The sequence below is a fragment of the Nesoenas mayeri genome, assembly GCF_963082525.1.
Source record: "Nesoenas mayeri genome assembly, chromosome: 1".
Classification (NCBI taxonomy): Eukaryota; Metazoa; Chordata; class Aves; order Columbiformes; family Columbidae; genus Nesoenas; species Nesoenas mayeri.
The window spans coordinates 24,234,139-24,306,227 of record NC_137541.1 but is presented as its reverse complement, the minus strand read 5'-3'; the positions used below and the strand labels follow the sequence as shown (position 1 = coordinate 24,306,227).

Below are 72,089 nucleotides of genomic sequence, written 5' to 3'. Positions count from 1 at the left end.
ACAGAACTCCCTTTCCAAGTCTTCATATCTGTGCCTATTCAGGACCCACTCATAAATGTGAACTGGCCTTGAATGTGAGTATTTGCACATATCTGTCTGCCTGTTCAGCTGGTTGCGGATGTATTCAGGTGTGAGTACTGATCTAGAGTTGTTTCGACTTGATAGACTAGATTTGATAAATAACATATCAGTTTTCAGGACCTAATAGTTTAATCAATTAAACTCGCTTTTTCTTTATTTAATGTTCATTATCAAGTAATGAGGAAGGCTCATTTCATCATAGATATTTATGACTTAGGTTATTTGCCTGAAATGTTACATTTGATTAGAATCCTTAGAATCTAGTTCTTCCAGATTTCTAGTGAATTATACTGAGGAGCCAGTAGCTTAGGGAATCAAGAGGCTATTTTTCTCCCTGATCCTCTAGAAACTCTCAGTTAATAATATCTTAATGTAACTAGTAATCAACTGGGAATTCTTAACTCATATTTTCATAACAAACTGTACTTGCTGTGAATGGCCAGACTGCACTTTACGATTTTTCTCAGACAATTCCCTTACAGCCTTAGAATTCTAAGAGTCATTTGGGAGGCGTAAAACATTCATGGCTGATGTTGATGAAAAGCTCATTTAAATTATCACTATCAGTTAAAGAATGGAAATACATTTCGATCCAAAGCTGATAATGTCACTGAGTTGAGGACTGAAGTAGAGTTATTTACATCTCTTTACAAAAAGCATCAGAAATGAAGATTTTTATAATGCATCCTGACTAACCCAGGTTTGAGTAAATAAATGTATTCTTTCCCCAAAGCCTCTCTGTAGTCTCACTGGCTATGACTTTACTCTTCATGTGTGTTAATCCCCAACAGTTCATTTGTACAGAAACCAGTGCTGCGTTCTGGTTCAGACTTGGCTGTAGATAGAGGGATTGATCTCTGACACAGAAGTGTTGCCAGTAGGATAAATGACATCTATTAGCTGTGTCATTGCCTTGTGCCAAATAGTGGGAGAGAAGCAGGGCTGTATGACCCCACTGCCCTGTTCATACTGTAGTTTTATTTTGGAGTGAAAAGGTGCTAGCTGGATCTGATAAGCAATGAAAATTTTTCCTGTGGTTAGCCCTGGAGAAATATTGGTCCTTAGAAAGTAGTATTTTATTACCTTATTATGCATGGGCCTGATCTGTTGGTAGCATATTCAAAAAATAAAAAAGTCCAAGATTCTCATCACTTGAGCCTAAGAAGTTAAATCAATAGCTATTGGTCTTCTGCATATCTTGACATTAGGATTTATGTATTAGATTTTTAAAATTTTATTTGTTTACATGTTTTAAGCCTTTGTTAATGTCTACGTGCTATGTTTGGCACATATCATCTGCAGTTTGGCACCGCACCTTGTGGTTTGACATGCAATATAACTGCAATTCCATTTGCTTCAGATAGATACAACTTTTTGTTGTATTTTGCTGTGAAAACCATCATCTCTGTCCTGTTTTTGATTCCATTTAGAAACTTGGTCTGTCTGTGAAAACTGCCAGTATAGGTTTAGAAACTGTTGTTTCCAGTAGTGCAAGTTACTTCCCTGAGCTGCAGGTGCCTCCAACAGCAGAACTGTGATGGGGAGGAGGCAGAGGGTCAAGGTCATCTCTAAGACACTACAAGAAAGGCACTAGACCAAGGTAACAAAGCTGTATCACGGCAGATTTTGGATCAGTCTGACTCTGCAATTATTTATGAAGGTGAGTAGTTAAGACATTGTCTAGCCAAAATGTTGATTATCAAAAACATGAAAAGAAACAGTGCTGGGGAGACACCTTCAGCCAGAGAGCCTATGAATTAAAACAACGAAGAAGTCATTTTCCTCTCAAGCCACAGCCTTGTCTTGTCTCCCTCAAGCCATAACAAAGAGAATAATTGATAATAATATGAAAACATTTTTTTTTGGAAAAGTGTTTTTTTGTTTGTTTTCTTGTTTGTGTATGTGTGAGGTTCTGGTAAGCATTCTTTCCTGTTTATAAAAGAAAAGTATATATTTCTGTAGAAAGTGAGCAATGTCCTGGACTATTCCTCCTAACTCTTCACTACTCCATTGAAGACCACATCGCATTTGGAGCCAGTCTGTTTTGAAGTTACTCATGATAGCTGTACAATGAATAAGGAATCTTCATTATTTTATCAGAAGTGCTATTTAGCTTTACTTTGATGTCCTTTCTGGTAGCTTTACCATCTGCAGGTGTATAAAGGTAACACCTGTTCAAAGAATTCAGAATGACAGTTTATGGAGGCATTCATACAGAACATTACAGAAACTATCTGATAGACTGGAATATTAAAAAGACCATCAAGAGATGAAATACTGATCTTATGCAAGCTCCTACAGCACTGAGAACTGGACAGTAGTACTCAGCGTTCATGAAAAAGATTGATCTTTCCAACAAATGGAGAGTTCAAGGACAGATTTATATGTCATCAAAAATGCTAAAAGTCTGAAGCAACTCCACTGAAATTGAGGGAGTGTCTTTGAGTTTACCCTGATGAAAATGAAATTAGAAGTTAGTCTTCAGTCTCTAAATTTTTTAAGTAGTCCAGCAAATGGATGCCTGTACCCTTCTTTACCAGAGGGATTTCTGCTTAGCTCACATTTCTTTTCTTCATGAATCAGGTTCTTCCTGAAGAGGCAGAGCTTTATTTTCTATTTATTCTCTTTGCTGGAAATGAATTTTTAGCCTTTACTTGCCTATTAATCTGTATTCTAGGACACATCTATTTTATGCATTTGAATTCCTTATGCCTGTATGTGCTTACGTATCAAAACTTAGTAGTCTAACATAAATCTGTAAACAGTCACCTAGGACCGTAACAGTCCTCTAAGATTGGTTGTGTTGCTTTTTCTCCTTTAGTTTTTAACACTATTTAATGCAATGACATCTCCTGTTACAAGTTTTCATTGCATGAAGGCCTTTGCTGCAAGAGATTCATTACATATGGACAGCCATGGGTGTCCATTTATCTTGGTGAAGGAAGCCAAATGAATCAATACGTAGTAAAGTGTTTCATAATAGAGTTTATGTTAAGCAGAACAAATTCTGTGTTGACTGAGTTTTGTTATGCTAAAGCCTTATAAACATGATTACATAACTATAGCCTCTGATCACTTAACTGGCTAATAACATTATTGTTTCAGTTTTGTGGAGTAGTTCAATTTAATGGAAAAAAAAATGAAGTCCAAGGAAGGCTATAATTCCTCTTCCACTGATTTTTACCATTCCTTTCTGTAACAGGTAGCAGTATGAAAAATTTCTATTGCAGGACTTGAAAAGGCACAGAGACCAGACAGCATGTATTATTCAGAGATCCTCCTCTCCTCTACCAGAACCCTGACGATGCTCACCGTTCCTGGTTTTATTCATCTCAGCCTTGAAATGTTCAGTTTCCAGCTTAGGAGCAGGGTATGGAAGTAACTTAGCAGTTTCCTTAAGATGCTGACCCACTTTGTGCTGGCTTATCTGTGTCACTTAACTTGGGCTGTAGGCATGCTGATAAAAAACACAGGGCATGATTCATTTTGCACTCCTGCTACTGTAAAGGGCAGCCAAAATAAATGGACTTAGACTGATTTAAGACTCGGACCTGTATCAGACTCCGGTTTTAATGCTGAGATTAGACCGAGGGTCTTCACTTCCTCATAAAGGATGAAAACTGAAAATGTCAGCCATTTTTTTTCCTTCAGCAAAGAGTGTATATAACCCCAGAGGAGGATACAGGCCGGGCAGGAGATTCTGATGGTTATGGGTAGCCACAGGTTCACTCTCAGGCAATGACCACAGAGCCTTTGAGTAGCTCAGGTTATCAGGGGCTCTGGAGGTCACCAAGTCCTGTAACGCAGTGGTAGAAAGGCAAAACTCATTTCATTTTTACTGACCTAGTACCTGCTACTGTCCTGAGTTAATATCTTAAAAAAAAAAAAAAAAAGGAAAAAAAATTATTAATGATTTAAAAGTTAGTATCTAAAAGAGTTACTATTTAAAAGGAAAGGTTAATTTTAATTCTGTCATTTTAGTCAAGAATATTAACCATTTTTAAGTAAGCTTTCTCTGAAAGCTTTGCATGTGTGTGTATAAAAATATGTACTAACAAATCATGGTGACATGATTAGTAGAAAAAGTTTAATTATTTAAATTTCTAGATGACTGTTGATTATTGTGATAATACCACAGTTTATAAAAGGAAGAGATCCCTGAAGATTTATTCTTTTTAAAGTTATGCATGTATAATTACTGTGTTATGAAACATAATTATGGTACCCTCAGGATTTTTCTGTAGTCTTTACAAGCAACCTGACAAGGAATTGATAAAGTGCAGGAAACAATCCAATAAAACAATTTGCATTAGTTTTATCTCACAATACAAATCTAAATAAAAAACTAGTAAAGTATAATTGTAATACTCTTATAACAAATTATTTTACAAAGTACTCATTAGGCCAAATATAATAACAAATGAATTTATTCCTCTCTGGGGAAGTTGTCCTCTAAAGACTGGTAAATCCTGCTTTTCATAAAGCTATCTAGTATTATACCAAAGTTTGTTGCCTGGAAATATTGTTTCAAGGCTCATAATTTTTTATAAATAAAGTTAGGAGTGTTTATTTTCATGCACATCTCTTAGGATATCTACAAGGAATTTCTGCTGCCATTTTTCATCCTGTCACCTGGGACCAAAAGGTATCTGCACCTCTTTACAGTGGCAGTTGTCTATGCTACCTTGGTGTCATCAGCAGACTTTGTAAACTCATTATTTATCTCCATGATTTTGTCATTATCATTGAGTGGTATCTGGATCCCATTATAAAAAGAAGTGTATGGGATGGCACAACATATACACATTCAAAGAGCTGTATAAGAGGAAAAAAGAACCGTGATCACCATCTGCAAAAGTGGTGTTTCTATTGGTGGATTTGGGGATTAGAAAGCCCCTCTCTCTCTCTTTTGTTCCCTTCCCCTGTCCTAGTGTGAAGCTGCAAGGGGTCACCTGGACTGAGCTCATTTTGTACAAACTAAATTGCAGTGTGGATCCAGAATTAAAAAGATGAGGGACACATGCATACAGGTGTGGTTCTTGGCTGCAGCTGAACATAACTGCCCATGCTATGCTCATCTGCATGAGACCTTTGAGAAGAAGAGTGTGCTTGGACCTCCTGCGGTCCATGTGTTTCTGAAATGAGTGTTGAGTGTCCACAAGCAGATGCTTTAGCCCAAGAGCCAGGTCTTCCTCTTGAGTTCTTTGGCCATTAAGGCCACAGTGGACATAAGAAAGGGACTTTATTACCCGTAGAAGCCCAAAGGACTGGTAAGCAAGTGCACATCTCTGGTATGATGCAGGAGCAAAGATTCACAGTGTCTTCATGACAGTAATGATACTGGAGATGAAGACAGGAAGAGCAGATCTTGGAGGTTGCACAGGCTGTACTACAGACATCAGCTGATGCAGTGAACTGCCCTTGCCTGCTACAAGAAATGCATTGATAAGACGGGGAGGACCATCCAGCACCATCTTATTTCTTTTTGACCCACACAACCCCCATAGATGAGGGGTAGTGGTTTATTCATGAGAGGGCTCCACACCATGATTCATTAAAAATCACTTCCGCTGCAAAGGCTGCTGATGGCTGGTGAGAGCACATAACTTTTTCATGTTTCTTTGCCCATGCTGGCTCCCCAAATACTGTTGTTAGTGGTACAGACACTGCGTGAGTTCACTCAGAAAGCATGTTGGGACCTACCTTGTTATCAACAGACCAAAACACAGGCTGACTCCCACAAACTTGTGCTCATTCTTGCCTTAATCCATCAAAGACTGTAAGCAGATGCTTTTTTTAAAGAGCATAAGGTACTTTTAATTTCAGTGGGACTAATCACATGCTTCCCACTTAGCACAGCTTTAATTGCTTTGCTGAGTCAGGGCCAGAAGACTTGCAAGGACTGAGGTCATAACACTCAATGTTTTTTCATTGTTGGTTAGTTGCCCCAAATGTGACAATATCAATTATTGTTTGGTTAAAGGAGAACAACCTCTTTGTTCAATAGTTCAAACTGAAGCATAAGGTGACCTGCCAGTTGGTTCCCGTGTGATAAGTGTGTTACTTTTGCAGGCTGGCAAATCACCTTCTAGGAATGATACCTCTCAGCTTCAAAACACAGGAGGATGGCCAAATCACCAGCTGAGCAAAGATCAGGGCTGAGCCACCAGCCTCGTCCTGCTGAAAAGATTACTTCATCTTCTAAGTGTGTCATACAAGATGCTTTAACTATGAGCTATTTTAAATTTCTTATCCTTTGGCTAAGATTAGTTCATATAGTGACATTTAAATTTCATCTACTCAGAGTGATTTTGTTGTGCAGAATGTTGCAGATAATAGAAATGGCAAATTATGTAAATAGCCATTTATAAACAGTAGCTTTTTTCAGTCCATTGTTCTGAACTTTCTACCCAAATCCTTGTACATGTTCCTCATTTTAAATACGTGTGTCTGTGGCCAGACACTTTTCTTCAAACCTTTTTAAATTTCACCCATTTTTCAAAAAGTACATCAGTTAAATTAAAAATGCTGTTGAAAGCCAGTTATTTAATCAAACAATAACAACAAAAAATCTTGCTCAAAGGGCAAAAGATATAAACTAGCCATCTGTTACAAGCAGAAACAACACTGAAAAGTGTAAGAAGGAAATGATAATACATGAAGTGAGATTGCTAGACGTTTCCCTGAAAGCCATATACATTTCTTTTTTATTACGATATTTGGAAACTTTTTCTAATTATGACAGTGAGAGTTTGGGATAGACAGTTAAGCTGACTATTCATGCAAGTCCTAGTGTTAAACTCTGAATCTTTCCATATGTCCCTGGTTCCTGTCAGGACAGTGATGCTGCACAGGTAAGCAGCCCTGGTCAGTAGAGGCTTTGTTGAAGTGAGGAAAGAACTTGCTGTCAAGGACAGGGCTTTGCAATTCTTACTTGAAAGGAGAACCCATGGAGGAATTGCTAAGTGTGGTTTCTGTTTCAATACTAAAATTCAAAATTCAAAATTAAAATTAAAATAGTGAGAAGAGGATGGGTTTGCTGAAAAGGGATGATAGAAGCTGAAGGCCAAACAGAAATTCTTAGTGCTAAATGTCAGAAGGAAAACACAAAGAAAACCAACACTTCCAGCTGTATTCACTAAGGGTAAATAAGTGATTGAGTTACACCCTGCTTCTCCTGTGGTGCTGAGGGTGGCTGAAGCTGATGTGACCTGTTGGAATGTTGAACGGATGCTTCCCAGCAGCAGCAGGTCGCACCAGCCTTGCCATGCATGAAGGCTGCTTTCCTCTGGGACCTACAGCTGCATTTGCACAAGAGGGTTGCTGACTGCCCTGAGCTTTTGCAAATCTCTCCCTTCTCTGTATTGCTCCTCTCTGTGTCTTCCCATTTTCAGACTGGCGAGTGGTTTTCAGAAATATGAAGATTTAAACAGGAGCTAGATGGGAATACTTTTAAAGTGAATGGGATGATGCTGGCCTCCTTAAGGTCAGTTGATTATGTTTAACCTGATTTTGGTTTCTCTGAATCAGGTCTTTCAATGCCTGACCTAAAGGAATTAAAATGAAAAAGATTTGAATGGTCCAGAGAAGTGGTTGAAAAATGTAGGAGAAAAGTTTGTCATAAATGATATCTAGCATAAATAAATGGTATGAAAAAAAGACAAGGTTTCATGAAGAGTGAGCATACAATTACAATGAAATAATTTAAACCCAGTGATCGTTGATGAATGTATAAATATATCCACAGAAAACAAAATCTTTTACCTAATGGTTATTAGTAACTATTATTAATATACACCTAAAGTATTTATTATAACCAGATTTCAATATTATTAATAATGTCTACCTTTAAAATTGCTATAACGTAAATAAGTTTATCCATTTTTTCAGGATAACCTCTGCTATGTGCTTTCATTATAGCTGAGATATAAACAAATGGATTCTAGCATGTTTTATTACATTTTACATTCTTTTAATTTTTTTATTTTTTTTTTTATATTTGTGTTTGAGGTAACAGAATTTTACAAACACGGTTTAATTGCAGATGTGTGACAACTGATTTCAGCTATGCATAAAATGGTAAAGCTGTGTTGTACAACTATATACACAAGATAGGCCAACTAGGGTGTCATTGTATTCTGGGGGAGAAAAAAAAAGAAAAAAGGGCTAGGTTGTAATCTGTAAACTGTGACTATCTGCTTAACATGGATCTGACAAGCACGACTAAAGAATAAAAGCATGAGTACGAAGAGAGAGGGATAAAAAGAGACCAAGAGGCATTCAGTTCTATCTGAGATCCATTAAGATAAGGATGTGGATGTAGTATACTTACTTTATAGAGGAGAGCATTTCAACAGCAGCACTAGAAGCTTCCTCTGTTTTGCATTTATTAGCATGATAACTGGCTTTCTACCATCACAACTGTGAGCCATGTCTGTTCTAAAGTTGTGATAGCCCTGCAAAATATATTGGTCAAATCCCAGGGTGGCACATGCTCTCAGCGTAAATCTCAGGAGCTGTTTGGGCACCACAGTTGTTGCAGACAAAGCGCTTGTGGGAGGCTGCCAGCCCCATGGTCTGCCCCTCGCATGTGGGGTAAACACGGGAGGGAGGTGGCCAGGCACAGTTTCTGGTTTTCACCTCCCCAGCTAGGGAGAGGCTGGTCATCCTGCCTCAGAGAGGTCGGAAGGTTTAATTGGACTGATACAAAGAAGGGAATACTACTTCTTCATAGAAAATCTGGTCAATCGGATCACAAAGCGGATCAGCAAGGACTAATAAAAAGGCACAGTACTGTAAGTGGGATTTTCTCCCTCTTTCTTCCACCAGAAAGGAGGAGATATAAGAATGTTTTAGATGCTGTCTAGTTCTCAGCCACTGAAACGTGTCCTGAGGGACAGAAGGAAGAATGAACTCCCTGAAGAAGGAGGTTTCAGGAGTGGTAGCTGGTGACAAAGAAAAAAGATACATTTTGGGGAGAAACGGAGGGTTGGAATTGAAAGGCTCAAGTGCTCTCCCTACAGCTTTTGTGCTGCCCGCTATCTGCACTGTCCCATCTCACTGGGAGGACAATGTACATCCTGTTTTGGAGAGGAATATGTGGACAGGTGCATGTGCTTGCTCTGGATTTCTTTAGAGCAAGCAAAAGAGCTAAACAGGTGTGACTGGGTTGCCAGTTCATAATAGTGTTTAAATCGTCAAATAATACCCATTACAGGCAAAATATGACTTTGAGCTATTCTTAGTGTAATGACTAGCTCCCAATCTTGACCTTGTAGGCTGCCACTTTGCTAATAATCACTTCCAAGAAGATATTTATCATATAATAGAAAGATATAAACTTAATGATGAATTGTAGTCATTTAAATAAATTTAACTCATGATGGGTTGCTATTTTCAGAAAATTCAAATCAAAGCTCAAAAAAAGTAAAAAAATAAACAGAAATACTTTAGCATAATAATTTCTTTTAAAAACTTTTCAAAACTTGTCTAGCCTGGGACAAGTATTATGTGTGAATTGCATAATATTTTCTCTCTTTTGATAGAAAGTAGAAGAAAAGGACTGAAGTTGAAAGCTATATTCAATACCAGAAATGAATATATATAAATGCTATGTTCAATATTAACTTTGGAGAGGCTATCAGCATTTTACTTTGAGTTCTGAGATTTTGTTAGATTGTTAAATAATTAATTGCATAGATATACCTTTAAAAGGACTTTTGCAACCAAAACCTCTGTAGCTCCATTCAAACATACCTATTGTCTCTTCAAAATTTATTTGTATTTCCACTCTGAGATTAAGTACAAAACTGGATCAAGCTTTTCTAAAACACTGCAGAAAATCTTTCCCAGTTTACCTTAAAACTTCTTTGATCTTCTTCCCTTCCTTTCCTTCCCCAATCTCTTTTGGATATTTTTATGGGGGTTTTTTTGTTTGTTTTGTGGTTTGTTGTTGGGTTGTTTTTGTTGTTGTTTTGTTTTATTTTGTTTGTTTGTTTGTTTGTTTTTATCTTCTCAACATGGTGGGGACACAAAAGCTCAATTTGGGGACTTAAATTAGAAGTCAGTAGTCTAGGTGTCTTACTTACCAAGAGAAGAAAGCAGAATGTTCCAGAGGGTTATGCAAATCCCTAAACAGGGGTATAAATTAGTTGGTTAATATAAATCTAAGTTTGGTTCTGTAAGTGCTCTACTCTAGTGACTCCCTGACTTGTGGCTGAATGCAAAATTCTAGGAAAACTTAAGGAGCAACTTTCAACTACTTTATTATTTTACAGGCAGATTTCTACTAATGTTATGCACAACAGGAGTTATATGAAAAATAACTGGAAGCATGATGCAATTTAGGACTTTAAAACTTCCTTTTGATCAGAACTTAAATGAGTAAAATCTTTAAATATTACCACTAAGCCCTTTTCTGTTGCCTGCATCACTTTACCCACTTTGCTTTTACCAAAATAAACAGCTTTTCTTTCCTAAGTCCAATGTTATGTTATTAGTTAATGAAAGACAAAATCAAGGCTGAAGTATCAGAGTACTTACAATGTAGGATTGGCCATTAGTGAAATAATTTGTCTTGATAATTTGCAACACCTTTGTCTGTAATCTACAAGCATCACTAACTTAACTAAGCTTGGTAAACTTTATTCAGAAAGTTACGTATTTTCAGCTGTAGAGACTCGGTGATCAAGTAAACTGACTACTCAACTTAGTAGAGCCAGTAATTTTTGCACTGAATCCATTATTTTTCATTTAAGCTACAGTATGTCTCTTGGAAAGATAATTTCCATGTAAAGATTTCAAATGAAGGAAAATCCACTACAATACCTTCCCATGCTGTGTCACTGGTTAAACAGAAAGTCTTTCTTGCCACAATGATTTTTTATTTTCTGAACGGAAATCCATCCTTTCCCTCAGACAGTATAATTTAAGGATTACTGGGAGAAACCTGCATTTTCTTTCACTTAATTGTGCATAGTTTATTTCCAATGTTAGGCTTATTTAAAAAAAAACCCCACATGTGTAGTATATAATTCCAGCCATTGCCATTCTGGTTAATTCTGAGACTATTTAAGTGAACCTGTCACTCCTACGCTATATTAATGTAACAGATCACCAGCATGAGGCCGCCAGATGTGTCAGTTCCTAAAACAGAGTAGCGTCATAAGTTTCAGTAAGATAGGATGAAGAAGGGTGTTGTGTCCCTCTGTGCCTGGTGAACTGGCATTTTTCAGCAGGTTATGAAACTACATGTCACCTACTGATAAGGCACCACGGCTCCCATTACACTTGTGGCCCAAGACCAGTCACGGGGATGCAGATGTCACCTGCACAGCCCCGTTATCTGGGGTGGATGCTGGAAGTCACAATGTATCAGGTATGCAAAAAGCAGCTGTCATGTTTGATGACTATTAGAAATAATTGCCAAGTTTTCTGATTCTTTCTATGAACAGTGTGCTAAGCTCCTTATTATTTCAAGTAATCACTGAAGAAATAACACGATGGCAATGTCTTGCCTCTGTGAACCAAAACAGTAGTTTCTATGCCCAGTCCATCTTAGTTAAGGAACTTGATGTCTATTCTTTCCAGTATAGGTTTAACTAAAAATATTTTTTCTGCTAGTTGAATTCAGTGATGAATTTTACTGATGCACTAGACAGTGTGATTTTATAACTTTTCTAGTTTATCTATATGATCTATCAAGCTGTCTATAAAAGTTATTTGCTTGTATGGTCCTTGCCACCACAGTATTGTCAGTAGAAAAATGGAGGGCAGAATTTATTTTACTGTTGGGAACTTAGCTAACATGTAATAGGATAATGCAAAAGTCACACTAAAACCCCACTGATGTTCTCTGAAATGTGTTGGTGCTTTATTGCTGAGTAAAGGAATGACAATTTCCTCCTGTCCCCTGAGTAAGCAGATGGGACTCTGAATACGGGCAAGAACAGATAATTTTGATTTAAGAGACTCCAGTGAACAAAAAGGTATTACAGCACAGCTTCGTGGACCTCCAAGCTGAGAAGGGAGGATGTGGTTGTCATATGAGCATTTCTGAGTTATACAACTCCTTAGGCAGTGCTAATAGGGAGGAAAATGGGTAGAGCTCCCTTTTGTGCATCCCTTTCAGAATAAGAAATGCAAAGGCAGCACAGCATGTCTCACTGCAAAGCCATGGTGGTGGTTATACAGCTAAGGAGAGAAATGCTGTTTGCAACACTGAGTTATCTCATCTAGTTTAACCTCACAGCATTTGTTAGTGTGAATGTTTTATTACAGCTGTTAAGACTACAATAATTTCCTTTCTCCCCAGCCTTATTATTGTTTGAGAGAGACATGGTGGGAGGAAATATGAACTGAAACAATCTTGTTTTCATGCTTCTCACTTGTCACAAGTGCTGCTGCACAAGGCTGATGGCTGGTGGAAAGATTGCTGCTGTTTTTAAACGACTGACATTGTCTTCAGTATCAGAGGGTAGGGGTTTTTCTCTCACCACAGTAATTTTTGAATTACAATAATTTGCCACAGAGGTAGTAATCCAGGAAGACTCCCTGCTTTCTGATATCATCTACAATATCAGTCCTCAAGTGTCTCTTTTGTTATGATAATCTACATAGGAGGTCAGATGGCTGCTTTTGCTGTGGTTTAATGACAGAAGGAAAACAGCATCTGTGCCTTCCTGTTGGGGGTGTGTTGCATTGAGTCCTGACACACAGATCCCATCAACCACATCTCGAGGCTGCCCAGCAGATCCTTCCCCAGCTGAGCTGGGCAGCAGTGACTTTCCCTGGGGACAGCATCCTCAGGCTCCCTTGCTGGATGTTATTCAGCCAGGAGCACACCTGGGTCTCACTCTGTATGAAGCTGGGACATGGCTGGTGTGTGCCAGGAGCTCCTGTTTTCCCTGCTCTGCATGTTGTCAAGAAACCTGTGATGAGGTGAGAAATGTCTTTGTCCCTTAGAAGACAATAAAAGCGAAGAGGATTTTCTATGTGTGTTTTTCTATCCTATTTTCCTTTTAAACTTTTCTCTTAAATGATTAATTTATATTGTATAACATGACTCATTCACTTCTCTAGTACAAGGTTGGACCATCTTATTATCAAGCTTACTGCTATGTGGGACTTCTGTTCCCTGAAGGTCTTCATCTGCCAATAATCTTAATTGCAGTTTGCTGTAATTGACATCTTATCTATTTCCTTTCCTTCTTTCCACTTAGAAAATTCAAAAGGCTGACAAGCTAGCTCTGGTATTTGGTGAATGTAATAATTAAGGAGGAATTGGCAACCTCTTCATCATCAAACTATGTTTTGTTTTTAATTAAAACTGCATTTAAGCTTTTGATAAGCTATAAAAATAAATCTTAACCATAACCAGAGCTAAAGCTATGGCCCCCAATTACAGCTGATATCAATGGATGTCATCAGAGGGTAGCCTTTGTCTGTTGATTTACACAAATCAGCTGAAAATGGGATTCACTGATCTTTTCTCAGAACTTTCTGGAAAATTACATCTTTCCTCAAAGACTCCAAATGATTAAAAAATAACCCATTAAATACACTTTGGTCTTGATGTTGCAGCTTATTTGGATTCTATAGAAATAGCTATATTTCAATTCTTACAGTCTAAAATTGATAGATATACTTTAGCTTTAATCTACAGACAGTTTAACAAAAAAGACATTGAAAAGAGGGAAAAAATGCAGAACAAAATTATTATTATTAATTATTAATTATTATTATAATTATACCAGTGAAGCTGAATGCTGTTTCAGTTTTGGCAAATACTGATTTCTGAAGTTCTATTGATATTATAAATTTTGTGTGGCTGCATTTTTGTGAAAAAAATTAAAGTGATTGGTTGTCCTTCACAGCTATGTAGAAGGGAGTAATAAAAATTCTGATGGCACTTTGGAGCACCACAAAATAGATCTTTCCCCATCTTGGAAAGTTTGTAGAGATGATTAGAGAGACTTTGTAGCATCCTTTTCTTTCCCCCTAGAAGTCCCTATCCAGCAAGTTCTGTCCTGGCAGACCTTCATTTGGAACAGCCCCCTGGCTATTGATTTACTACTCCTCTGTTTCACTGTGAATTCACACAAACTGGCACTGAAGATATAGTCCAAAAAATACACTTTGAAATTCCCTGATAGAGATGTGTACAAAGACAAACAAAAGGAAGAGGTGCTTCGCTCCATGCCTAGTTAGACCAGAACTCAGTGCACAGGGATGCTGTGGAAGTACAACATGGGTTCAAGGTAAGCCTGTGTTGGTGTGTGTGTCTGTACAGTAAGAGTTATTAAACATTGAGAAGTCGCCTTTAGTGAACTAGGGGAAATCTCCATTTCCTCTAATGTTTTGGGGGATGATATTTGCTTATTCAGCTTTATACTTTTTCCTAGGCTTCTGCTTTCAGGCAGGTTCCTTAAGCCCTGGTTTTCCCTGTGGAGTTAGCTGTAGTCCAGCAAAAATTAAGGAATAAGACTGGAAGTGATAAGGGAAATAGAATTTTGGTAAAAGGTTCTTTATGAGAGGATGGAAGCTCCCAAGGAATTCTGGAAAAAGAAAATACTGGAAAAAGCACCTGCAGAGATTTCTGTTAGAGGAGAGCAGTTGCAGAAGCGAAACTTACATGCAGACAACTTCAGATGAACAAACTTGCAGCAAAACCTGTGAGCTGGGGCTCAGTGGTTGTAATTGGCCTACGGGGAGCTTTTGTGTTTTCCTCTCAAATGAGAGAGAGATGGATACATCCTCCATCATCAGTATCAGTCTTTCAAGAGCACACTGAACATCTTGCACAGTTCTGGTTCAGGTTATTCTCTGTGTTATCACAAAACCCTCCATTAAGCATGCTATGAAGAGTCATGGTAGATCACTGCACCAAACTAACTTTTTATGTGGCAATTTGCATGAATGTTACAGCAACAGATAAAACCCTGCAGATGTCTGAAGGAAAAGAATGCAAATGAGGAATCCATCGGCTGGTGTGAGCAACAAAGAGGGAGCAGCAGCCAAATTCTGACATTACTGTGAGAAGGGATGGGCTTTCCTGCTTTTCTGAGAAGAGAAAGTTGCTTTTCTTCACAGAGTAGGGAAGAAAAAAGAAGTAGTGTTTTTCCAGGATGTTAAGGAAATTACAAGCTTGTACTTAAGGGAAGCTTAAGTTTAATGGAGAAGCATGGCTTATTACAGTAGAAAGGAATGTTTGGGGCTGAGAAAAGGGATCTGTACTACCTCGGCATGGTTCATGCAGTAGAGGGGCTTGTGTGTATGTGTTTACATGTATTGCTTATGTACTGAATCTGTGAATAGATAGATATAAATATATATATATGCTTGTATATGCATATTATTGCACTTCATATAGAAAATCAAATGGCATGAGAAAATATCCAAGGTGGACTGGTTCTGGGATGAAGGTTGGTGGCTTATCTCTGACAGGAGTTATGCACAAAGGCTTATCCAGTCTGCTGAAAAACAGAGACTGAATAAGCTTTCTGGGATAAAGTTTAACATCCCTTCCTACATTTCTGTGGTTTTCTTTTTTTTCTTTTCTTTTTCTTTTTTTTTCTTTTTTTTTTTTTTTTTTTGTGATGGCATTCCGGAGTGTTATTGCAAATAATGCTAACTTCATATTTAAATGCTTTGTCCTGCAGTCTGATTCGGAGATGCTTTCAGTGCAGTGCTTGATGAGGCTGGCAAAATGAGAATAACTAGTCCTTGATAAGGGAGGGTCAGAGAGACAGGGCACAGCAGTCTTTTAAAATGGGAAAATTCTTACTAGTTTCTACAGATGAAAAACACAGGCTCTGTAACCATAGAAACATGATGGGCCAAGGATAATGCTGAACTTCTGATGAATTTCTTTTGTTTAGAATAAAATGCTGTTTGGAGGAAGAGATATAGTGTAGATAAGGTGAGATAATAACAGTGCTTTACTTTCTGTACTTCCTTCCCCTCTAACGTCTTGGAATACTTAAGATAACTCCTATTATTCTGTTTCACAGGAAGGGAAACAGAGACCCAGGAAAGCAGAGCTGATTTCCCCAAAGTCACATTACAGAACCAGGAATAAACCCCAGCTCTTCTCAGGTTAATCAGGGTTGAATTAACAGAAAGAACTGAAGTGCTTGCAAACAGCTTTTTGTGTGATCCAACAGAAGTTACATGTGATGTGGTGTGCTCTCCGTCCAGGAAGATGTTGCACTCAGTCTTGATCTTTGGCTGCATCTGTACAGTGGAAGATGTTATACACAAATGAAGTAGCAGCTCTGATATATGCAAACTACTTTGTTTTCTTGCCTAAGTCATGGGCTTAATTTTCTGCCTTTATGACTCCTTTGCTTTTGTTGTCAAACAGGTATAGGTGTACCTGGGCTAACCTGGTGTTCCTACAATGCTTCTGTCACAGCATTAACAGCATGGCCATGGAGCTCGTACCTTTCGCTCTGACCATGACACCAAAACACATGCTATAAAATCCAAACATGCAAACTTTCAACAGTGTTTTGAATAGCAGCTCCTAAATACTCACTTTGTGTTTTGGGTAGTAACTTCTAAATACTCACTGAGAACTTAGGATAATACTCCACTCTCCTATGCAAATAATGCACTCCATTGATCTTTTTGGTATGAATGAGGACAAAAATTGTTGATAGAAAATTGACAAGATAACAGTAATGCAGTGAGCTACTCTGAGCAAGAAGGGGAGATTAGTAGAGAGCTGGCCAGTCTTGCTGTCAGTTGTCTTCTGTGTTGATGTGAGGCAAAACTCTCATCAACATGAAAAAAATAGATGTCAGCCTTAGTGAACATTGGAGATTGTATACTGCAATGACAGAAAATTAATGGAATGCAAGTGTGTTGCCTGGAATTATTTGCCAGGAATTTGATCTGTATCCAATTTCTGAAAATACCAGCAGTACAGAGGCATTTTGTTTCTAAACCTGTAATAATTGTGTTAATCTGTGCAAGAAAATTTTTTTGTGAAAGTGTTGATCTGTGTAATAATGTGAACAACCCCCCTCCCAAGATGAAAGAATCCATAAATGTGCATAAAAATTAGGGTACCCACCAAGCATCAACAGATATGACACAGGATAATTAGTACTTAATAATATGGCAATTAAAGAAGTAAACAACAAGCTTAGATACCATATTAAGTAGCCTTTCAGTCAATGAAGAACTCATTTTTCATGCATTCAGGTTGGAAATGAGACTTTCAAAATTTGGAATCCCTTTTGATTTTGATGCAAGGTAATTCACAAAAATTGTGTCCTGTGGAGGCGTTCATAAAGCCACAGGACATATTTACACACACACAAAAAATCTAAACTTCCATATAGCCACAAGGGATACATTTTTATCTCCACTCTACAGGAATCTCTTGAGGGCCTTGTGCAGTAAAGTTGAGATGAAAGGAAGCCATTTAAAGCCTGACAAATCAAATACTGCAATGCTGCAAAATTAGTCACTAACCCTATTAGGATAATGTAGAAGGTCAAACTAGGGCCACCATGCTCCTTGTAATGTAGTCAGGGAAAAAAAAATCCCTTATAAAGGTGATTCAGTGATGAGTGACTTGAGGCATCCAGCTGTCTTATAATGGTCTACAGAAACCCCCTTTGCAAGGGGGATGCTTGGAACTAATCGATAGAGGAATGAGCACAGGCAGTATCTGAATTCCTCTTTCTCCTTGTCAAAAGCATGAACTGGGTCTGCTCATAGGATCCTTCCATCCACTTGGTAGTGTTTTGTAGCCTGGTGGTTGCAGGATTCTTCTGGGTGATACGGCTTTGAATCTCATCAAATTAGGGAGGAAATTAAACCCTGATCTTGCTCTCCTGGATTGTAGTGCTTGGCAGGATCCAGGTGTATGAATCACTGCCACCTCTTCATTGCTGGGAGTCTGAGAGATAACAGCTGTGCCCTTGTAGGACTTGATGCTGCCAGTGGTGAGATGTCCTCATGAGACTAAGGTCAGGTGCCAAAGGCAAGAGAACTTTTTGAGCCAAAATAAAAGTACCTGGTGAATTTTAGATTCAGTAGCAGCTCACTTTGGATCATTTGATCTTAAGTACTGGATTATGCCTTATGGCCATTTGAAACACTGTGCTGAAGGGGTGGCTTTTTTTGTATCTCATAATTAACCTCTGTGGTTTTGTTACTGCTTTATCAGATTCTCTTGAAGTGTTACTGTTGCTGAAATAATGAAGAGCTTGAAAGTCAAATAGAATTTCAAACTTTTTTGTCATATCCAGCCTTTAAGTGGAGATAAGGAGTGTCAGCTCATCTGGATTATATGCAATGCACTCTGCTTTTCTTTTGGTCCTAGTTTCAAACAGCTGGATTCTGCATCTTGGAAGAAACAGAATTGTTATTTTTTAAAACTACACATGCCTGTCACACTCTCTTTGAAATGCTAATGGCAATAGAACTGAGAACTCATTTTCTATTCTGACAGGCAGATGATTAAATCAGACTGTCTATCTCTCTTTGGCCTCTGAGCTGTCCAGTAACCATGATGGTTTAGCAATGAAATAAAACTTTTGAGGAGACATCTGGTCACATGGGAGATTTTCTTTGTATTGACACACGGGTGAATCTTTGTACAGAGAGAAGAATTTGATCTGGAATACTGACCATAACAAAGTAGGAGCCTGATTAAGTCTTCTGTGACAAAAGAGTTAAACTTCTGTAATTAAAGTGCTGTTTATTTTCTGTCAAGCATGAAAGTTTTGCTCAGTGTCTTTTCTTTGTCAGGTCTGTGAATACATATTTCCCAGTGTGCATGAGATGCTCAGTCCACTCTGTCTCAGCATTTTGACTTAAAGGCCATATTTCCTCAGGACAGTATTAATAAACCTTTTCTGCTGCTTTCTAAGAGGCTTTCCTTGCTTTTGTGTGATGCCTGGAGTTCTGGCAATGGTTCTGGAAAACAAATTCATCTTTTTATGAGTAACATAGGTAGCTGATATAAAATTTCAAACAGAATACTGAAAAATAAACTCTTCGTAAGAATATGAGTGATTTTCCCTTACAGAGTGCCATATGAGACCATTCAAATTGTGAGCATAAATCCAGAACTAGGCTTTGAATTGTTCCAGAGCAAGGAATTCCCCCTCCTGTGAAGATGCTGCAAGGGGAAAGAAGGAGCTTGTTTGAAAACCTAAATCTCTACTCCCTTTCGATGTTAAGAGTGAATGACCCTTGAAAATATAAATTAATTTAAAGCAGTTGCTATAAGTTTAGAAATAATCAGCAACAAGATGTGTATGTGTGAGGTTATACATGTGAGAGGCAGGCAGAAAGGGGGCAACATATCCAGAAACTGAGATCTGGAGGGGGATAATTAGACTGACAAGTTGGAGTGTACAAGCCCACAAAATTTCTCCAGCTTGATGAGAAATTCAAGAGTTCTAGTATAAAAGACAAAAATTTTGAGTGTGACAGCAAAAGACTGCAGGGGAGTGCAAATACACTTCCAGTGTCAGGTTATCCTCTCATCAACTCAGTTTAGGTGGCATATAACTGTTGGAATTATAAATAACTGGTGAATTTTAAATTCTGTTTTAAAGTATAGACCAATAAGTTCTATGCATTTCTTACAGAATAAGGAGAGACATGCTTTATTTAGAAGTTTATAGGATTAATCTTTTGATAGCACAAAGCTAGGTATCTCAGCAATGGCCCTGATAATTTTCTACAGAAAATTTTTGCAGGATACCTTCCAGCCTGGTGACTTATTTTGCATGCGTTTTTACCCATTTGAAATTTCTCTTCAGTTGTGTCTCCTTATAGTTTGCAAATGTAAAAAGTCTCATGTCTGGAGCATTTAGAGACTGATGCATCGTGCTTCCTCTGGACATTCAGTGCATTCGATAGTTTTGTATAAATTTTCACAGTAAAAGGAAAACCCATTAAAAGTATTTTTGTTGTTTGTAGCAGAGTCTGTTACCTAATTCTGTCAGCTTTGATTCTTCTGTTTACCTTATTAACACTAGCAAAATATAGCTATTATTTTATCTCATTTCATATAAGTTCTTAACTCTAAATATCAGTAAGGAGAGTGTATTTAGCTAGTTCAGTTTTTATCTGAAATTCAAAAACTCAAAAAATAGTTATGTAAAATGAATCTATGTTGTAACTCTGTTCTTGATTTCAGATCTTGACATTTAAAATCAATTTGATGTTTAATGCTTTTAAAAAGTGCAATATTATGAAGTAAAACAATAGCTTCAAAGCTATTATAGTATCCATAATCCCGGAGCAATTTCAGTTTGATCACGTTGGAAGCATTTCAGTACCTTGGATGTTATAATAAAACTCTTGCATTTGTGATTAATCATATGTAAAGCTACATGAAGATCTAATAATTTCTCATGAGATTAATAAGTAGTATACACAGCTGTGTTTAGCCAGTACCACAGGTAAAGCATGTACATGAAGGAGAGACAGATAGAACCATCATGACAATCTGAGATATGACATCATCAGCTGGGTCATCTATGTTCTCAAAATAAAACAAACAAGCTTGAGAAATCATCGATTTTTACTTAGGTGCCCAAAGCTTTGACCTCTAAGTCTAAGCTAAATATCCTAGGTTGCCTTAACCATCTACATGGGTAAATATACAAACTGGGCAATTCAATTTATTCTAAGATACACCTTCAGTGTCAGCCTGATAAACAGGAGGTGCTCTTTTTAACCCTCAATTAGAAACAGAGCACAACTTCAGCTAAGGCTTAGGTCTCTAACTTAGAGCTGTCACAAATAAACAAAATAAACTTTATCCCTATTGAACAGATTCATGAAAACTGGTTTTCAAATCTGAGTCTCCGAGACACAACATATCCTCCAAATCTAGCTCACCAAGGGTCTTCAGAAGATCAGCAGGGAAATTAATCTTTAGTATCTTAGTTCATGCGTAGTTTAAATCAGGTATGAGCTTTTGAATTTGGAACCAATAAACACTTAAATTGTAAAGGTATTAGTGATCTGTCTGGCATTCTTATTTTAGTCTGTCTTTTGGCTTATTCTTGAGAAAAAGTACTGACTAACTTTTCTTTCAGCTTTTCCAAGAAGTAAGCTTTTCATCCCAAGAATGTTTTTGTGATATGAAAAGAATTTCTTTTCCAAGCTCAGGATAAATAGCTGACATCTTGAAAGGTTTTGGCACAATGATGATCATATTTGTGTTTGTTAGTTTGTTTATGTCAATCAAAATATAGTGTTCCAGTTGAACCCAAATAGTTTTTAGATGCTGGTTTATTTTTAACATCTCTCTTGTTAGCTTAAATTATGAAGCTAAATGTGATTTCAAACAGGCATATTGGAATTTGTATTTTTACAAAAGAAATTGGATTAATTAAAGTCAATACTACCCCTTTTCATTGTTTCAATTTTAATAAATTGGTATTTTCCTGAGAACAAAACATATCATCCCCAAAATACACAACCAGTTTTACGGGCTGTCTTGTTTTCTATAAATAGGTGTGTTACAGCCTATTCTAAGCTGGAGATAATAAGAAATCTGTGTCCTACTCTCCTGTCCTTGACAGTCCCAACAAAGGCTGTGTGATAGTAACAGACACCGACTCTTTACATGATGTCAGTGTACCCTGTGAGGATGTACTGCCTGCTAATGAAAGACAGAAAGGGAAAGTAGAGTAGAAAACAATAATAAAAAGATCTCACTAGAAGCAGAAATGGAATCGCACAGCAGAAATGGGCAGAGATCAAGGATGTTACAGTCAGACAGAGAATTTTTATTTTCATAACTGCAGGTTGCTGTTTCTCCCATTCTCAGATAGGCAGATATACATAGCAGACTTATAGGAGCTGTAAATAAAGAATAATTCTAAACTAATCTAGCTAGGCTTCATCAGATTGGCAAGGAGACAGATTGTCTTGTAAAATCTCTGATTTCCTTGGGATGTAACATGGAAAAAGTGGTTGGTCACTGCGACAGGCTCCCCAAGGAAGTTATCACAGTGCCAAGCCTGTCAGAGTTTGAGGAGCATCTGGATGATGCTCTTAGTCACATGGTTTAGTTTTAAGTACTCTTATGAGGCGCAGGGAGTTGGACTTGGTGATATTTATGGGTCCATACCAATGGAGGCATTGATAGCTGTGAATAGAATTATCCATGGATATCCAAGAAAAATCTGGAATGTGTTTTTCGTGGCTTGATGCTTATACCTCACTGTATTATCTTAGGTAACAGCTTGGCCCTTAGAGAGAAATTAATTTGATCCTTCATATATTACTCTGTGGGAAGTTAACAAGAAAATTAGCAAAACGTAGTGACGAAGACTTTATAAATGAAGTTAGAGATATGCAGATGAGATAGACAGTGTTTGACTTTAGCAGATGCAATAAGACATTTTCAAGGGCAGAAATAATAGAGTTTAAGCAATATCTGTGATTACCTATGCTGAGAGAAAAATGATAAAGACCTGACAGGGAATGTATTCTGTGAAGACTCTTATCATCAATTGACTCTTAACAGCCAAAGTGAAGGTTATGCACAGTGTCTTTGCAGTGATGAGTAGGCAACATAAACCTTGCAAAAATAGTCCCCTACCCTAAAGTGAGCTTGGCATATTCAGGCTCAGACCTCATTTCAGGGTGAGTATCATTCAGAGGAAAAATTATCTTCAGAACACAAATATCACTTAGTAAGATTTCACAGGGGAACGACGTCTTCTTTAGTTCAGTAGTCTGGGTAATTTTCTCCCTCTTACCTCCTTACAAAGTTTAGAAGAGCAAAAACTGTAAGCAATGTGGAAAACTTCCAAACAAAAAAAAAGTCTGCAAATTCATTCGCTATTTGTTTCCCAGCTTATGTTAATTTTGAGCATTGTTAATCGTTAGCAAAGGTTAAGTATGTTTTTGTTACTTAGCAACCATGATGAGTTTTTTAAAGTTTTGTTTCATGTATTATCATGTATTTATCCACGTTTTTCTCTGCTCCTTTTCTTCTCAGTGGAATTCAAAGTCAAGAAAGTTTGAATGCAGCCAGACATCTGAACTCATGATCTTTGCACTTAACTGCTTGCAATAAACATGAAAAATCAGAATTAAAATACAAACCAGAGCAAGAAAGCCATTTCTCTCTCCTCTGCATGAGGATCTATTCTTAGCTGGTTTTCAGTTTGCACTGTGATGGCTTAGGTAGAGAAAATAATGTAAAGCGAATCACAAAGGTATTTTTGTCTTTGTTTTATTTGTTTTCCTTTTCAGTGCTTTGGTTGTGGTGGAGCTTTGTTCTGTATCAGTTTCAACCTAAAAATGGAAACCTGAAATGAGTTGTATTTTCAAAATTCATTTTGAAAAGTGTGATTAATTTGGAGATTAGTTAAAATATTCATCCCACTGCTTTTAGCTTATGCTCATGTATATTTTAACTTCAGATGAATATTTAACATGTTGCCATATGAACTATAAAGCTTGTTCACCCAACAGTTTACCTGTTTTTTCTGTGTCAATTGCTGTAGTAAAAGGTGTTATGTGTCTCGAAAACCATGGCTTTGCTTTTCCATTTTACAGTGTTAAGTTGACACGCCAGCTTAGCTAATATCAGCTTTGCTATGAAGTTTCCTGGAGTCAAGATACTATTCTAGGTGGAAAAACAAAGGCAATTGTAAAAATTAAATATCATACCCCGAAGATATGAAATGCTAAAGTAGCCAGCTGTTGCAGCTGCTAGGCTCTTTTCTCTCCCTGGAAGCTGTGGAGCACAGCACGCACATGAATTGCAAATTGTCAACACCTCTGGCTGCCCAGGAGCTCTGTTTTTGGGAGCTGGTAGAGCAGAAGTTAGGTGGAAGTTGGTGGTTCTCATTGTTGTCCTTTTTAACATCAATGGTGTTCAGCAATTACTGTGAATGCAATATGGTACAAGCCATTGCAAATGTACGGATGTAGTGAAATGGATGCTTATTTCGGAATTTTTGCTGTGCTTGTAACACATCTATTTCTGCTCATAGCAATGAGATGTGCCTGAAGAAACACTGAGAGCTAAGGAGCATGATTGCTTGAGTGCTTTGGTATATGCCCTGCATCTTGTTCCATGCTGGACTGTATTGGTCTAATTAGAGCAAAGATGAAATTTCAGACAGCCAACATAGAGGTAGATTCCACTTATCAGGGCAAAACAACCAAGCCTCTTTCAAACCCCTATAGATATCTGGAAAGCTTTGGAACAGTAAGTGAGTTTATATTCACAGGATGAGAAATATAAAGATAGAACTAGAAGGATAGGAGGAGCTTTTGCCAAACTCCACTTATTTCCCTCTCTTTGGGAGAAATTTTTTGTTCTTACTCAGTCTCCTATAAGCAACAAGGCCAACTGCCTGAGTCTGACATCACAGTAAGCAATGGTGAAAATCAACAAATATTGTTATAAGCGGAGAAGAGTGGATGTCTTGATCTCTATCCAAGGCATTCAAGAGCCTAATTCTAGCCCTAATGATTGTGTCTTCAACCTTCTGACTCTAGAAATGGCTTCTAACTCTCCACCTCACCTTGGTTCAGAGCAAAGCCAGTGTGATCATTTTTCAAGGAAAAAATCCTACAGCCGCCTGCTGCTTCCTTACAGCAGCCTCCTGATGCTTCCCTGCCATGGCCCTATTGTCAATAGCCCTCAGAAGCACTGCTAGTGTACAAGCCTTCTTGCTTTGCCAATGTGTACACCTGACCTGTGTGCTCGTGAAGAGCTGCCCTGCATCTCTTCTGAAAGCCTTGGAAGCTCCAGGTGGGCATCCACACTTCTAATTACTCCCTTAATAGGACTCTACCTCCAGAAAAACATAAATATCTAGGGGATGAGACATGTATATGAGTGGTTTTTGCTTAACTCCAGAAGATATGTCCCCAGATGGGTACCAACCTGAAGCATAAGGCACTCTTGTTTGTCCATCAATGTTTCTATCCCAGTATTCATTTGCATAGTCTTTGGGTTATCCAGACTCAGAAGACTGACTTCATGCTTTTAATGTGCTCATGATTTTCTTCTACACAAAAAATAATGTCAATTTCTAGATTTAATCACCAGATTAAGTGCCTTTTCTATAGGTTCCCAAATTTACTTTCAGAAACAGCAACTGACATTTCCTTAAAAAAAAATAATAAGGGGGGAGGAGAAAGAAAACCGTCCCTGAGCTGACAGAATGCAACAGTAGGAGGGAAGCATTCAGCTGGCAGTTACTTACTTCCTGGCATGCAATTTTAATTAAAGAGTCAGCATGTCTGCTACAGAAGCCCATAGGAGGCAGTAACTAAAAATGACTGGGAAAATGTCCATGGATAAAAAGGTAAGAGAAAGAAACAATGACACTGTATTTCAGGAAGCTAATTGAATATATTCATCTCTGCTTTTCTCTAGATAAGACCTATTACCAAAGGAAAGGCAAGCACAAATTGCTGTATCACAGAATGCTCAGAAATACCTGTTTTGCACTGTATAATCAGAGATTCACTGTTGATCCAACATAACTCAAAGACAGCAACTTTTTTTTTTTAAGGTAGGTCTACATTTGCACCAGTTTTCAGATATGTGCAGTAATGTTTTGTCTTTCTTCTAATGGTAGGGATATTGTATTCACAGCAGTTATGCTTTTCACAGGGCAGAAATGACCTGCTCAAGAGTCATGTTCTGAGATATCAATTCATATTTTTAAAGGCCAGAAATCTTTCTTTCCTTAGACCATAGCTGTTGTGATTACCTAGATAAGTAAGTCAGCAAGTAGATTACTTTAAATCACTTCCAGTAATTTTTCATAAATACTTTTTCCCATGGTATAATGATTTTTTTTCTTCTGTTCACAGAGCCAATCATGAGGACATAGAGGCTGATTCATATCCTGTACTTTCAACAACCATTATTAATCATACAAATATCTTTCCAAAGAGGTAGTGTGAAATCTCATTGTTGGCTCTTAATTTCTCCACTAGTAAATATTCAAATGTAATACCAAGGAATAAAAAGGAGGGAACTCATGCACCTGCCTTGTTTTATATCTATACACATCAATCTGAAAGGGCTGGGACTAAAAATAATTTGTGAAAGAAAAGCAAATTAATATGATATGACTAGCTATGGGTTCTGTGGAGAAAAAACTGGTCAGCTAATCTCAGTCTTTCTGTCACTTTCACTTATTAAGAGCTCGTTGGCCAGCAGGTACATAATTTATACTTATGGTTAAATGACTTGCTGAGTGAATGTTAGAGAAGTACAATGAAGTCAGATGACAGAATCAAAATATCTTTCAAACTTTTGGGTTTTTTTTAATAAGTACCATTTAATGGGCTCATTATGGGTGGAAAAACTATTTCTGAGACAATATAACTTGGGATGAAACACTGAACAATCAGTAATGAGTTTCTACCTCCTTCTGTTGAACTGCCTTTATGAATGGGGATTGATGGGATAGCGTTCAGAGCAAGCTGGGACTGCGATGTGAGCTGTGTGAGGCTGTACATGTATCTGTCTGTTCTGTTTCTCTGTAGCCCTGGAGACCATATCAAAAAGATTCTAAAGTCATTACTTAAGATGTTGATGTCTTGTTCATATGAACAAAATTAATGAGAAAGTTTTTTTCTTTCTTTTTTTTTTCCTTTTCTTTTTGTCTTAAACTAAACTACAGGGAGAAATTTTCTTTTTACTGAGTAGAGGAGAAAATATCCTTGATTTTTTTTTTTTTTCTCATAGTCCTGGGAAAACCAGACACTGACAGAATAGCCTGAAGATTTCTGTAATTTAAACCAACTGACAATGGTCACTTCAGGAGCCATAAGCTCCCTGAAAATTGCCATAGTTTACTGACTGTCAGTTGCTTCTCCTACCTATCTTAAGCTACAAAATGCCCTAAAGGAAGTGCAGAAAAGGAAGAATAAAGACCCAGTAATAAGCTCTCCATCACTCCAGCATTGCCAGGAGAGTACTTGTAGCCAAAAAAATGGAGAAGGCAATAACCAGTAGCTCTAGGGCTACTAAGTTTTGCTCCCAGACCGCAGCCATGCCTGTTAGTATTGACAGCCCAGCCATCCTCTGCAACCTGCTGGCACCTGCAGGGAACTTTGAGTTGATGACATTTGCCACCAGGTTTAACCAGCTGGTGTTTCTTGGCTGTGACAAACAGCTTGAGGCACTATTTCAAAGCTGGGAAAACTTTTAGCCATTTTACTGTTAAACACCTTAGCTGAAGCATCCTTTTGCTGGTGTCTCTCCCCTTGCCTCTGGAAGGAGCCATTTCGGAGGCCTGAAGCTTAGCTCTGAAGGACAGCTGCCAAGTCAAATGAGTCTTCGGAGCGCATCTTACTCTGTCTCTCAACTGGAAAGGGACTCCAGGCAAGCAGATTAATTGAATCACCTATGCTGTAGATAGTTAAAATGTAGTGAGAAGTATTTCATGCGGAGAAAAATGTCACTTCATTTCAGTAACAGACTTTTACATATCTCAGCTCCTACTTCAATGTGTACTTTTCCTTGGTGAACCTCAACATTTTTTTTCTTTGAACAGCAACCGTGGCTTCAAGGGTGAATTATTTATATTGTGTGTGTAAAGAAGGGGCCAATGTCCCATTGATGCTACAAAATCACTTTTAATAAACTCAGTTAAAACTAATAGCATGCCTGTGGTCTGTCTCTACCATTTTATATGAAGATATGAAAATGTGTTTTAGATGAAATAAAGCTGCCTTCAGGCAGTTTTAATTTGCAATGGAAGAACCAATTCAAATGATCACTATATTGCAGACAGCATGGTTCCAGGGATAATCTTTTGTACAGGTGAGCTGTTCTTGATTAATGTATTTGTGACAGTTCAGGTAGGCCTCTCTAGCCATCAAAGCATAGTTACACCGTGACTGTCTAAACATGGGCTCACATACATGCTCATTTATTGCATTTAATTGATAGCAGCTCACAAACAATGCTTCCTCCTGCTGAGGGCTGCAGGAAGAAACCCAGGTCTCCTCAGACCATAATGGGGGCAGAGAAGGGGTCCTGAACTCCCCTAGCTCCCCAGTGCTCCCCCATGCTGTGCACACAGCATGTGCATAGAGGAAAAAAGCTGGGAAAGGGGAAAGAGCTCAGGTCTTGTGACACTGGGAAAAGGGAGAGGTGAATGAGAAAGAAAGGAACAAGAGTAAGAGCTCTGAGGTGTAAGAAGTGGATAAAACAAAAGCTGAGTGCTCCTTCCGAGGTGGTGTTAGGAACTTGTGAGAGTTGAGGAGCAGGAAGAGCACCCAGACTTACCAGTGGTCTGTGTGTAGTGATTTTTTTCTTTAAGGCATATCCACAATATTAATGAAATTGTAACGAAAGTACCCCTTGGCAAACATTAGTAGCCTTTTGGACTTTTCTAATAGAAAAGCAACCTGGAATTTAAAAATTCATAGAATTTGAAGTGAACGTGCAAGAAATATTTGTTCCTCTTACAAACCTGGTATCACCCTTATCTTCAGTTTGACTCTGCTAGAATCCATTTTCAAGGATATTCCATGATTTTACATGAACTTCCCTGCTATTTTCAAATTGCTTTCCCAAACTCCCTACAATGAAACACACTGTTTTTGGAGTGTAGAGCGGCAACTTATATCTGCCTCTGGAACTAGGTCATTAAATATTTAAATACTAAATCAGGTTATTGTTGTTTTAGTGTATTGTTCATACAAAGTGTGTAAGCAGCCCAGAGGGTGGCCAAGAACAGAAACCAAATCAAAACACACGTGAGGGACAGGGAGTAAAAGAAATAGGAAAACAGGAGAATAATTGCCTGTGGCCAGAATTTCACAGCTTTTAGATAAGTTTTGAAAAAATATTAACTCATATTCCCTCTCACTGATGTAGCTATGGTCTCTGTAACTCCGAGAAAAACAAAAACAAGAGAGTAAGATGGTCTTGGAGCTTAAAAATTGCTACTGAGAGTATCTCTTATTACAGGTACTTTGGCTTTTTTTTTTTTTTTTTTTTTTTTAAAGTATTCATCCTGTCAAGTAGCTCAATCCCCTACAGGATTGGGGAATTGAAAAGTACAAATATCACACAGTCTTCAGGGTAAATCTATTCATAATAAATAGAAAGGAATACACTTGAGAAGGTTCCCAAATATAATGAACAGATTAAGTACTCTTGGGTATATCCAATTTATGTTACCTGTAAATTTTAACGACACAAATGCAGCATTAAAAGCTCAATGGACCTTATCTTGCCTGGTATCATTGGCTGCTATCCAGTAAAGCACTTACACATTGCTCAGTTTTAAGGACATGATGCCCTGGTTTCAAGCCAGAGTACCCAGCAGCATATTGGAACAAACCAGTGATAAGCAGTTTGACAAGTTCTGCAACAAATACTGTCCTGCTGCTTCTTAAAGACTCCTATACGTAGTTGATTCAGAAACATTATTTTATCAAAATGTGTTGAAGATACACTTAGATTATTCTCTTTTATTCCCCCTTTTTTAGTGCTAAACATAGTTAGCAGAATCCTTGTTCTCTCTGCAGTCTAACATCTAGATAAATAATAATTTACTTCTTCTGAATCTGTATTTGCTAAAGAGGATAGAATAAAAGGGAGTGCTAATGTGCATTTCGTGATGTCAATATTTCATTGCTGCTGTTGCTGAAACATAGCCATAGCTTGTCAGATTAGGAATCCTGGAGATTCTGCCTGTGAATATGTGTTTAGTACCTCCACCTTGTTATGAACCTGTTATTAGATTTTTCATTTGCTTAGCATAAATGCCAGCAGTTGCTTTTCATTCCCTGCAATTTTTTTGAAGTAAAAGGATACTTTTCTCATCTAGCTTCAACCCAAATGACTAGAATAACAGCAAAAACACAGTCTACCACAGCATTTACATTTATTTCCATCAAAAGTAATGATTTAGAGTATCTTTCTTTAGGTGAATACTGAACAATGAAAAAGCCATGCTATTTCCAACCACCATCCCACCCACAGAAGATAAGGGTTGTGTTATACGTATTGAAGGGTAAACTCCTATCTCCAAAATTTTAAAGGGCAGACAAGACAGATTGTTTGATCAGAAGTCACCTTTTGGCTTGAAGTTCTGTAAGTCACCTTAACAGTGTTTCCATTCAGTGAATGGCCGCCTAACACAATCTTAAATTCTTGGAGAGCAGTAATTCTCCCTCTGATACAAAGACACTGATTTGTTACAAGATGGGACTATTCATATAAACTATAATTTGTGAACAAACTGTATTTATTCACAAAACTCTGTCTTAATTGGCCACCTGTGAGACCCTGTCAGATGGTTATTTTTACAATGGCCAGGTTCTTTCGGTATTATGACTTCAAAGGATGTTTCAAGAAGGCAGTGTCTTAAGTAAACAGTAACTCTTTATTTTGGACTCCACGTGATAGCACTCGTATCTGTGTGGGGGATTTGCCCCGATACCAGCTCGTGTGGTTGTGGGTCACATCAAAGCAAAAGCAATGATGACTGAACAAACAGTTATTAGGGCTGTTAGAAATTGGGATTTATTCACTATGTGGCAATTTTATATAACAAAGCATTCCTACTGTTTTGTGGGCATTTTAACAAGATCAGCGAAACTCTAACCCAGTCTCCTGAGGGATCTCTAGACAACTGATTCCTCTTTTGTGTGTGTGCTTGAACATTTCTTTCAGGATAAAAGGAGTGTGACAATACAGAGGAGAGGACTGTTTTTATAAAAAGTAGCTGGAAACTACTAAAAAGGGGTTTTCTTTATCTGTTAGCTTCCAAATATGAGGTCTAGGGGTCATGCCTGGTCCCACTGGGCTCTACTGTCTCAAGAGGAGACTCTCTTACCTATGGGTAGTTCTTAGTCTGAGGAACAGTTAACCTTAGTTGACTTTGCTATTGCTAGACATGGATAATATACAATATTACCGTATCATCCTCAACATAAGTCTCATCTGAGTTATCTCAAGACAATGCAAGCAAAGCTTCTCTTCCTTTTTTTTTTTTTTTTTTTTTTTAGCAGAATGATAGTTGATACACTAATCAGTTATCAGCAGATGGTACTCTATTTCTTTACAGCCACATTCATGTCACAGTGTATATATGGGTTGGTAAGTGACTTCATATAAAACAATCTTATGATCAGGTCATCTAGAATCCATTTAAATGAATGAAGAGTTTGGCTAAGACAGACAAGTCCTGCACTGACCATTAGTATTTGTTGCCAATACATTATGCAGATGTGAGTGATTAATAGTGGTGGTCTGCTTATGTGAAATGAAGTGCTAACACTTTGAGCTACAGCTGGACAATGCTGCATCATTTTTCCTGATCTTTCTGTCTATTTGAACTGTACCGTCCTCAATGATACCTCACTCTGCCCTTCATACATGTATCGAGTCCTTCCGACTAGCTGAAGAACTAAGTGTTGCCCCCTTTATTACTGACAAGCTTCCACAGTTCATTCTGAAGTTGGTTGCATTTTGCTAAAGCTGGAGAGTGCTGTAATGTACCAAATTGTGCCATCTTGATGGGGGGGAATTGTTATTTTATGTATACATTTAACAAAAAGAACCCAACAAAATTTTTGACACAACATGCACATTCTTATGAGTTTCTTTGAAAAGAAAATTTCCATTTTCTTTGTTTTTTTCGTCTTGTTCCAATGGAAATATTAATTCTAACTCTAATAATATTGAGCAACTTCTTTTGAATGTCAGCAATCTTGCAAAAAAAAAAGTTAGAGGGTTTTTTCCATCATCTTTGATAGCGTTGCTACAGCCAGGGAAAAAAAAAAAAAAGGACAGGAAGATTGAGCTACCAGTTGGCATGAAGCAATAGCAAAACACTGAAGAGAAACCCATGTCTCCTGCCTCAAGGTTCTCTCTGCACTGAACTTCTGTACATGAACTCTTTTCCAGTGAGAGTTGGGTGGTGAGTGCCATGTTGCTACATTAATGTAATTTATTATTTGGTTCAAGATCCATTAAACAATAACTGATGTGAATATATTTATAGCTGAGTATGTAATGTTCATATTCTCTTCACTTAATAGTGATTAGCTGAGCCAATGCCAATTAAAACTGAAACTAAAAGAACTGTGTGGATATTTATTTAGTTTCATCTTCCTTGTGTTTTTCTAACTGTTACATGCAGTCTAGTTAGTGGCATAGGCTATTAATAAATTCAAGGTCAAATTATACTACTTTGCTTAAAAATAAGAGGGAGATGAACTAGAAGTATTGGAAATATCAGCAAGGCAAAGCTAAAGGACCTGAAGAGATTTACTGACCTTTATCCTTGAGATAGGTTAGTAGTCATTATAGTGCTGTGAATGTTCCCTTAAATAATTTAGATGCTGTTGCTTGCTTCTTGGAGGCACTTCATCAAGGCTCTGTGAAGCCAGCAAAGCATGGGTAAATATGGACACTCTTCAGAAATAAAATAGACAAAATTGCCACTCCACTACATTCTAGGTAGATACCTTTAAGATACTGCTCAGCTTTTTAAGAACTTCAACATGCTCCCAAATAATTAATTCAATAGTGATGTACAACCTGAAATAGAAAACATGAAGTGAGAAAAAAAAACCCACAGCAACAAAAACCAACAACAACAAAAAAACAGCCAATCAACCAACCAACCAAAAAAAACCACACACAAAAAACATTTATGTGCCTCTTCACACTGAGAATGTTTCTCCTATTGTAATTTTAGCAAAATTTCTTTAGCATGGGTGGCCCAATGAGAAAGAAATCAGGTAAAGAAAAGCTGTAGCTTAAACTACGTGGTTGCCATATGTGAAGTAAAACCAAAACTCTATAAATTAATGTAAAATATTGAACTTCTAATTAAATGTCAGAAAGAAATTTCTTTTTCTTCACACATAAATTGAATGTAAGTACCTCCTGTCTCCCTTAAAAAGTCAGTGATGAATCACATCCATTCTAGTTTTGTGTACATTTGAGGAACAGACTTAGGAAGGGGACCTTTGAGCACATTTGGGTTCCCATGGCTTTTGCAATGACAGAGTCCTGAAGTCTAGATGTCCAATAATGCCCACACTTCTGCTTCCTGACATGCACAAAGACACCAAACTGAGCAGAAGCCATGAACTAGGTCTGCTTACTGATAGCTACTTACTGGTTCCTGCCTTTTCACAGTCCTCCCCAGACAATATTCAAAATGCATCACAAGTAGCAAAACAAAACAAGAAATTGTTTAACAAACAAATTAGAAATAATATAAAGTGTGGGACATAACTTACAGGGAAGAGGAACAATTAACAATATCACTGAGAAGACAAAATCTTCTGTCCTTTAGTTTTAACTTTCATATGAAAGATCAGTTGTATGCTCAATACATGGAAATCGTTAAGGGTGTAAGAAGCTAGCCAGAATAGAAAATGAACAGGTGAAAGAACATTTGGATAGGTACAATGTACTCAGACCAGGGATAACTGATCAAATTTTCCCTCTAGGGTACTTGAGGAATTTACATAAAACAATTTCTGAATAATTAACACTTGTTTGTGAGACCTCAGAGCAGATGGAGAGCTCTACCAGGAGAAAAGAAGGATCAGCTGAATGTGTCAAACTAATTCTGATATCCAGAAAGCTACTGAAACAGGTAATTAAATAATCAATTTTAAATGTTTAGAGGATAATAGCTTGATAAGAAACAGCCAACACTAATTTGTCAAAAGCATGTAATGTCAAAGAAAGCAATTCCTTCTCTGACTGCCCAGTGACTTTGACTGGTCTAGTAGATGAAGAAACCATAAAAGTAATGTATCTTGGTTTTAGAAAAGCTTTTGTTTAATTGCATTCTCCTAAGTAAATTAGAGTGGTATGACCTACAAGAAAAGTATATAGTATGGGCATACATCTGTGTTCAAAATCTGCACTAAAAAAACAGGGATCACCTGCCAAAATGTGGAGGCATATAACGTTGTGGTTCCAGGGTTCCAGTAGTGTTAGTTTAATCTGTGATTTAGATCATGTATAAGGGAATGACATAATAAAATCTATGGGCAAAAGAAATGTTTTATGGGTTGAGAGCTCTTTGGGGACAGGTTTAGAATCTAAAACTGGATTGCTAAATTGAGAAAATGTTCTGAAATTAAAAAAAAAAAATAGTTAAGTGCAGAAAGCTGTATTTAGCAAGGCAGCACCAGTTGTACAAATGAAAAATGGAGACTTAGGATCATAGAATCATAGAATGGCTTGAGTTGGAAGGGACCTTAAATGATCAACCAGTTAAATCCTCCTGCCGTTATCAGGAACAACTTTCAGTAGGTCAGATTGCTCAAAGCCCCATCCAACCTGACCTAGAACACTTCTAGGGACGGGACATACACAGTTTCTCTGGGCAGCCTGTTCCAGTGCCTCAACAGCCTCATCATAAAGAATTTCTTCCTTATGTCCAATCTAAATCTACCCTATTTCAGTTTAAAAAAATTGCTCCTGTCACTACAGGCCTTGGTAGAAAGTTTATCTCCATCTTTCCTATAAGCCTCCTTTATATAATGAAAAGCCACACAAAGGTCTTGCCAGAACATTTTCTTCTCCAGGCTGAACAACTCCAACTCTCTCAGCCTGTTTCCACAGGAGAGGTGTTCCATCCCTCTGATCATTTTTGTGGCCTCCTCTGGACTCTCTCCAACAGGTCCATGTCTGTCGTGTACTGAGGACCCCAGAGCTGGACACAGCACTCCAGGTGGGGTCTCATGAGAAGGGAGGGGAGGGAGAGAATCACCTCCCTCTACCTAATCTAAGGTATAGATTATCTCTTTGCATGTGCTTGATTTCTCTGCCTATGACTGGTCATTGGCATCATGCCCAGGAACATGCGGAAACATCTTAGTTGTTTAGGCTAGAAAGGAGAAGTCTGAATTAGGGACAAAATGGCAGCCCTAAGTGTTAAAAAGAGAGGAAAAAGAAACTTTTGTGGGGATAAACGATCAATGGTCAACACATCCTCTGGTGTTAGCTGAGATATGACTAATTTATGTGAGAAAAATTTAGATTATATATCAGGCATTAGAATTGGTGTTACACAGCTTTCTATAACGTACTATCCAAAATCTACTTTCTTGAATGACTCAGTAGATGAACTTGGCTTTTATCTGAATGCAGTTCTGTTTTCTCATTAGCTATTAGTTTCTAGCTGGAGTAGTAGCTCCTGAAGTTCATAGCAGCATTATCACCTGCAGATGCTAATATGTTGACTGAATTAAAACCATTTAATTATTTTACCACACTTTTTTGCATTTACAAGTATTGTTAATACAGTTTCATTACTGTCTTGGCTATAATCAAAATGACAAAGAAGTATTTCCCCTTTGAATTTGTAGTAATAAGTAGCTACAAAAAGCATTTTGCTATTTCTATGCCTTGAGGTCTTAGTAGCCACAGGAAAAAAACAAACAAAAAACAAACCACCAACAAAACAACACACATGAAAAAAGTCAAAACCAATTCCTCATTCCAATCAATCTTCAGCTATTTTCACAATTAAGAAAGAGGCCAATGTAATGAGAGCAATGAATTGCTTGGTCCTGCTGAGATGCATCATTTTATCCTAGGGGAGCGTGTATCTTGGGAAACAGTTCTATTTAATTTGTACCCACAATCAAGTGATGTGATTTTATTTATGTAGGAAAAGTCTATGAATTTTATTTACAAATGGATTTCAGCAGGATGTGGCTCACAACCTTGGGTAGACACACTGAAAGGGCTTACAAGTATTCTTATGAGTTAAATGAGTGGAATTTCCTATAGCTCTGATCCACTGCTAAATAGCTCAAAATGGCAATTAATGTTGTCTGTTACCAGTTTCTCAAAAGATTTTTTACTTTCATTTGGTTTGCTGTGATAAAAGACACTCACAATTTTGCTAAGACTCTACACAATATAGTAGCTAGTGGTAATTAGTACTACTGTTTTGTTTTAGTGTTTTTTTACTTTTATGCTAATGTTACTTGTCAGGAAAACACCCCCACTGGCTTCAAATCAGAGATACCTTGACATTTCTCAGGTGTGGACAAGGAAGAAGACCCAAGATATGCTTAGGGAAGACTCATTCTGGAGCTTGTTGCAGAAGCTAAATCAGGTTTAGAACACCTCCCTGCACTGCCAGCTGCTCGTAGTGGCATCCACTATCAGAAGATCCTCTCCAGAGCATTCCTAAGCAAAAGCTCTGCTCCCAGGTGACAGAACAATGTAAAGTCCATGGAGAGGGGCTGGGCAAATTTGGCTTGTGACACAGGACCATTATAGAAAAGAGAACTGCTTGGCTGGACCAAGATCAGCTGTCCACTCCTGTGCTTTGCCGGCTTTGAACGGCAATCAAAGCTGACAGGAGCTCCCATCTCCCATGAGGTAGGAGGAGTTTTACATTTTCTGTGATGTAGTCCCATCATGGCTGGGTAAGAGGAGCAGAAAATTCCCATGCTTCTGACACCTTCATATAGTAGCTTTCATTGACCTTACAGCATCATGTGTAACACCATCTGGTTTTGCCATGTGATCTGTGAAATCATACTGGAAGTGCAACACAACTTGAGAGTGAGGGGATAAGTGGCTGCAGGAAGGCACTGGAAGTTTGGATCTGATTATAAGCCTTTAGTCATAATCCACTACGTATGAAGGGTGCTCCACACCTAAAAATTTCAAGAGTGGTGTTCAAAAAAATAACTCGTGAGGTGTTGTCTAAGCCATGAATTCTAGAACTGCTATACTGAGAATGTGCAGTGTAACCAGGAAGGTGTTAACAGCTTATTGGAATTGAAGAATTGTTCTTAATGGGTGCAAAACTCCATCTGCTTTCACAGTGTGAAAAGGGAAAATTATGGTACTACCTGTGCTATCCATTTCCTTCTACTCTGATGCATTCTAATAGCATCTAAAGAAAGAACTAGCTAGCACATAGTTTTCTATATTATGCAAACTGAACTTTTCGAATCCATGAAGGATGTCAGCAAATGTTGTCAGTCTTGTACATGGATCATTACCCGTTATGAAAGGTGAGACTCAGACCCGAAGACTGTAGGTTATTTTCTTTCTCTCTCGCCCTCCACTCCTTTCCCCCTCCATCCCTTTCTTTCCTTCTTCCCTGATCCCTTGCCGTCTCACTTATTTTCTTTCTTCTTTTTTTCTTTTTTTTTTTTTTTTAATTTTCTTCCTTTTATTTCTTTACGATAAGAAGCAGCATTCTACAAGACAATATAAAAGTCTGATAAAGGACAATTGTTCAGAGAAATAATCTAGGAAAGCAGAAAATGCTTCTGCCATTTGTTATGCAGTCAAGCAAGTGCTACAATACATAAGAGACTTTTATTCTGTTCACTTCTGCTGAACCAAATAGTAAAAACTACCAAGTGCTTGTGGCTTAGTTACACATGCCTGGAATGCTTAGGTTGTGTAGCTTTAGTGCATGTGCTTGCCGCTTTATGTTTGCTTTGCTAGCTATGCTCATGATGTGCACAGATGAAGATGGACATCATACAGCATGAATTATGATATTCAGAGTGAAGAACAGCTTACGTCAGTGGTGCTCTGTGTACTGTAAAGGCTGACCCCCTCAACCTGATAAATCCCAGTGAATCCTGTGTTAAAACCCATTTATAATAAAAAGATTTTGTTTTATTTCTACTTAAAGAAAATCACCTGTCCTGAAAGTCCAACTTTGATATTTTGTCACAGGCTTTGAACTCAATATTTTTCCTATGTCTGCATACCCAAAGGCCTATATTCAAAGGAAAATGCATGAATCTGACTGCCTACTTAGTTCTAAAAATATGAAATTACTCTCTCAAACTGTTCAGATTGATTCCTACATTAGGCATCTCTGATTATCACTGTGCCTACATCTCTCTGTGGGCTGTGGGACCACAGTTCCGCAACAGCAAAACATTTTCAACCTCAGTTGCCCAGGGTGAAGGTCTCCCTGCTCCTTTGGGGGTTACCAGTGAGAGAGGGCACTAGCGTGTTTGTGGCCCCAGTTGCCAAACCCAGACTTTCCCCTCACAGCTGATTTCCCATGCTATGTGATAGCTATAGCTATCCTTTTGAGACGCACACATTTTTCTCTGTTGGCTGCACAGATTCTGTCAGGAGGAGAATGCATCTTATAGCCTGGTAACACTGGAGTCTCTTTACAGATGTAAAAGCTGTGGGTTCAAATCATTCAGCACTTGAGGAAGGATCACAAAAGTTCTCATGCTTCCTGTGTTGATAGAGGATGTTGGAGGATGGAAATGGAAATCTCCAAGTGAAGGAGGCAGGTTGCACAAAAACGCGCTCTAGCATTCTTCAATCAATGCCTGAGAACAGAGTTTCAGGCACTTGCTTTTCATTAGCATATTATTTTGGATGGTCTGGGTGTTGTTAGTTCTCCAACCCTCATGTAGTAACTTGTTTTGCCTCAGATGTCATATCGGAGTTTTGAGAACTTAGGACAGCAGTCTGAAGCCCACTCTTGGAGTTTAACACACAAGTTTCCACATTTGCCACAACTGAATTGGCAGAACCTGAGGCCCTTCATCAAAGGATGGAAAAATGAAATGTTTGGAAGTGACTCTTTCAGTCATCCTTGTGGGTCTGCTCCAGCACCCTGACCTAAAATGTTTCTTCCTGACTTGACTGCTTTATAAAGCAGCTAAAGACCTTTCTTCTTTTTGAATTCTTTTAAAATTTAACTTTTTCTGGTATCCAGTAAGGTTAAATTATTCTCAATAGGTCCTTTTCTCTGCCATGTATATGAGGTGTTGTGATATTATAACCATTAAAAAGTTTTAAGAAATATCAGGCACTTTTATTGAAAGTTAATCTTTCTTCACAGACCATAACTTTAGATCTTGTTAATTTATCACTAAATACATGTTGGACTACACAGCATTTGGGAAATATTTATTTTAAAAATAATAGATCAATATTGTAAAGGAAGTTTTACAGAAATTGAACACTGTGTAGGTAAAGTAACATACAACAACTTCCAAAAACACAAGGCAAAAGTATTGAGGAAGAACACTGACAAAAAGTTCAGTAATAGTTAGAAACCACAAATAAACAAGTCAGCTTTACAAAGACAAAGAGCTAAGCTGCTGATCAAAGTTACCATTTATCAATAACAGCTGCGAAGCAATCTGACATCTCTGCAGACTGACGGCAAAAAACCCTTATCCCCAGGAGCCCTGAGGCACTGGGGTGTCACCATCAGGGCAACTGGTGTCCCACTGGGGACTGCCAAGGGTGGGGGAAGAGGGAGCAGGAACAGATTTCTGTACATCTAAGGGGTCACCAGAAACCTTCCTGTCCTGCCAGCAATGGTATATAACATATGACAGTCTTTTGATTGTTGTGAATACTATGCAAACTGGTTTGATGTCTACACCTAATCAAACAGTTGTAAGATCCAGGGTATAAAGTTTGTTTCTTTCACAACACTCTTCCCGAGCTGCTGTGCTGTGCTGCTCCTGAGCGAACCCCCGGGCCATGTACTGGTTGACTTTAAACAAGCAAGACCTTTGCAGTAAACAAACATATATATTTCATTTTAAAAGTACATAGGGGGATTTACACTGCAAGATTGATCTGACATTCTGATCATAGTAATAGAACAGTCAGGAAGTTTTTTCCAGGGTTCACTTGTTTTGTGGTTTCTGGTATATCTAAAACCACATGTTCCAAAAGCAAAGTGAAAGTAAATTAAATATAGCAAAGCCATAGAAAAGGAGAACAAAGACCTGGCACATCTCCCCTAAGGACGTACATGACAAAGGCTCCATTTAATTCAGCAGGAATCGGACCATAAATAAATAGTGAATAATAAATACTACTTATGTACTAATACAGAAGGCTAATTAGACTTAGCTGAGACAAAGAAAAAACCACACTATTTTATATGAAAATTATGCACAAAGCAATTTACAAATAGTTAATGCAATCATCATATATTAATCAACTCTTAATTATAGATTCATTTTCACCATTTGTCACAGTACTCACAAACTCTGGACAAAGCAATGAATATAACAGCATCAGATGAAGAGGACAGTTTCTGCTGGCAGTTATTATAGTGCTTTGTGCTGGCTGTCAGTGCCAAATCCACCCATTTGGTATCCAGAGAACCAGCCATTTTGATTCTATCTTTTTCATCCTTTTCAGTGTTCTCAGGTGATGAAGTTCTAGCAATATTCATCTCTGCACTGCAGAGTAGTTCATTTTGACTTAAAATGTTCTTAAAAGCTTTAAAAATACATTAGCAGTAATAACAACTCAGCTCAAAGATTGTGTCTGATCCATTCCTTCAACTTTTAGCAAAACAAGGGAAAAAAATCCTGGTGAAACCCTACATTCCCACTACTACCAACTCATTTACTCATGACTGGTTTACTTACAGGATACGATCTCTCAAAAATCTAATGCTTGGTCGTTTCATTTTTGTCAACTAATTTGTTACATGATGACAGTTAAGATGCTGGTCATTGAAAGTCGGTTTATATATAATTCTGCGTTTCATTTTGGTAACATAAATACACATGGCACAACAGATGAGTAACTTTCTTTACCAATCTCTCCCTTTTCTCAGTATATCATTCACCGTGTATACAGATCATAGTAAAAATAGCTTTTAAAAGTGCATCCTGCATTAAACAATTTGAATCTTTTTTCTTCTTTACTAAGAGACTTTATCACACTGTCAGACCCTGAAAATATAGACTTAGTTTAGGGAAATCTTGTGGTCTGCATTACCTAGGGGTTCAGACACGATGAGTCTTTCTTACCATATTATCTGTGGTCCTGCAAATAAGTCAAAAAGTAAAGCAAATGAACAGTTGACAGTCATCCAACAAAAACTGATCTTCAGCTTATGCCGAGAAGTGTACCACTTATTACAGAGTTGACAATTTCTGAAGAGTTCTCCTAAATGGTAAAAAATTATTATTTTCTTCTAGGAAAATATGCAACATGAAGAGAGAACACAGGTGTCAAAGCATGATTTCCCAGAGCAGCACACTCATGGACCTTTGTAGACCTCAATGTCACCTTCAAGGCTGAGGTTACGACTGCAAGTTCTGTATTGTGAACATTAATAAAACTGGGGACAGCTCATACGTGGTTAACAAATTTCCTCTGGCCGAATAACAGCTGCCACGTGGTTACAGTATTGGTTATTCTTTGCAGACTAGACCAGCAGAGACTGAAAATATCATGTCCACTAGGAATGGTAAACAAATGCCACAAAGAGGAGTGTTCCACTTTTTCATGTTTCATCAAAAAATAAAAATAACAGTTTTACACATAGAATAAAATCTATCCCAAATAGAAGCAATAAAAATGAATCTATTCAACTAAAATGAATATAATATGTTTGTTCACTTGTTTAAAGACAAAATGTTTCACCACAGGGACAGTAAAGCACTGGAGGACATTACCCAGGGAAGTTGTACAGTCTACATCTTGGAGAGTTTCAAGATGTGACTGGACAAATCCATGAGCAACCTGGTCTGAATTCAGTGCTAACCTTACTTTGAGCAAGAGGTTGGATGAGATGGTCTTCTGAGATTTCACCCGCTTGAAATATTCTATGATTCGGTGTTGCCACTGCTCTTGAATAATCTGGAAATTACAGAACTGGAAAGGTGATATCTCGGAACCTTACAGTAGGAGCACTCTCTTAGCTGGTTCTCCTGTCTATGCCTGCAGGACCAAAGACCTACACAAGCCATGAGCTCTTTGTTTTTGTGTCACACATCCTTCTGGGAAGAAACTGTACGATGTAACTCAAGACCTGTGTCTTGGATTAGCTACTTGCTAAGCATTTCCCACTAGTATCTGATGAGTTAGAGGCTTCATTTAACCAGGTGTTGCATCTCTGTAATCATAATCATTGATGCAGGGGATCAGTTAACATCGTTTGTATAGAGTCAGCTCCTGATTGGCCTAGTAATGGACAAAACCCTATTTTATTGAGCACTGAAAAAAAAAAAAAAAAAAAAAAAAAAGCTACCCATCTTAACAAGACAGCCTCAGTCAGGCTGAAAAGTGTGGTGGCATGTACAGATAGCAATTACTTACACAAAAACATCATCACTAAGAAAAAGTGCTTCTTTAATGACTCATTGCAGCTGAATCCGCATCCAATAGCTAATGGAAGCAAAAAATATATATAACAATCCTATACACTGTTTTCTGGCATTATAGAAATCATGACTGGCATCTCTACTCTAAATATGCATCATCAAAAATACATGTACAGCATCTGATCAGAAAACAAAGCCACTTTTGTTGTCAGTGTTGCTAGGAAAAATGATAATTTACAGTATCTGTAAAAGACAGATTAAGGTTTACAACCATCACAGAGGTGCCACAAGGGATGACCCAAGCTAAATACATGCAGCTTTGATTCAGACTACTAACTAAATCATCTTTACAAATTGTCGCAGGTCTTCCCAACAGGTGAAGAGAACAACAATGTAGTTCTTACAGTAAAAACATGTAACAATCATATAAGGCATCATTATTTGAAGATACATTTGACTCCAAACTTCCATTCTGACTATATCACACTGTTTTGTGTTTACAACATTAACAGAGTCTAGAAACCTTAAACTGGCACCTGCCCTGTAGAGATCATGAGCCTCCTCATGGAGATGCATTGTAGTCTTGATTGATGGACTGAGCATCACATCTCCAGCACTCTATCTTATGCTTTCATTCCTCAAGGGGATACATCTCTTGGCAGAGAGGCATGCTGATAATTTAGCCTCCATTTGTACAGACCAACTCAGATTTATCAATACATGTCTATCCAGAAAGCTACTAAATGATATCAAAACCAACACATTCTCCTTCCAAATTACAAGGTGCTTAACAGACAAAGTGCTGTGTAAGTGGTCATGCTACTCTTCTCCATTTTTTTTGCATTTTTGACAGGTCTGTAAACTGTGTGTTCAAGACAACACCCTGCCTGATCTTTGTGATCAACACCATTTTAAACAATCTTTGAATCTAGAAAACAGAAAACAGATACATTCTTGGACAAACTCCAAATATCACCGAAGTAATAGTAAGAAAAGGTATTTGAAATAATAAAATCTAAATCTCATTATTCCATTACCCTGAGAATGGGGCCAAACTGCCAGTGATAACGGCTATGTACATTTATTTTTTTTCTTTCATAACATGAACATATAAAATTTCAGATGAGCTGAAGCAGATTAGAAACTTGATCTAACTTTATGATATTTAGAAAGCCTAGCACTCTTCCTGATTACACTCCCAGACTGCACCATCAGTGTCCAAGACTGTGAAATATGGCATTTATAGTAATATAGATCCTTACTGTTGTGATGACGAAAAGCTTTTTAAGTGACTCACCACATGTCAGTGAAAAAGAAAAAAAAAACAATCCAAGCCAATCCCCATGATTACATGATTACTTTTTTTTTTTTTTTTTTTTTTTTTTTACAGCCCAGTGCTATTTGTAGTAGGAATGATTGGTGCCCAGCTTGGGTATGTATAGAGATCAAATATAGGCACTGTCCACGTCATAATTGCAAGCATAACTACAGCAACTCCAATTATGTTAATGCCCAAACCAGCTTTCACCTAAAGGAAAAGAAAAAGAAAGCAGAAACTCACATCAAGACACCGAAGAAAGTTTTTGAAATGTTAGAATTCCTCTTCAGGGGGTTTTGCTTAAAACTCACCATGTCCATAACAGTTAAATGACCATATGAAAATACAATGGCATTGGCTGGGTTTGATACAGGAAGCAGGAATGCAAAGGAAGTACACAAGGTAGCTGGTATCAAAATGAAAAGTGGGTTCACATGGATGGCTTCAGCCTATCATAAAATAAAAGAGAGAGACTAGCTGTCAAGGGACACATTTGCCAAACGAAATACATAAATACAAACTTAACACAAGTGAACTGTGAACATAACTACCAGCATAAATAGTGAGAAAGAACCTTTTCTGATAACTCATTTTTAAGATTATATCTGGGAATGCTTCAGAGGAGAGAAGGTGATTCTAATACTGAATAGCTACTGAACTTTAAATTCATGCCTGGTGTTTTTTAATTGTAGTTGAGTCCATAAAATAAGACTATTGCAAAGAGTGTGGGCACTGCACAAGCAGTAAAAGCAAAACACTACAAGAGAGATTATAAAGTTGAATTTATATACTATACTCAGGATGGATTCAATGAAGTGAGGACTGGGGTTTCTTTGTAAGAGAGGGAAAGGACAATATGTGTTTAGGCTGTCCAAGAAGAAAATCTACAGACTAGAAGAGGATTAGTAAATTTTGAAGAAGAAGAGAGAACTGGATGATTTGATAAAGATGATGAGAAGAAAGGACACAACTGAGCTAAGAAGAGAAGAAATCAGAATTACATATAAAGAATATCTATTAGCCCTCTCTTTTATTTGGTGACAGCTTTAAAGTTGCAGTGTTAATAATTTTCACTGAAGATGTGGTTCTGAAGAAACACCAAGAGAGCTGTCCTTTTAAAGTGCATCAACTCTTCGCAAGTAGAAATAACGGTGTCGATTTTCGAGTGTTAAACTTTTACCTAATTTTACTGAATTTTCAGCATCTGCTGTAAAAAAGCCCCCAACCAACCAAGTATCCAATGCACAACACAGCACAGCAAAAAATGCATGAAGTATTTTATACAGAGTTTTAAAAAAACACTTCTTTGAGCAGCTATATGATTACATGGATGATAGAGCAGATTCTTATTAAAACCAGCCTGTGTATACTCACCAAAGGAGATAGTATGGGCAAAAATATCGTAATGGTAGCTGGATTGCTGGCCACTTCTGTTACTGATGTGACAATAAGGCATGATATTAAGATAATCAGCCACAAGGGTAGTGATCCTAGAGGGCTCAATTTACTTGCTACCCAGTCAGAAAGTTTTGAAACCTGCATAAGGAATATGACAACATCATGTTTTACATATTACTGAAAAGAAAATTTAATAAATGGTATAGAATAGGAATTTACTCATCTGCTAATTGTGGAGCAGTTGCATAAAAGAGTAAAAATTTGAGATATTTTCTGTATTCCTACCAGATGTTTTTAAGAACATTTTTCAAATTCAGTGGTGTTCTATAGGAACCCATGCAAACTATATTCCACTTACTTATGTTTGCATATCTAAGATGGTTAGAGGAATCAGAATCAGAAACCCATAATATGCATATATCAGGCTTCATAACCAGAGTTTGGCCCCAAACCTCGTTGATTTACTGGAGTACCCAGTAGGGCTCCAAGAGGGAGGTACCTCAGTGACAATAACAATAACCCTAAGGCTTAGGAAACAGTCTGTCTGCACCTCTCCTACCACCATCAGGTTTAAATTAAGTAACAAACAGTAGTCATCATTCTGCACAGTCTTTGAAGAAAAAGCAAACTTCTGTTTTTGTAACCCTACTTCCTGAACATCTTGAATATTCATTATATTTATCACGTTCTGTATTGCTACAGAATAACTTGCTAAAATGAGAGAATAACTCTGAATTGACTGCATGTCTGAATTGCTCCTGATGCCATGCTAGTTGTTCAATATCTTCTATAAATTACATTACCTCACAGCCTTCTGCCAGTGCAAACCCGCCACCAACAAGAATAGCTATTTCCCAGGGCATGCATGACTGAAATTCCTTCCAAGTAATCAGTGGAGTGTAATCAAAAACAGCTAGAGGAAAAAAAAAAAAAGAAACAAAACACAAACACATTTAAAAACATATTGAAAAACATCTTGAAATAATCTCTCTAAGGAAGTACTTGGGAAATATTCAAAGGCAAAATCTCATCATTATAACATGAATTAAGACTTTGACACGAACAGCCTGCACTTCCTGGGTCAGACCTTTAGCTGCTGAAAAGTGTCAGAGCCTGAAGACAATGGAGCTATAAGTGTTCCTACCAGTGGAACGTTGTTCCCTGGTAGAGGGCCCTATGGCAGATAGCCATGGCGTACCAATGAGTTTCAACTACTCGGTAAAACTGCACAATTCAGATTGCTGCACAAATGGTGTTTCACTTAGACTCGTCTAGGTTCTGATCTCACATTCTCTGTGAATTCCCAGATCTTGTTGTCAGGAGCAAAAGTGAATGCACAAAGAGGACATGCCAGAGGTGTACGTTAATCAGAGTAAATCCCATTTTGAAGGGTAAAATTTAATGAGAATAGACTCATTTACCATGTTGAATTTTATAGGGTACCTTAAATAAGCAGTTACATTTTCAAAAAATAAACCCAACCCGGCCCCGTGCAGTCCCATTCAAAGCCCATTGCAATCACTGGAAAGGTGTTTTCCACTGGCAGTGGTGGGCTGCAGGTAGCAGGCTCCTGCTCACCACCAGTTCCTGCTGCTCACATTGCTTAATTGTTGACACTGACTTCCAGGCCAGGGATGCTTTACATCCCAGTGGGATATTATCCTGTATTAAAATTTTAACATTAGTGTTTAACAATATTCTTCTAATAAATGTAACACGTTATATTTATGGTTGCATTTTAGATACCTTGTTGTAGTATAATCCACATCAAAAGATACTCAACTGTTTTCTCCATTTGAAGTCCTAGACAATGTTTTTGCTGGAATAATAAAGAACAGGAGGCCTATCACTAAGGCACTTGTTGAATCTGTAGCATAACCTTTATACCTAAGGAGAAGTCAACAAGAAAAAAGAAAAACAAACAAAACAACACTTAAATATATATAGTCAAGAGATGCAGGGGAAAAGAGTGAGGAGGAGGATGGAGCAGCAGAAAGGAGCTTTTATGGGCCAACCACAGTTCCTCATTCCCCATCCCCTGTGCCTCTTGGTGCAGTGGAAAGAAGCAGAGGAGTCAGAAATGAAGGAGTGAAGTTTAGCCTGGAATGAAAGGGGTTGGGAGAAAGGTGTTTTAGTTTTTGTCTTTGTTTATCACCATCCAACTCTATTTTTAATTGGCAATTAAGTTAATTTTCCCCAAATCAAGTCTGGTAACTGGTAATGGATCTCCCTGTCTTTATTTTGACCCATGAACTTTTTGACCTCATTTTCTCTCCAGTCCTCTTGAGGAGGGAGAGTGAGAGAGCAGATGGGTGGGAATCTGCTGGACAGCTAAGGTCAATTCTCCACATCTGTAGAAATATTAGATGCAAGCCCTCTAAATTCACAAATAAGCCTCTTGAGTAAACATGTGCCATTTTGGGAAGGAGAATGTTTGGGAATAGCTGGTGCTTAAACAACTAATTTTCACAGTCCATGATATCCACAAAGGATGATGTTTTTGTAGTCAGGAGAAGGCAGCAGAGCTTTGTTATTGTCCTCCTGTGGTTGTCACTATAAGGGTCATAGACACAAGGCCCATGTTTATTTTGGTCATTTCCAGTGCCTAAGTACTGCTTGCACTCATGTTTCTTAAACTGATCCAATATCTTCTGACACGTACAGAGTAGCCCTAAGATCAGGTAAAGTGCAAAGCTGAGCTCTAAGGCCATTTTAACACATCCATCTGATTCTGTTACACACAGTTAGGTGGTGAGACTTCCCAGTCTGGCTTATTTCAGCCAAGATGGTAATCCAAACAAATAAGAATTTTGGTGTAGAAAGTTAAACCCAACATTTTCTTAAGCTTTTTTTTTTTTTTTTTTCTGTACGGTCTTCTGTAAGTTTTTCTGAACCAATATATCAGTATTTTTGCCCTCTCAGCCCCATACCATATACTTTTCTGCACATGCAGCTACTAAGTCCAAGTATAACTTCCCAGCAGACCTTTCCAGCAGCTTAAGGTTTTATGATAAATCAGGACTTCTCACTGAAAGGGACAAATCATCTCCCAGTCATATATTACAAATGTATAATCACACCCCTCAGCCTGCAAGCAATCTTCCGCCTAACACAGCCCACAAGGGCACATTGCTGGCTCATGTTCGATTTGGTGTCCACCAGAACCCCTAGGTTGTTTTCCACCAAGCTGCATTGCAACTGGGTGGCCTCTGGTATGTACTGGTGCTGGGGTTATTCCTCTCCAGGTGCAGGACTTAGTACTTCCCCTTGTTGAATTAGGGAGGTGAAATTTTTGCTCACAAAAGCTTAGTATTCCTGGTGCAAAACACCATTCTCAGAAAACCTGCCTGGGACACATACAACATCCTGCCATTAGTCATACTATCATGAAGACACACGTGGCACCATTCCAAGAAGCAGCTTTTCAATCATTATCAAATTTTGAGATAAACTTTTTTCAAAGTCCATTTATCTAACTTGTAATATAACTGCATATAAAACATTGATTTGATTGTAACACCGCAAATTTGATTGTCCTATAAAGAAGAAAAAAAAAGATACTTATTAAGGTGACCTCACAACGTCTCCAAATGAGATCGTTGTAGAGAACAGGGCTGTGGGCAGAAGTACATAGTGGCCTTGTGTTGGCACTAAAGAAAGGGAGAAATCATGCAGAAAAAAAGGAATACACCCAGGGAATAATCTGAGGAAGCGTGAGGGAAGTTCACCTTGCACAGACCAGCTGTAATCAGCTGCAGCCCAGTTTTAAACCTTTTGTTTCTTATGAGGTTCATAATGTTCTGGCCAAAGGTCAACATGAAACTCCTCTAATTTAACCTAATACCCTACAGCCTGGAATCAGGCCAGGCCATGGAAGGAAACTGTTGTAGCAGAAATGATGTGTGATCTTGTGCTATCAACAGAAGTGGAGGAAACAGGTGTATTTACACTGTGCTGCTCTCTGTAGTGTTACACAAATTTTATCAAAACTTCCTGCTGTTAGCATCCAGAGGGAGGTAACAGGGCAGGAGTGTAAAGGATTAGTCTTTGATAGATTTATAAAATTTTCTTAAGAAAAATTAATGGGTAAAGGTAATATATATTTGAAAGCTGTCACATAATGCTGCTAAAAAATGACCTCTTGTCAATACTGATACAGCACAAATGTGGATTAAAAATTGGCTGACCTTTCAAAAAGAATCCCTGAAAGAGTGCAAAGGTATCAGCATTAAATACCAATATTTCTGCTGGAGTTTAAAAGAAAATCAGCATCTGTATTTTAAAGGGGTATTCAGTAACTTATGAAGATGCACACAAGGGGCCAAGAACATGAACATAGGTGGTGAGAATGATGGAAATTTGTTTCTTAAAGCAAATCTTCGAGCATTCCATTTGGTTTGTGAAAACAAACCTTATAACATGATATAATTAAACCAGATACGTATATCCTTAAAGGACCTGTCACAGAAAAGTTTTTATTTCACCAAGGAAAGACAAAAACAGATGGCTGGAAGCTATATTCAGACAGAAAACAAGGTGTGAGATTATCTTGTTTAGTTTGGCAAGAGAGATGATTATCACCAGGACAAAATCAAGGAAAGCTTGATTCCAAATCTGAGGAACCTGCGCTTTACCACCCTGAAATCAAGTCTGGATACTTTCTGAGAATTCATGTTCTGTGAAAATAAATCTGTACTGGGCTTAACACACAAAACAAGCTCTTCTGATCCTTACCATGTTAGAATACAGGAACTGACAGTGCTGTCTGGTTTAAGGCCCCAGGAGTGGTTTGAATCCCACCTAATGGAACCCACTCACTGTTCTGGGAGGGTCTCAAGGTTACTTATAGCTGTGACATTGCAGCTTTTCAGAAGGACGAAGCTCATCTGTGCTGGTGACAGAACTTCCCTGAGGCTGGCTGGAGACTGTGGGGTAAGATCCTCTGGAAAGTAAGTAGTATCAGATTTCTGTTAAGAAACCCAATTTCTAATATCTAATTCTAATATTTCCTTACAGTTGTTCCCTGTAACATAAACTTAAGGATGTTGTGCACATGCCGATCTGTATACTTAAATCCAAAACACTGAAGAGTTTTGTACCCAGAGGCATTGGAGAACAGGTGCCTAAGCCACAGTTCATACACTGCTAGAAGCTTCTTGGACATCACAGTGGTGAGTGCAACGTAACCATCGACAGCAACTCAATTCCTGCATTTTGAGTTCTTTTTCCTGTTTCTTTGTTTTCCTTAAAGAAGATATCTAACTACTACTCCCAACTGTACCTGTGCTGGCTCCTTGCCCCACGGATACATCTTGGCTGAGAAGTTTTTGTTGCTCGGGAAAGAAAAAAACTAATTCCCTGGTTTTATGCCTGTTAATGCAATTGATTGATAGATGAAAACTACCTAGAAATAGGCAAGATCTGAATAGTAAGAAATGCTTTCTTTCCCCTTAAAGGTTTTGTTAGGGAGTAATGCAAGCTTTGCTTCTCTTCAGGTTACCTCACCCAGCTTACAACATGATTCAGCCTAATGTGACAGACATGTGCTTTCATTCCTTTCCAAAGGAAATGTTAGAGGACATCCACAAAGTGACATCTCCATACAGAACCTGTAACCACACTTATCATGGGAATATTCTGCTTTTCCCTGCCAACAAACAAAATCCGCAGACAATGATAAACAGGCAGCTTCAAATAGGAAAATGTGGATCTCTGGGCTGAATAATCTATTTGAGCCATAAATCCTGAATTTGAAAGGTTATTTATGATGTCTGTTTTTCAGTATTGGATGTATCTCATTAAATGATCCTCAATGAGCACTGAATGTTAATATAAAGCAGAAAGAGAAGCAAAGCCATCCTGATCGCTTAGCTGGCTGATTGCTTAACTAGGTAAACACTCCAAAAACCCTTTAAGAAGACAGTGTTTTATATGAGACAATGGTCATCAGCTCTGCTGTTGTTAGAAGGAAGAGAATGTTCTTCCGCAATTTTTTTAGTAATTGAAAAGTAAACAATTTTAAAACAATCTTAGTGTTTAACACGCTTTTTAATGCTATTTTTAGACAAAATAAGGTTTTTTTGCACTTAAGTCTTCAAAGAGCGACAATTATTCCTGTAACATCCCATACCAGACTTTCTGGCAGAGCACTGGGATGAGTGGGTGCTGGTGGAATATGGATGGTGGGAGTACATTTAAAGAGAGGAGGCATGATGGATGCATGGTCACATGTAATTTACAACAGATCCACAGGAAAACAAAATGGAAAATTACCATCTAAGTCCAGCACTGCCCTTTGACCCATTCAGTAACAAATGTTAAATCCAGAAGGGCATAAACGGCACAAAGTCCCGCAACTGCTTCCCAGTACTCCAGAACAAGACTCAGACCTTTATCACAGAAGAACAGGACTGAAATTACAGTAATCACAGCAAGAGAACAGGGCATATCTCAGTATTATAAATCCTTGTAAGAACAACTGATTTCTCCAGGAAAAAAGTTGAGGTGATCCTGGGGAAGGGACTGAAAACCAAACTGCAGCAGAAGCCAAAAAAAAATGTAATAGTTCCTGAATTGCTCCTGGCTTTTTGGTGGTTAGTTGGGCTGTGATGTTAAGTGAGTTATGCATGAACAGACAGGAATTTATATAATTATTTAGTAATATGATAGCAGGAGATGTTGGTCTGTACGCATACAAGTGTGGCTGTCACTAAGGGCAGTAGATCAAAAAATTCTAACCAAAGATTTATTCTTGAAATTGTAGATTTGATGAGAAAGCAGGATACTGTAATATCAGTCATCATGCATTCTCCCTCACTGGATCAAGTCTCAAAACTAGGCATAATCCCTCTTAGGAGACGTTATTTTATCTTGTAATGGGTTTAGCACATTTCAGATATTGCACATGTAGATCTTTGAAATTGCTGGAGTTTACCTGTTCTGTATAGATTCAGCCTAGAATATTTCAGAAGAATTGAAAGCCTGGGGAGCATTCTTTTTGTTTGTTTGTTTGTTTTAATTGAAAAGAAAAGAATATATACAGTTAAGTCAGTATAGTCCTTGTTGCTGTATATCAAAAAGATTACTTACTTTGGGAAAAGTGAAGACCATCCTGGGATGAAGCCAGGGTCTCTGGTGAACCACAGCAGGGTCATTAGAATGAATAAGACAAATGTAACAATTTCTGGGTAGCTACAACAGGAATGGAATGGGTTATACATTTTCCTGAATTTGCACTTGGATTTACTCACTCTTGTTTGCAGATTTATAGTTTGACATACCTCATTGGTCCAAGCTTCTCATACTCCTCCCGAATAATCTGTTCTGAGGCCTTTTCTCTGGCTGTTTTTTTCTTGCCCCTCTTGAACATATTTTTAAAACTGGAATATAAATCAGCAATATTGAACAAAGAATTAGCACTCTATACAGAAAAAAAAAAAAAAAAAGTCCAAACTTTCCAATAGCACTTCACAAAAGTAAAATTTTCAGTTTTCAGTATCTCCTATTTAATTATCACACACCAAACTGAGCATATTTGAATTAACTGACAAAGCCCAGTGGGAGATTGACAGAAGCAGCAACAAATTTGACCTGTTATTGACTAGCTCATTTGGCCAGGAAGAATGAAACCTATAATCATGGGGACTAATTGAAACAATCAAATATCTAACCTAGCCATTTAATGAGTCATCTGTGACTTTGCTGTACTTTGTTTTCTAATTAAAACGTTTGTATCACAGGAGCAGTCTGCCTACTGACCAGCAGACTATTCGGTGTGATCTTGGTTTTCATTCTTGGATAAGACCCTTACACTGTGTTAAAAAGAACATTATCAAAACAAACAAGAGAAATGAAACACTAAATTTTCACACAGTGAGTGACAAGCATGGGATGATTTTAAGGCTGCTTAACAGTAGACAGTCTTGCTCTTCGTCTCTTGCGCCATGTGTGGCCATGTAGTTGTGGAAGACAGGTGTCTCTGTTGTTATGTCTTCAGATGTTAGTGAACTCATGGAGAACAAGACTTTGAAGAATCAGCCTGAAAAGCATTTTCCTCTCCAAAACCTTAAAATTACAAGCTCTGAGGGAAAAATACCCACCATACCACCACATATAAATTTTGAAAAAGCGCAAGGTTTTTATTTCAGATTTACAGATATAGTCAACCAGTTTATAACACAGATATTGCACAAGTATTCAAGCCAATCCCTGATTCCAGTGAAGGGCAACTTCCTAACTATAAATCTTCCAGTCTTAGATTAACATGTATAAATTCCAGTACCCTTTCAGTATCCCCTTCTCTTGCACACATGCACTGCGTAATGATGATGTCTGTTTATTCTAAAGAATGGATATCATCGTTTGTGATATGGAATTTTCAGTTTGGGCTGAGTTGTCCCATCCAGAGATTCAGCCATATTAATCAAGGATGCAAAATCACTGTTGCTGCATTATTTTCCTATCGAGACTGTTAACTGCATTGTTCACTCCCAGCAGAAAATACCTCTTATTGATTGCAACATTTACTTACTCAAACCCAAGGAAAATCCACTGGAGCCAGATCCAGGAGGTCACCAGAATAGTAACTGCGATGGGGATGGAAAGGATAAACCAGGATCCAAAACTGATGCACTGACAACCTGGGTAACGTCTGGATGAAAGTAAAACATGGTTCAGTTGAGCTTTGCGAAGGAATGAAGACTTGTGAGAAGTGTCAGAAAGCCACGATGTAAGACAGTGCTTCTGGCTGGCAACTGACTTTTGCATGAGGTGGCAGGGGACAAGGACCACTCACAGCACTGAGGACCATTAAGACTGTAGAGAAACAGAACCTGAAGAAAAAACAGTTCTTTCACAGAAGTACAAAAAAATCCACTCAGAAGAACAAGCTCCAATGAACTTAGAAGACAACAGTAGAGACAATATTGAGACTTGTATTGTTTAAAGTTCTGTAAGGGATTCAAAACTAATTAGAAACAAATTACTTCTTTCCAGGGAAGGCAAGAATGTTCATTTTTTAGGTGGATTTTCTCTCCGGTCACCTTTTTTCTTTGATGCTGTTTTAATCTACTGTTTACAAATATGGGCCCTTCAACCAGAATTCTCCCTGTCATGTGCATTTCAGAAAAGAAGAAATAGGCTTCGGCTTTCTGAAAGAAATAAATTTAGTGTTGAATGACATACAAGCCACATAGGCAAAAAGGCCAGGTAAACTAATCCTGTTCTTTAATTTATTTTATGAACAGAAGCTATTCTTTCTTTTAGCTCCTCTAGCTCTACAGAGAAAACTTTTAGTGTGAAAAGTGAGAAAATTCTAGTCTCCTTGAACAGCCTTCCTCCTTGATGCAAAAATCAGATGGAAGGGAAATCATAATGTCCAGACAGAGGCTGTAATTAATGTTTCAAATTATTAGCCAATCTTTTGTATTTCAGGCCTTGCTAGAAGAAAAGGAATTCTGATGGTTACATAGGTCTTTGAGGCAGTAAATGCTATTTAATAATGCTTTCTCAAATATTGTGCAATTTTAGGATTGATTGATTATTAGGATTGATTATTATAATGTTACATATATTGCAATTAAAGTGCCAACTGGGACTGAACCAAAACTCCTATACACTTGTTGAGGTGATACTCTAAATTGCAACTGTACATAATGATAAGACAGTGAAACTGGAACAAGAAAAGACACTGTGTTATTTTATGTAATTTTCTGATTACATAGCTATGTACCTTTTATTGCATGGTTAGCCACATCACAGTTTGAATATACGAGTTCCAAGATAGGAAAAAACTTTTATCAGCATAACAATGACTTAGCATTTCATCACTTGCTAAAGTGTTTATGATCTTTCTGGAACACCAACAGGTTTGTTCCATAGAACAAATCCAGGTAAGATTAGTCCTCTTCTAAAATTCCAGACACTATATTGTTGTGTCTTTTTACATACAATTAAAGAATGAATAGAGAAATCCTGAGAGGATCAGTAACAAATCTGTCTTGAATAGAAGCCTTTATGGAAGTTGGTCTCACTGGCAGGATGCTTCAGCCCTGTGGAACACAGAATAATTGCTTGTCCTAAATCAACAGCAGGCTGGGGATTCCCAGCAGCACACAGGCTCCAAAGTTAACACATATATACTGGTTTCCTCTTTATGTGACAAATGAAAAGGAGGGAAGGAGAGAATAGTAAACACTAATTCCATCTTATTTAATACTAAAATTGGGAAGATATGAGGAATATGGAATTTTGCAGTGCTATTTTATGTGTTTTATTACTGAGTGGGAAAAGTAGGAATATGCTGCATGTGCAGCCCTTCTGCTGAATTATTCTCATTCAAATGCTTATGATACATGAAGGTAGACTGCAAATGTGTCCAGGTCATGATAACAGGTTAATTCCCACTTCACACAGGGTGTATATACAAATGAGGCCTCTAAGGAGCCGGGGAGCAAGGCAGTTAAAAATATTTGCACAGTTACGTGCAAAGATGGATAGATAGATAGATACCATTTAAGTTAAGGATTAGGCTCAGTGGTTGCATAAAGATTAAACAAAATCCTGTTGGGGTATAAAACTGGATTACACACGCAGTGCCCCATGTACAGCCTAGGCTCCCAGCAGAGGGCAAAGACCTGGGGAGGGAACAATCTGCTTATACATTCTTGAAGAGACTGTTAACAGCCAAGACAAACTGAAAAAACCAGCTGCAAGCCAGTTTTCTTCAAGTTTCGTACAACTGCAGGGAAATCAACAGGAACAGTTCTTACCCCTACTAATCAATCTTGGATTCTTCTAGGCTCCTGAGTGTGAAGCCTGCTTGAACCAGAAATGCTTGCATGTCTGAAAGTTTAAGCCTGGAGGACTTATAATGCCTTAGTCTGCCCTGTGTAGTTCTTTGCCTCAATAACAGGCACTTCGTTAGAATTTCCCTACTGTTTCCATTGTCGCTATTCTCTTAGCACAAGCTGATTTGCAGACTGTATCACTTCAGTCCTCTTTAACAGCATGCCGAAGCCAAATTTCATCCATTCATGGAGCACACGCTGGAAGAAAATCTATCAATAACTGGTCTTTCTCCATTTTGTCATCTGCAATACAGAATAGTGGGTGGAGGGTAGTAAAAGGATTGTGTTTTTCTTTTTTCTATTTTAACATTAGAGTAGGAAAATTTCTGTCAATGAGTAGTCTGCAGAAGAAAGAAGTTCAGCAAGAACTTTTGGTTTCTTAAAAGCTTTGGAATGAAATCTGCCAATTTTCTTTTCAAAATAGCTCTACTTAGAAAAGAAAAGGAATATTAAAGAATGTTTTTATACCCTAAAAAAAAAAGTGTTACTTTGAATTCAAAGTTTCAGAGCAGTTTGAAATAATTTGTTTTTTCTGTGGTTAACAGACCTAAATCCCTCTTTCATCACTGCACTAAGTAAAGCCTCCTGAATGTCTCCTGGTGACCTTTGCTAAGACCTGAATTTAGCTCCTGCTAAGTTCAGAAATTAATAACAGTTCTTCAAGGCCAGGTAGTGTCTTTCTCCTCAGATAAGCCCATGCCCTTTTTCCTGCAACCATTCAAGCAGTAAAGTACTACTTAACCAAAGAATGGCCATCTTGTTGCATGTGTTACGAAATCACTTATAGCCTTTGCCAGTGTAAGGCAAATACAAACATGCAACTTCACTTTATCTCTTTAACAAATAATAACAGAAAGAAAGCAATAGAATCAAATAATATAAAATCAAAAGTTAAGGTTTCTAATGCATTTTATGGAAGCCATGTGAGACCTCAAGAAAGAACAGTTAAAATTCTGGATTAAGAAGAATATAAATAATTTAACATAGTCACTTACGTATTGAACTGCTCAGCAAAAATCAGATTAGTTGATGTTCCTGTGATTGTGGTCAGTCCTCCGATGGTAGCAGAATAAGCAACACATAAGCACATTACTTTGAAAACCCCACTGTATTTGTCCTTTCTGTTTTTTCTCACTGTTTCAACAGGTGGTAGGTTCTATTTAGAAAGAAAATACGCTAATTAATATATAAGAAGGGCTCATCATCAAGCACAAAAGTAAGATTCAAGGATGTTCCAGAAGAGCCAGAAAATGTACTAGCAATATAGCTGTACACAGCATAGTTTTGTTTGCTGTTACAGTGGTGTTACAATTGTTCATGAAATGGAGGAGGAGGAAGAGCCAAATCCTGAAGTCCTTTTCCCGAGCTGTCTCAGTCTTTACACAAGAACTTCCTTTATATCTGTTGATATATAGAGACCTTATATATAGTGTTTGTACTCTGGTGAGGCTGGTTGTAAAACACTTGTATAAAAATACACTGGGAGCACAAAACCACTAATGAAATAACTACATAAGCAAACTGTATGTGTATCCACACTTATCTCTTATTCACAGCAAAATTAGCTTCATTGCTAGCTGTGCATGTTAGGTGTTGCATAGAAGAGAGATTTATGTACAAACTAAGCTACACACATTAGCTGCATAATAAAGACACCTTAAGTACCTCTTCCTTTTCTTTTTCATTTTCTTTTTCAATTGTGCACACAGTACTAGCCACACCATTGTCATATCTGGAAAAGCAAAAGTACATATTGTAGTGAACAGATACTCTATTTAGATGAATTCTTAGAACATAATTTAGTAAATGAATAACTATTACCCATTAACTTGTTTTTCTTTCTCTTTCCAGTCACTGCTTTCACATTCTTCTATATTCTCTGCAAGACATGGATGCAAAGACAGATTAGTATTTAACTGGAAAAGCTCCATCAGCATGTCCGATTCCATGCAACCATATCACATCATCCCACGAATACATTTACAAATGTTAGTCTTAAAAACATCTGAGTTGTGTCCTACTCCTTCATGACTCCTATTCCCCAGAGTCTGAATCTTCTAGTGAGGAGAAATCTTTCTAATTTACAGTCCAACTGTGTATGTGAACAGTTTAGATTCATGTGTTCTCTCAACATTGCCCTAGAGCTTCAAGAGCTCTTTTCTCTTGCTAACATTTAACCCCCTGTGTATCTATAACCTGTAGTCATATTTCTTTTCAGACATTTTTCTGGACGAAACAAGCCAGTCTCTTGTCCCCTCCTCTCATATAACTGCCATATTGTGCACCTGTTCTGTTTTAATTAATTTTTGTGAGCACGAGAGACCTCATAGATAGTAATCCAAGAGAAGCCTTGCAGTGAGGCATGTAATGATGATAGCACTTCCCTAGATGTTCAGCTTTATTTTATGTGGTATTTAGTCCACTGCAGAGTGAGGATGGGCACAGACAAAAACATTGCTGCGTGCCTACCGTCCAGCTCCAGTGCTGGGTTGATGGAGCCATTGGAGCAAGACATCTCCAGTGCATCAGCTTCTGTTTCAGTTTTGATGATCTGCTGAGCTACAGCCTCCACAATTGGCATCACCATGGCAGCAGCAGAGGTGTTGCTGAGCCACATTGACAAGAAAGCACAGCTCACCATGAAACCCAGTGTAAGCCTGGAACAGGAGAGAAGAGTGTATGGCTTCTACAGCAACGTCTTATATCACTGCTCTGTTTAATATAAATTGAGAGAGTTTCATCAGAAAACCTAAATGTAAAAGACACCAAAAACCTAAAGTTTGTAATTCGCCTCTGAGGAACTTTATGAATTTAAATTATTTTGATCACAGACACTGAGATTACCATTTTTTGGAGTTAAAGGATCAAATGTATTATAAATCAAAACAGAAGCAATAAGATTTATTTACAGAATAATACTATACTTGAATCATCTTTGAAGAGTACCATGCATGTCACAAGTTCAAATGAAAGTTTAAATGGCTATACTTCAGATGTTATTAATCTCGTATTGTCCAGCTAGGTCAAAACCCTGGCCTTACCCCTTGGGCTGTAAGTCCTCTAGATACCAGCCCAGTTGTTACAGGAAGAAATATTAACAATTCAGTTATTGGTACTTGCTTCTTAATCAGAGCCCCAAGACAGGTGTAGGGATTATTTGTTCTTCAATAAACATCATGCTTGAAATTAAATGGGAAAGTAAGTGAAGCTGATTACAATGTCTAGTCTTAGCACAGCTTATGCTAAGACTACTACAAATAGGAATTCCTGATTGCACTGATGCAGTGCACTGAATTGCGTCAGTGACTGGAGTCACTCTAGTTTTACACTAAAAAACTCAAATATTCCATGTCATATCTGGTGAAGCTGACCAGTAAACTCAGAATACAGGCCACATTGTAATTTTTAATGCATCTTTTGGACTTGTAAATGAGAGTAGTCCTCTTGACTTCCTGTCTCAAGGTTTTGGCAGTTTTGTTAAACACCTGCAATGCATCACCAAAGCAAGAGAACAACTGTGAGGGAAGGGATGGCGGTGTTACAGTATTTTCTGAGAAGTCATTTGTAAATTTGTAAAGTCATTGTAAAGCACTTTGCTTAGCCTTGATGAAAAATGTCGTAAAAACTATAATGATTTCTCAGCACATAAAGACAAGATTTTATATAAAAATAATGTAAACAATATTTTAGGACATAAAAATACTGTTCAGAATGCCTCTCATAGTCTTTTATTTCTGCTAATAGCAATAACATTACAAGTTTGAATTTTTTCTTGAGAGAGAACAAAAAAGTTCAATACCATGATTCCTAGTCTTTTCTCTGTGCACTTTTAATTGCATAATGATGAAATGATCTGCAGGTGGTGGACCTGATTCAACACAAATTGTCATCAGCAGTTTAAATCCCATTAACTTTAAGCAGTTTTTTATTAGGTACTCAGATGAAAATTGGGGAAGAATAGTGTTTTCAGAAGAAATGTTTGTGCAGAAAACACTGCTCAGGCCAAGTACGCTGAATATGAATGTTCACATTATAGAGGAATACAATTTTAGTACAACTTGAAAGATGATTTAAAAACAAAGTAAATTAAGACCCTCTCTAACATGTTTTGAAATAGTACATCACAAAATTCCAGCATTTGATAGGCTAATGGTCAAGTGACTATTTTGTAAATTGTGGTGCACTCCAATGAGTGACTCTAAAATTTATTTAAAAAATAATAAAATATATCCTAAGCAGTTCAGTACTTTCTTTTTTTCAACTATTTTGCATGGAACCTTGGATGATAACTTCATTTACATTCAAGTCTAAACTCACTCTTTGCTATGTGATGCACCATCAATGTTTTATTACTCATTCTAGACCTTGCAGGTTGCATAGACATATTCACCTTTCCATGCCAGTCTGCAGACCAGATCACATAGATCAAATTACAGGAGGCCTTTAGGGATTGATAGAATCATTTAGGCTGGAAAAGACCCTTAAGATCATCGAGTCCAACCATTAACCTAACACTGCTAAGGCCACCACTAAACCATGTCTCTAAGCAACACATCTGCACATACTTTAAATACGTCCAAGGATGATGACTCAACCACTTCCCTGGGCAGCCTGTTCCAATGCCTGACAACCCTTTTGTTGAAGAAATTTCTCCCAATATCAAATCTAAACCACCCCTGGCTTGACTTGAGGCCATTTCCTCTTGTCCTATCACTTGTCACTTGGGAGAAGAGACTGTCACCCACTTCACTACAACCTCCTTTCAGGTAGCTTTAGAGAGCAATAAGGTCTCCCCTCAGCCTCCTGTTCTCCAGACTACGTACCCCAGTTCCCTCAGCTGTTCCTTATAAGACTTGTGCTCCAGACCCTTCACCAGCTTTGTTGCTCTTTTTTGGACACACTCCAGGACCTCAATGTTGCTCTTGTAGTGTGGTGCCCAAAACTGACCACAGGATTTGAGATGTGGACTCACTAGTGCCAAGTACGAGGGGACGATCACTTCTCTAGTCCTGTTGGCCATACTAATTCTGATACAAACTGGTTTCTCCAGAAGAATGCAGAATGTGGAATCCAGAAGATTTCTGCTATTCTACTTCCACTGCTGCATCCCCCATATTCTCTGACACAGGAACTTCCTACAATGATACCTCTGCCTTGGGCTGGATGAAGCTCCAGCATGACCAGGCTGGCTGGGGACTCCTGCAGTGGAGGAGGAGGAGGGCTGTGCACAGAGAACAGCTGCCTCATTATACAGTGGGCAGAGCCAATGAGGGACATATGCTGAGAGGTGAGAGCATCCTCTCCTTCATAGATCATCTTATTATAACCTTATCATATTTTTGTCATGACCAGGAAATGTGATAGAGCTGAGACAATGATGAGGGACCACCTTCCTCAGGGTTACAAAACTGCCTGTGGGGCTGCTCTGGGTATCTTCAGCAGCTGACTGCAGGTTTCTGTGCCCACAGCAAGTTCCTCAGGAACATTCAGCTTAACAGAGCACACCATCTGCTTGTGTTGTCCCTTTCATGATTTCAGATAAAAAAAAAAAAAGAGGATTTAGGAGTGATCAAAAATGAGAAGTTCAAATAACTAAAACTGGATAACTCAAGAATATAACTAAAGATAATGGGAATCAGTTGAACAAGAATGTAAGGGGCATTTTGTCGAAAAAGAAAGCTACCAGCTACCAAAAGGTGCAGGAAAAATCAAGATACATGTGATATTTAAAATTAGGACAGACAAATCACAAAGGAATAGAAATAACACAACACTTCTATGAGGTGGTGTTAGTTTGGTCACCTAAGAGAGATCTCATTTTTTAGACCTGGGGTTTCTATTTTTCTGACTTTATATTTTCTATCACCATTTCTTTCTGACAAGGAGTCATAAGCATCATGTATTCTGGGAAGACAGACTCGCTCTACAGATCTTATCTGTAGCCTTACTGGTATGCTGACAAATGAATCTGTGGGCCTAAAGCTTTTCTCCAAGACTGTAAAGCAAGCAAAGAATTTTTCACTTCATAAGATCTATGCTGATAGTGAGTAAGAAGAAAGTGTGTGATTTCATTTCCCTCATCACCTAATCCAGTTGGGGCAGTTCCTATTCCTTTGATATTTTCTTCATAGGTAAAGAAAAAAACCAAACCAAACCAAACCAAACCAACAAAAATACAGACATTGTGCTTAATGTGTTTTTCCTTCCTCACCACATCTTTAGTGTTATGACTTTTTTTCCTCACTGTGTATTTGAACTCTTTTATTTTTAGGAAGTGTACTGAATTTTACAAACAGTATTGAATATAAATTAATAATAAGCATAGCACAGATTTTCTGTTGTAGGCACCAGGTATGTAATGTACTACTACCATTAAGAAAAAAGACCCTTACATTATTTACAAAATCATCACATTTTTGTTCAGAAGGATCCTTGTTATGAACAGAATCACTGCAGGGAACTTTCAATTAGGATTTTAGCAAAATAATAAAGTATCACCTACAAATCAATCATGTTATTTAAAATACCTACTTTGTTTCAGTAGAAAAGAAAGGCTGTATTTCTGCTACAGAAGAAGACGTAGGTAATTATTTCTAGAACACATAGCTTCCCACAAGTATTATTGTCCTTCAAGACATTGTTTAGCACATACCATGCAGGGTTGACACCCACCAGCATCACCATTCTTAAAGCCACTCTTTTGTGGAAATTCCATTTTTCTATTGATGTTGCCAAACAAATTACTCCAATCAGCAGCAGATGAAAGTCTTTAAAATAGGCAGATGCCACCTGAAATAAAAAGAAAAAAATATTTTGTTAACTAAATGGTGACTTTCTATTAGTATTTGGTATTACCAGTTTAATGAAAAAAAAATCAGTAAGGGTATATATTGAAGCAAATATCTAGAAATATTTTTGGCCTAAATTTGGACTGTTAATGTAATTGAAACTGTTAATTTCATTTAATCCCATGGTGCAAGACTAACTGCACTTAAGTGCATAGTGTTAAAATTAAAAATAAGCCTTATGATGTGAACAACCTAAGATCATCAGCTCCATCTTATATATTAACTATATCACCAGTTAAATGCTGCTCTATCTAATGTAGTCATCTGCCCAACAGATAAAAGAACAACATTAAACACAGAGTATGATCATCTATGGTGTCCTCTCTTTGACATGATGATATATGCTCAGCATTTTGCACATGGGGTTTTTATTATGTTATCTCGCTTCTGTAACATTAGGGGTATTTTATATCTAGCTAACATTTTCTACTTACAAGTCCCTAAGCACTGAATCAGAATCTAGGAAAAAAGATAAAGAAATATGAAGAAGTCCTGAGGACAAAGCATGTAAGCAAGACTTGAGGCAGACCTACTGTGATTGGCACTCAACAAATCCATGGATCAGCCCATGAGTTTTCAACATTATATAATTCTTTCTTTGTAGATCGTATCATTGAAATCCATAATATGATAGAGAGGACAAAACAAATTACCTCCTTGGATTGCATGATACCAAACAATGGGAACATAAAGGCAGGAAGCAAAGCTGAAACACCCAGCGGCAAAGCTTCTGTGAGCCAAAAGATGGCAACTACAATCAACGTGTATGCACATTCTGCTTCCTAGAATACAAAAGACACCACCAAAAATATGAGTGGATCATCCAGGAAAAGAATTACAATTGCAAAATGTCCAGCTATGTCAGTTGAGAGATTCTCCCCACCTGGAACAAGTATGAGTCAAGGGACCTGAATTTAGGGTACTTATTGCCTGCTATTGATGATCCTGCTAAGATACAAAACACAGACTGTAAAGTAATTTTAAAGAAATTTTCCTAAGAGATAGTAAAATTTCTTCAATTCTTCCTCTTATGAAAGGTGGGAAAAAAGTCAGCTGCCTTTTCCTTCAAGCACAATTAATCATAAAAGTCATTCTGGAGCATTCTCAGATCATGCGTTAACATAAATCACAAACATTCTGCAGTTGTAAGCAAACCTTTAAACCCCTAGGAGTACTTGCAGTCAATAATAGGTCAAATTTTATCTTCCTGTAATCAATGAAGTTTTGTCATCAGCATCAATAAGGCAAGGATATAACCTAGTATAAAAAACATTGTGCGAGACTGGTAAGAAATACAGTTGTTTTTAAGACTTGTAATTTTAGTGTCTTTTATGTGAATTCTTGGAAAACAGGATATTTTTTCAGCCCTTTTTTTTTTTTTTTTTCCAGGAGAATGTACTTCAGTGCTGCCTTTAAAATGCAACCGCAGCCAAACATCATGAGATGAAGTGAGCCCAGTTTCTTTCAGAATCCTAGAAACCTCTATTGTGCCACTTTGATTTATATTTCTGCTCTGGAGGAAAATGGTTTAGATCTTTTAATGCCACTGGTTAGGGCATGAAACTGTTCAACAGCAGCAGAGGTGTTTTTTATTGGGATATGGCTCTGGTAACCTCTGACTTGAAAAGAACTATGTTAAATTTAAGTCAGTCAGCTACAGCTGGAATTTATCTTTTGGGGGAAGTTTGTGTTGTTTATGAAACAATTTGATAGTGTCAATTCATTTATCACCTAGGAAATGTTCATCTCACCTAAGAATTAAAAATTTCTGCATTAAGAATTTCTCAAGGATTTCCTCTCAGACAGGAAACAAATATTGAAATTGTGATGTGAAACAATGGGAAGCATGTTACTCTGTAACCACTGTCTATCTGTGATGCAAGGACTTCTGAACTGGACTTTCATGCATTGTTACACATTATATGTGTCATGCATTTGTGATAACAAAGCACAGGATAACTCCATTTCATTCTGCTGACATGAGAACTGTACCAAATAGAATCATTAATAAAATTTTCAGATAGCTGTTTCATCAACCTAGAGGTGTAACAAGAGTTATTAATACCAGAAAATATGTATTTCAAGTAAAATAAGCCCAAGACATCCTCACATAACCTTCGATCTATTTAGGAACCAGAGAGAATTTCTCAGATCATTGATTCCAGTCATTTGTTATCAGACAACACGATATATGCTGAACTACAACACAATATAAGATGAACTTAACAAAACCCATAATCAAACAAAGAGGTAATTGTGGCTGTCTTCCTGACAATTCATCTCCATTTTCAATCATACAGAGATGTTTAAAAGTGGCCGAAATGTAATCTAAGGACAGGATTTTCAAGGTAGTCTAGATGATGTTAAATGAGAAAAATGTTAAATGAACAAGAAAACAAAGATATAATTTAGAATTCCATGCAAGCAGCACAGAGTCTTACATTAAAGCTGTTGTCTTATCTATATTTCTATGCAAATACTCTGAGTTGCCACCAAAAAAAAAAAAAAAAAAAAAAAAGAGGAAAATCCACAATGCAAACATCAAGAAGTCATTCAAGATCCCTTCCAATTCAAACCATTCTGTAATTCTGAAAAGATCTGGGAATCTCAGGCTTGGCATAGAGGTCAAAATAACTCCCTCTTAAAGCAGGTCACTTACTTTGGTTTTGATGATAAGCGGAAGTGGAAGTATCAGCAGTGGGGTGAGGACAATGAGCAGGAACCTTCGGTAAACCAGGAGGCAGTTAAAAATCTTCATGGTTGATGACTCGTAGAGGAACTTTCCTGCAGAAACTGCCAAAAAATAGGTCTGACTTTAAATAGTTGACTCTGATTAATATTTTTCCAAGCTATCACCTTTAGCCATTGCTAAAGCAGGCAAGTAAACCAAGTTAAAATTAAATCTTGCTCTTTATTGTTTTAGTGCGTTTATTAACAGTAGGTTGATAAGATAAGTGTTCATCATAAACCAAGGCTAGATGTTAGCCTCCTCATGACTTTCTCTCCCTGCTCTTCCTCATAACAAGTTTATGAATTAGAGCAGGTTTTAGACAACTAGATAACCAAAGTTTTCAGGTGCTCTCCCAGTCACTGTTGGTTTCAGCAGGAAATCAAAATGTCAAATATACACAGAATATATGTTCAAAACCAATTAAGGCATTGTGTAAAAACATATGCAAGATCATTTTACTGAACAAGATTTAAAATTCTTCATTTTCATCTCCATCTGTGGAGATATTAAAAACTTGATAAGACAATGTCCTGAGCAACCTGTCCTAGCTCTGAACTTTGATCTCCTTTGAGGAAAAGGTTGAACTAGATGACCTACGGAAGTCACTTCCAGTCTTAGTCTTTCTATTGATTCTGTCTGTCTAGAATTTGAAATACATGAGAAACCCAAGATTTTTCTTCTGTCTTGGCTGTCAAGGAGTGTATGATAGTTCATTTTCTCTTCTCATACAGAAACAGGAAAATGTGTTCCATGTACATCATATAAAGCTTTGAGGAAGGCTAAGACTAGGAGAGGTTTTGAGGCAAGAGTAAAAAATAAATAAATCCTTTTGCCTGATTTTTTCTTTTTTTCAATAAAAGAAAACTTTGTACAGTTTTCGCAATGCAACAGAATAGCATCAGATAAAGAAGAGGAAAAGGCAGGAAAGAGGCTTGTATGCTATCTGTGCCTGAAGATCAAAAGGGGAAAAATGCACTGCTTCATGCTCAGTATCTCACATAAAGCAGAAAATTGGAAGAGAAGACAGATGGAGTTTTTTTGAGCTACCATCCAAAGGCCAGGTAATAAGGAAGATTTTTACTACCTATATAACTTTTTGATTATAAGGATCCCACATGTCAGGGTACAGACAAGCCAAGTGATCAGATTGCCAGTGTTGCAGACACACTTTTGATTTTGGGAAGGCAGGACTTTGGTTTTACTAGGAAAGCATTATTTCACATCTGACTAACAGGAAGGAATTGATTGAAACCACAAAGGTGGGAAATAATTTGAGGATGAAAGTAATAATGAAATAACAGCCTTTTTTACTGTACAGAAATAACAGGGAAAAGAGCTTTGATACAACCTGGAGAGCTGAGACTGAGACCCCCTGGGAAAACAATGCAAGGCAGGGGTGTCAAACTCATTTTCACTGGGGGCCACTTCAGCCTTGCAGTTGCCTTCAAAGGGCCAAGTGTAATTTTAGGACTGTATAAATGTAACTACTCCTACATGTATGCAGTCCTAAAATGCCATTTGGCCCCTTGCAGGCAACCGCGAGGCTGATGTGGCCCCCAGCAAAAATGAGTTTGGCACCCCTGATGTAAGGGATGAAGAAGTTCAAGTGAGCTGGTAGCTTTTGAAAGGGACCGTTCTACATATATTATGACAAACCTGGTTTAAAGACTTGAGAAACAGTGAACAGAAAGGGACGCCATTGTGCCTTCATCAAGAAAGCTTCAAATATCCAAAAATGGAAAAGGAATTGCATGAGATCTGGAAAAATTAGTGTGTGCCTGATGACTTCTCTAAGGGAATAACAAAAATGTAGATTAATAAATTCAGGAAGATTGTTATGCAAAATATGTTTCAGTTGGAAATATCAAAGAAAATTTCTGCAAAAATGCTGGAAGTAGGAAGAGAACAGAGGCAAATGGAGTGATTTAGTAAACAGAAGGGAAGACAAACTGCAGGCAGTGCTGGAGTATTCAGCACTTTCTTTGCTTGAGTCTTCACAAAGGTAAATGACAGTCAATTCTCTAATGAAATAAATTTTAACATGGAAAAGGGAATGCACTGTGGGCACGGTGCTGGTGGGAGTGCTGAATATTCAGATTAAATATATGTATTGAAGTCAACAGTTCTAGATGAAACTCACCCATAATTCATGGGTGAGAATCCATGCAGTAATCTGAGAACTATTTTAGAATATATTTGAATATATTCCGAAATGCCATATATTTGAAAAACTGTGGAGGATCACTAGTTCCTAGAAAATTGGTCAGGTATACATGGAAATGAAATGTGGCTAATATGTCACATGAACTCAATCTAATTTTATTATTTTCTGGGGCAACTAGCTTAGTGATTGAAGATATAAAATATACACGTTTTATTTTAATACACTTTTTAGATGAACCAAAACCAACTCAGAAATAAACACCAAAAATTCTCTATGGGAAATGATGTTCGGCTGCACAACTGGTAAAAAAATAATTATTCTTGAAGAGCAGTTACAAATGTTTCACATTCATATTAGATGACATGTCAAATGAGGCCTTTAAAAGGTCTATTCTGATTAATTTTCTAACCCCTATATTATTTAGTGGTTGGAATCATAAACTAGCAATGGAGAGGACAAAGATAATACCTTCTAGTGGATATTAGACCATAAATGCAGGGTTTTTTCAGCATTCTCAGATAATCACAGCTATAGCAAAATGTCATGTGGAGATAGGTATACACATTTCAGAACAAAAGAGAAAAGGACAAGAGACTTCCAGTAGTAATCCAAGAGAATTACTCCTGATGATGCTGTAGAAATTGGCCTGCAGAATTCACATAGAATTTCTCAATTCTGTCTGCAGGGCCCTGGTCTCAGAGCAGCAGTCGACCACCAGACCTGGCCAGAGCAAAACTTGGAGTTAAAGGAAGGGGTTTCCTTCCAAACTTATGCTGAGACATTTCTGGAGCAGTCAAGTGTTTACAGGTAACCCAAGAATGGATCAACAAATCAGTTAGATAATGAATTTGTAATGGAGTAAGTTTAGTGAAGGCAGGCTGATTTCTGAGAGACCATGGAATTTGACACAAACCTTTCCTTATAGACAGGAACCAGAAACAAGCAAGGGTATGGAAAGCTTCTTGCAAGGACCTAAAACATACAGCTCTGCATGTGAAGAGGAAAGGAGTCCTAATGTGATTTGAGGTATTACTGAATGATTAGGGAAAAAAACGGATAAATCTAGTGTTTGCAACAATTATTAAAAAAAAAAAAAAAAAAAAAAAAAAAAGAGGAGAAGTTTGTAGGGAGAAAGAATATTTCTCATTATACCAGCCACTGTTAGCTGATTCGGGTCAGTTTTCATTCTTCACTCCCTAGCCTTGCTGGAATGTTTTAATTATTTTTGTTATGTATTAACTGTGGACAGCTCCTGTGTGTTTTCTCAGTAGCTGAATTGAATTTTCTGGTTCATCTCCGCAAACCTCAGGAAAGCCTGTGGGAATGATCCTTTTATGCTGAAGATTTGTCCAGATTGCTCTATTTGCAAGTTGACTGAGGACTATGATTCCTCTTTCATACTTGAAGAAGGGCTTGCATGCTCAGAAACTCATCATTATGTGGAGCGACACAGCAGAGGAAGTGTTTGAGAGAGAAGAAATAAAAATTCAGGTTCTTCCAAAAATTTTGCCTTAAGATAAAGCAAGATTGAAGGACTTTTTTGAGAGATACAGTTATTGGGAATAAAATGGCAAGATGGGCATCGTCACATCCCAATAGTCCCTATTGGGGGATGGGCATCCCACATCCCTATGATCAATAAAATAACAGTCATGTCCCCATCGTTTAGCAAAAAAGAAACCCAAACATTTCTAGGCAATATGGGATTCTAGAGAATGCATATTCCAGGATACAGTCAGTTTGCGAGTCCTCTCTGTTGAGTGACACAAAAGAATTATCTTGAATGAGGCCCTGAGCAACAACAAACTGTTGAACAGATCAAACAGCAGATAGTTCATGCAGCAGCTCATGGGCCAGTCCAGACAGGACCAGATGTGAGAAATGTTCTCTGTGCTGTTGCTTGGGAGCATGACATCCACTGGAGTCTCTGGCAGAAAGCACCTGCCAACGTCAGGTTCTGGGGTTTCGGAGCTGGTTGTATATGACATTTCACTCACAGACTTGTGTACAGTTGGGTAATGCAGAAAAATGGGGAAATCTAGTGTATATCCAAGGAAACTAAACCAATCTATAAACAAGACTGCATAAGAATTACAAACTTCATTATTATTGAATAATTAGCTCTCACTCCCTCCTCATCTTTGCAAAAAGTGGAAAACATCTCCAGTTTTGATTTACCAGTGCCTGGGATCAAGAGGTTTCTTTATTGCCAGAGAAAAATTAAATGCCTTTAGCGTGAACCCAACATTGATTGCCACATTTTGAAAGATGCCATTGAGAATAAAGGTTTACTAAATAGAAAACATGGAAATTAAATCACAAGCACTAGCTCCCCAAGATCTGGCATATTCTGCAAGGTTTTTAACCATCTCAGGAAATTTGACCTGACTGCTTCCTATTTTTACCACTCATTATTTTTCCTCAAAAATGTAACATCTTTTTGGACTGAAAACACAATGTACATCCCCAGAACATACATTTGAAGAGAATGAAACTTCCCATCTCCCTTCCTTTCTCCCTGTTAGAGATGTGAAAGGAGAGAAGTGAAAACAGTCAGAATTACACTCAGGATCAGTGTTGGAACTGGGTGTGTGGCCACAAGTATTTCCCACTAGAGACACAGCATCTCCCATCGAATCAGTGGTGAAGAGGAATGATGATGTGAAAGTTCTGGGCCTTGATCAAGATTTGCTTCTCTAAAAACCACTAGGGAATCAAAGAAACAGATGCTGGGAACACGTAACAGCATATCTAAGATTTAGCACTTAGGGGTGTCAGATGAAATCTCATCCTGAAGTGCTCCCATTTCTAAATGCATATCCAAAATTATGACAGACAACTGCTCTAACAACTCTAAATGCTCTAAAAACTGTCTAAGTTACTAAATCTTAATGGAAATGCAATTTGATACATTTTAAACTATGTTTTTTCAATTTTCCATTGTTGTTTTTTTTCTAAACTGTCTCCTAAGGAACAGTCTCTTCTAAGCTTAGCAGAATGCTATCAGGGACAATGATATTTATATGGAAAAGAAGGTAAACCCTCATGCAGAGCAATCAGAAAAAAAGTACCTTTGTGGAATTTTAATGGCATGAGATTCAAGACTCTGAACAATATGTGAGCTTTATCTCCAGACTGAGGATGGAAGCTTCTGAAATAATTTGGATGTTGCATTCCTATGATCTTGGCCTGATATACCGAAGAGTGGTAGTTAAAAAAAGCCCTACAAACCACTTTTTCTTTCCAATTTTCCTTGTATTTCGGTTTCAAAACTACAAAACTGCTGGGAAAGTGCTATTTGGAAGAGATTATTGACAACTTTAGGAGAAGCAGTTCACAGAAACCAGATGAAATCTATTTTCAGCCTGTGATGAGAGAAGAAGAAACCCATTTCATATCTACATTCAGGCTGTATATCTGGATGGACAGAACCTGACATGTTGAATATATTTCAAGACTCCTTACTGCATACAAGCAAACCAAAGCAAAGAAAAAGAACCAAAAACCAATGGCTTGACTTTGAAAATTTTAAAGACTGAGTAGTTCACTATTCATTGTAAGCACATTCTATCATTCCTTTTAGTTTTAGATAAAAACCCACTGTGCCTGAAGGACATCAGTGCCATGACTTTTCAAGCTGACCTGTAGTTATAGCCTTTTTCTTTGAATCAGTTCAAGTGCTTCAGCAATTAGTATAAAATCTTCCATCTTTCTGAAGCAGAATCCTCTCTTCTAATGACACTAGATAGCACAGAGGCCCTCCAATGTACTTGTTATTCATCCCGAATATTCTGTTCATGTGGGTCTTCCCACCAGGATCACTGGCCAGTGACAAAAAGTAGTATTTCTAAGATGTAAACTACATATAAACTTCCAGTAGAAACATAAAACACACATGAATAAGCACACCCTGAAAGCTTAAAAAGGCCCAGTTACTTGAGGCTCGTGCTGCTTCTCTCAAACAACTCCTTGATAATTCTTCTCTTCACCTCTGAACTAGCTGTAAACAAGTTAGTTTCAGAACTGGAAGCAATTTAGTTTAATGAATGCCATATTGTGCCTACAGTAAATAAGTTCTGCTGAGAGCATTAGCTGGATGGACCATGATGTTAACCAGGTGAGTCCAGTTCCATGTACTGGAACCCGTCCTGGAAACCTGCCTGGGGAATCTGCCACTCAGCTTCCACAGTATGAGTCATTTACTAGGCCAGGACATCTCTTCTGAGCTCAGTAGGGGCCTTTTGATGAAGGAACTGCTATGCTTCCACTTTGCCCAAGGTTTTGCTCCACTCTCATTCCAGAGGATTCACTGGATGCCTCAGCCTTCCATACATGGTTGTCCAATGTGTTCATTTTAAGGACAACAGTCATTCTGCTTTTGGGCAACTGATACCTGTGCTCCTAAAGTCTGGCAAACTTCCCTTGCCAATTGGCAGTATGTGATGAAAGAAAAAAAACAAGCCTTCAAAAACTTTCAATTTTCCCGCATATCCTGCTCACTTACTGAATAGGCAGTATTATAATTCTTTAAGAGGCATGTCCTACGGGCTGCTGTCACGTAACTGGCACAAAACCAGAACACTACTCTTGAATCTTTTATAGGCCTAATTCACCATTTAATGACTTTTTGCCTCCC

General features: G+C 37.7%; 1 protein-coding gene across 1 annotated transcript; it reads right to left on the bottom strand.

Annotated features, from left to right (window-relative positions):
- Positions 1–43,531: 43,531 nt before the first annotated feature.
- Positions 43,532–65,316, bottom strand: SLC13A1 (solute carrier family 13 member 1; the record flags this gene model as incomplete). Its single annotated transcript, XM_080343546.1, has 15 exons — positions 43,532–43,675; positions 43,777–43,914; positions 44,840–45,001; positions 45,667–45,776; positions 46,647–46,750; positions 51,953–52,054; positions 52,144–52,242; positions 53,394–53,513; positions 56,706–56,866; positions 57,376–57,442; positions 57,532–57,589; positions 58,180–58,367; positions 62,363–62,499; positions 63,212–63,340; positions 65,218–65,316. 15 exons carry the CDS (start codon positions 65,314–65,316, stop codon positions 43,532–43,534), a joined length of 1,818 nt encoding a protein of 605 aa, XP_080199672.1.
- Between the last annotated feature and the right edge of the window lie 6,773 nt (positions 65,317–72,089).